This window comes from Papaver somniferum, chromosome 3 (assembly GCF_003573695.1).
Source record: "Papaver somniferum cultivar HN1 chromosome 3, ASM357369v1, whole genome shotgun sequence".
In the NCBI taxonomy this organism is placed as follows: domain Eukaryota; kingdom Viridiplantae; phylum Streptophyta; class Magnoliopsida; order Ranunculales; family Papaveraceae; genus Papaver; species Papaver somniferum.
In genome coordinates, this window is record NC_039360.1 from 158,128,681 (window position 1) to 158,200,769 (window position 72,089).

The window sequence follows — 72,089 nt, forward strand, 5'->3', positions numbered from 1 at the left end:
TCCCCAAAAAATCGTTCTTACTTATTTGGCAATCCCACATTAATACGCAGGTTGGTGAACGTATTTGCACATATGTCATAGGGAGAGAAAATCTCTAAGATATCAACTTTTAAGAAATTAGTCGGTCTCTTTGATTGTTACTTTCCATTTTTTCTTGCAACGCGTCTTATAAATGAAATCTCTCAGCCATATCCCCCTCAAAATTTGGGTGAAAGGTAAAGAATGGCGAAAGAGCAACAGGTTCAAATCCCTATGGTGAAGCTAGGAACTCAAGGTTTAGAGGTAAGGCCCACTTCGAATGCACTCCATTTCTAATTCCGCAATCAGCATACATCACCATCTCTCTGTAATCTGTATCCCTAATCCTTAATCATTCAGACTACTGCGGAAGTTTAGTCAATCGAGTACAAATAATTTAGATAAACAAGGGTATTTAGTCAATGTAAATCCGACTAAACGAGCAGTAGATTTTGTGCTTAACCATGTGACTCATAGGCTTGGGCTTAGATTGTACATTCATTTTTGGTACTACACAATTAGAGAGTCGTTGGATTTTTCTACTTTGTCATGGAATAAACAATGATGAAACTGTATTCCCAGATTTTCCGATTTAAACATTTTTTTTTTGTTGGTCAAACATTCCCAGTGTAAATATGGAGTGCTTTTACTTTTTTCCATTTTTGCTGTTCCAAAGGTATTCCCCAATCAGTAATGTTTTTTTCTTTTTTTTTTTTTTTTTTTTTTTTTTTTTTCTTTTTTTTTTTGACAGGTATCGAAGTTGGGATTTGGGTGTATGGGACTATCTGGAGTTCATAATTCTCCTTTGTCCGATGACGCTGGGGTTACAATTATCAAGGATGCTTTCATTAAGGGAATCACTTTTTTTGACACTGCAGATATTTATGGACCTCACATCAACGAAGTCCTGCTGGGAAAGGTGTGTTATTCAAATCTCTAAACAACTGACCACAAAACACATCCTGTGATACACCTTGTTTGTTTGCAGCTGAGTCATCTGAGTCATCTGAATCTGAGTCGTCTGGATCTGAGTCAAATCACCTGACTCATCTGGATCTGACTCACTAAGGTCTGAGTCAGTAAATATGTTTGTTTTGTGAGTCAGACCTGACTCAACTGACTGGATTTTTTTGGACATAAATTGCCCTTATGCACATTTCAAACCATAATATCTATCACTAATGAAACATCACAAATTGTTCCATTCCATTCTAAACAACTTCTTTCTTTTGATGGAATTAAACATTACAAAACAATAAAATCTAAAGATTTCATTCCTACAAACATAAAAGAAGCAACAAATCTAAAGGAGACTAGCTATCTCATCACGTAAGTTGTTCATATATATCTGCTCTTGTCTTCCAAACAGACAAGGTCCATTTTCTTCCGTTTCCGATTCCACCTGTGTCTCATTCATATCAAATGTCTCATTCTCATATTCTTTAAATAGGCAATCGTCCAATGCATTACGACGTAGAAAGTTATGTATAGACATGCAAGCAATGACGATATCTCTTTGTGTCTCAAATGAGTAAGAAGGCATTTTACTTAAAACAAGAAATCTTACTTTCAATACCCCGAATGTTCTCTCAATCACATTCCTCAATCGAGCATGGGCTTGATTGAATTTCTATTCCTTTACCGTTGGAGGTACTCTTCGGTAATCACCAATCCAATACCTTATGTTGCGATACGGACACATAAACCCCTTCGTGTGAGAGTACGCAGCATCACATAGATAGTATTTGCCTGTAAATGTACAACGAAAACATATTATCATCAATGTAAAGAGTACGCTGTTGAATATTATCATAATCATGTTTCTCATCCATCTCTAAGATAAACTATAACACAATATACTCAAAAGACTTCACTTGAACCAGTAAGAGAACAAGTTATCTGCAAGAAGCAAGAACTCTACAACTACAGTTAAAAATAAGTAAACTAGAACAACCTAAAAACCTACAGCTGATGAAATATGTAAACTGAAAACACACTGTAAATATTTGGAAGGGTAACTGTAATTCATAAACAAATACCAAAGGGAATTTCCACTAGTCTGAAGTTATTCAATTACTGCCTACAAAAGTACAATAGAGATTGGTAATGGTACAAAAGAGAGAATAGGGTTAAGTGGGCATGCATGTGTTTGACATAAAGTGAACAGTACCCAAAAGAGAGTGCTGCACTTCTGCTGACAAAACATACCTGCTTCCTTGCAGACATCTCTGCTCTGCTAAAAGCAGTAGAGAGGACGACTGAGGTTAGTGAGTGAGATAAAGAAAAAAAAAACAAGTCAGATATTTCAGAGGTGGTGATAGATGCAAGCAAGCAACAAACAAAACAAGGATATTTAATTGCAACCAAACAAAGTAAACAATAAATGCAGTAAGCATTTGTTACTACTGAACCAAAAATACAACCTTATTTTTATAGTTTCTATAGTTGCATGTCTATTGCAATTTCTAATTATTACCTGTATTAGTTTCTAAGACCCCTTACTAACAGAAGTAACAAATCATCACACAATAACAGAAAAATGGGACTTAAAATAGAGATATTACCTGGTGGAGGTAAAGGAAACTTGAAAGATGGATCACGCACTGCTTCGGTCAACACTCTCGAGTCATGGGCAGTGCCTTCCCATCCAACCACTACATATAAAAAGTACATATCCCAATCACATATCGCAAGCACGTTTTGGGAACATTCTCCTCTTCCCCTTCCTCTATACGGTGTTTGCTTCTCGACTGAAATGCTCGCACTAATTAGAGTGCCATCCAATGCACCAAGGGCACCTTTAAAAGCACCTTCTCTGAGACGTTTATGTCTTTTAGTTATAGCTGGCTTGTCAAATATATTAGGTGGAGGAACTAAAACTTCAGCAGACCAAATCTTCATAGCAGTCAACACTTCATGAAAATACTTACTAACTGTTTCACCCGAATGTTGAAAGTGATGTAAAATTACACGATTTCTACAGTTGTGCCCAATTGTGTATAAAAACATCGCCATCTTCTCCTCTACTTCTATATATTTACTATCCTCTAAAAGTCCTTTAGCTTGGAATTCGTTACATAATAGGGTAAAAGGAACCTTACTCATTCTCAATAGGTTGTACATATCCCTCGGATTTCCATCTAACAGCTCTTGGGTGAAACCTTTTCCCGTTAAAATTGACTTCTTGTACTTCGGGCGTACACGCCGTTTAGCCTTCTTAAGTTTCTTCACTAACAAACATAAAACTACTAATTGAGATAATAAGGTTTTCATTTTCCTGAAAAGACCAAGTAGATTAAAGAAACTCAATTTCAATACTACTAGCTACTGAGAAAGTAAACAGAGTATCTTTCTTTTTTTTGCAATCAGCATTGTTGTCCTCATTATGGATGAAAGATTAACTTGACTTCAAAAAATCTACATTGTTATTTTATATGTAACGGGAGAAAGGCCGAGAAAAAAATACCTGCTTTAGGATCCAGTGATGGAAACAAATGTCTGCCTACTGAGATAATGTATAAGGTTATATGCGAACTAGCCCTACAATGCAACCAAACAACATTTGTATAAGCAAATGTTTTCCAAAAAGAGAAGAGTACAATAAGAGAAAACACATAGCAGGTAAAAGGCTTAGATGGCGCTAGCACATCATCATTTTTTCAAACTAATGTCGAGGTCTCTGCATCAAAAGCCGCGTTGCACATTAGATGGTGCTATCACATACGTTCATAAATACTCTAGTACACAGTACATAAACCTCTTTAAACCAACACAAACCAATTAAAACAGTTAAAAAGAAAAGAAGAATTTTTATATACAATGATCAAATAAAACTATGGAAGATTATAAAAAACCAAAGAAATCACTCATTTATTAGTCATTTGTAGACCCGTGTCTAAATGATCAAATTAAATCTAAATCCAACCATAAATCGTTCATTCCATTACTGAAATGTGAAAACAATGCAATAAGATCTTTTACCCTTTTTTTTTTCTTTTTTCAGTCATGTATTTTATCGAACACTTGGTGCGACGTTTTGTTTAGAGGTTTATATCCCCTGATTCATTTGAGCTCCTTCAAACTACGTAATTACAGAAACCATAAGAAACCCAGAAAAGATCTATCACTTTAGAGAGAAATCAGTAAACAAGAACCCAAGATTCAGTAGAAACGCCAGAAAAATTAATTGATAGAACCCAAGATCTATCACCAGAAGAACCTACAATTAACGTACTCAATCCCTAATTCAATATAGCAGAACAAACCCTAATAAAAAAAATTAAAATGAAAACGAAGAACCCTAATCTGAGATAGCAGAAAAAGAAAAACAAAATTATTAGCAATTACAATAACAATGATGATGAAGAATTGTACCTGATGATTTGGTAGCACTAACCAGGATATTATACCTGAAGATGATGATGATTCAAAAGGAAGCTTTTAGATGATATGAAACAGATCAAAAGATGAGATGAGGTGATGAAGGAGAATATCAGTTGAAGACGAAGGAGATATCATATGAGGGCGATGATGGAGATCGGGTTTGGTTGCTTATCTCCCATCTCTCCTCTTGACGGAACAAACGAAGAAAATGAGAAAAGAAGAAATGTAATTTTTTGATATAATATCGAGGGCATTTTTGTCAATTTCTATGACTCAGGGGTAATAGGCACCGACTCAGGAGCATTTCCATGCCTGACTCTACAGGGACCGAGTCAGGGGTTAGGCACGACTCAGATGCCGAGTCAGATGTTATAAAAAATGCAAACCAAACAGTCTAAGTGCTGACTCGGTGCGAGTCAGGGGTTGACTCAGATCCAGACACCGAGTCAGCTGCAAACAAACAAGGTCATAGAGTCCCGATTTTCTATTTGCATTTCTTCAAATTGTGATAGAAGAAGTTATCAGATGAAAAAACTTGTTACTCCCTCCGTTACTTTTTAATAGTCTGGTTTTGTTTTTAGAGAAATTTAAGGAAATTAAGAGAACTAATCATTGAAAGTGGTCCTCATGACACTTGTCAATAAAAGAAGTGAAGTGAAATGGTCCTCATGACACTTGTCAGCAAAAGAATTAAAATACAATGGTCCACATGACATTTATCATCAAAAAAAATTAAGAAAAAAATGGTCCCAGAAAATTAAAGTAACATTTGACTTTCCCAATTAAGAAACTAGCCTATTTTTTTGAAACATTTATTTATAAAAACCAGCATATTAAAAAGGAACGGAGGGAGTAGTTTTTATCATAGCCTATGCCTTTCGAGCTGTATTATAAGAACGTGTCGTGTGGCCCGTGCTGAATGTGGACGATCATTTTTAAATTTAGCCAGTTTGGTTTCTTCAGGCTAAAAAATGTAGTATACCAAAATGAATTTGATTGCAAGAGATGTAATTAAAACTTGCAGGCACTAAAGGAATTGCCCCGAGAAAAGGTCCAAGTCGCTACCAAGTTTGGTGTTGTTGGCATGGGGCCTTCTGGACTTTTAGTTAACGGGTCACCTGAATATGTACGTTCCTGTTGTGAAGCTAGCCTCGAACGTCTTGATGTGGAATATATTGATCTTTATTATCAACATCGCGTGGATAGATCAGTACCTATAGAAGAAACAGTGAGTTGTTTTCATGTGAACTTAATTGAGTTTGATCTTATTTTTCAAATATATGAAGTGGTTTTAACGAAATGAAATGAATTATCTTTTGGGAAGTTAGATGGGGGAGCTTAAGAAGTTGGTCGAAGAAGGAAAAGTAAAGTATATCGGGTTATCTAACGCTAGCGTGGATACAATAAGGAGGGCGCATGCCGTTCATCCCATATCTGCTTTACAAATGGAGTGGTCGCTGTGGACTCGAGATATCGAAGATGAGATAGTCCCAGTTTGCAGGTTTGGCTTTCGACAAGTACATTAATTGTTTGTGTTTCTTAGATATCTTATGTCTTATGTTAGTCTATTAGTTTTTGATCATTCTACGTTAAATATGAAAATGGCGTCATACTAAAATGCAGGGAGTTAGGCATCGGATTGGTGCCATACAGCCCTCTTGGTCGTGGATTTTTCGGTGGGAAAGCATTTGCAGAAAGTTCGGATGAGAAAATATCAATGGTAAAATTTAAGCACCATGCCTTATTGTTTACTTCCGGATGAGCTTGATAGAATTGTAGTTGCAGGAAATGGGATAATTTCATGACTTTACCTTAACCACAGCCATTTTGCAACTTCGGTAGTTTAACTGGTTTCCATGTTGCTTTTGTAGGGTAGACATCCTAGGCTTGAAGGCGAAAACTTGGACAAAAACAAGATTCTATTTACTCGTGTAGGAAAATTGGCTGAAAAGCATGAATGCACGCCTGCCCAACTAGCTTTAGCATGGCTTCTTCATCAAGGAGACAATGTGGTTCCTATTCCTGGTATGCAAGTATTTTCTAGAATTTGCACACAAGAGGTGACGGTGGTTCAGATTAGCTTATATCATTGCTAATTCAGCTGACCATGCAGTTGTGTATACTTTTCCAGGTACTACTAAGATTAAGAACCTAGATGTTAATATTGGGTCTCTGGGGTTGAAGCTTACAGAGGATGATGTTAAGGAGCTTTCGGATGCAGTACCTATCAGCGAGGTGGCAGGTGCCAGCGACTACAATTTCCTGTCTAGTACCTCATGGAAATTTGCAAATACGCCCCCTCAGAAATAATAAAATGTCCATGTTATTGATTTTTTTTCAGTGTATAATTGGTGTTTTACATGGACAATTTGGTACCCATATTTGATATTACAAACAGAGTTTTGTTCATTTTCGTCTTCAAGTATAGGTAGTTGTTAGAACTTTAAAAATTAGAGACGGTGCCGGGTAAAGATACACCGTATGTAACAGAGGTGAATGGGACTACATTGAAGTGTTCATTTCTCTTGGGCCTACTATCCAGTGTTATCGTCACCCACATTAATTTGCGAGTGGGTGAACGAGTAGTTGGCTTTGACAAAGAATCTCATAGAACGTTCAGACGTGGTAGGTGAAAATTGAGGAGACGTGCAGTCGTGGTTTTTGTTTTGGTCACCTAATTCCTTGATATTTTCCTCTTTGAAACTGTTTTTTTTTTTCATTCATTCTTTCCTGTTGATAATTTGGGCGAAGAAAACAAAATGGAGGAAGAGAAACAAGTTGATTTTCCAACTGTGAAATTAGGAAATCAAGGTTTGGAGGTAGAAACTCAATTCCTTGCATTTTTTTTTTTTTTTAAATTTCTGATTTGGTTTTAGTCAGGGTTGATACTTGTTCATGTAAGTGGGTTTTTGATATTAGCTGTGTAATCTTCACTTTCATGTCAGTTTAGGGACATTTAATTGCAAGCATGCGGCTCATTACTGGTGTTGGAACTTGGAACTGTGTTTATTTACGAAGTAGTGAACTTCAAATGAATCTATGGGTGTATTTTGATCAAAAAACTTAGAAGTGGTCTTAATCTGACATAAATTACTCTGCCCAATGTCAATTTTACTTTTTATCCAGTGAACCTAAGAGTTAGTACTAGTGTTTCTTAGTTTTCAGTTTTAGAATGTTGATTTGAAGCTTTCCCCATTTATTCGTTTGTATGTTTGTCGTATGAGTAATCAGCAATTTCAATATTCACCAGGTGTCGAAATTGGGTTTTGGGTGTATGGGACTAACTGGAGCTTACAATTCTCCTCTCACTGATGATGCTGGGATTGCAATACTTAAGGAAGCTTTCAGTAAAGGAATTACTTTCTTTGACACCTCAGATGTTTATGGACCTCATACTAATGAGGTCCTAGTTGGAAAGGTATACAAATGCATAATTTCACTTACCACATCACTAAGCAGACACTTACACTTACCACATCACTAATCAAACTTGGGAACCTTGCTCATTTTGCATTTTGGTATTCAGATTATGATCAGAGGAAATCTTAGCTTTTTTACTTTAGTCAAGTAGTTTCTGTTCGAGATTTTTTTTCTCATGTTACTTGTATGTTGCCTACCGGAAATACTGAGCGAGTCTGGCTTTCTGATATCTTAAATTATCAGGCACTGAAGGAATTGCCTCGAGATAAAATTCAAATAGCCAGCAAGTTTGGTATTGTTGGAATGACTCCCGCTGGAACATTAGTTAAAGGTACACCTGAATATGTACGTTCTTGTTGTGAAGCTAGTCTTAAACGTCTTGATGTGGAGTACATTGATCTTTATTATCAACATCGTGTGGACACATCAGTACCCATAGAAAAAACCGTGAGTTCTTTTGTTTCTATCTGATTATAGTTTTATTATGTTCCTTGAACTTGCTCTTCTATTTGTGGATGGTAGAATCTATGTTGCTAATTGAGATAAAATTATCTTTGGGTAAAGGTAGATGGGGGAACTTAAGAAGCTGGTTGAAGAAGGAAAAATAAAGTACATTGGATTATCTGAAGCAAATGTTGACACAATAAGGAGGGCACATGCAGTTCACCCCATATCCGCGTTACAGATGGAGTGGTCCATCTGGACTCGTGATATCGAGGAAGAGATAGTCCCAGTTTGCAGGTCTGTTTCAGGTTCCCCATGTGAGAAGTATATATATCCTATCTAGTTTGAATTCAACTTCTTATGAATGTTAAGTTACTCCTCAACCTTCTGAATTTGAGAGTTCATTTATCTTGGTATCAGTATTTAAAATGCGGTAGTGAAATTATGAGGTGACCTTAATGTGCAGGGAATTAGGTATTGGGTTGGTACCATACAGCCCAATTGGTCGTGGATTTTTTGGTGGGAAGGCAGTTGTTGAAAGTTTGGATGAAAAGAGTTCCTTGGTATGAATTTTGTCATCATATAACTCATATCTATTTTGTCCTTCTCATCTTTGTGATCTGTGTAGATGCATTTCTAGGAGTTTGGGATGGAGATAATAAATTTGGTGACTTTCTGTTTCGTGTTAGCTTGGGCATCCTAGGTTCAAAGGTGAAAACCTGGACAAAAACAAGATTTTTTATACTCGCATAGTAAAATTGGCTGAGAAGCATGGATGCACCCCTGCCCAACTAGCTTTAGCTTGGGTTCTTCATCAAGGGGACGATGTTGTGCCAATCCCCGGTAAGGGTCCATTTCAATTCTTCAGTGACACCTTTGTTATTCATGTTTTCTTATGAAATAAAAACTTAACTTTAGCATAATCTTTTTCAAACACCCTTAACTTCTATGTCCCAAAACAGACAGATTTATTCAGAATCGAAGAAGAATATTTGTGTCCAAGTCATGGTGATCTGTTGATGACAGACACAACTTAACTGATTATTACTTTGGTATATTTAAGGTACAACTAAGATTAAGAACCTCCACGACAACATTGGGTCTGCAATGGTGAAGCTTACAAAAGAAGAAATGAATGAGATATCGGACGCAGTACCTATTGATGAAGTGGCGGGAGCTAGAACCTATGACAGCATGGTTAATGCCTCATGGATGTTTGCAAATACTCCACCTTTAAAGATCTAAACTAGTAGCCGTGCATGATGTTGAATTTCTCAGTGCTTGTTCATTATTTGGACAATGCTGTATCAATAACAAAAATACGTTGTAGACAGTGTATGAAAGTTCTCTTTCTGTAGACCGATCGTACTTTTGTGTGTTTGTTCTTATTTTTTACAAGAACTACGATATTAAGAAAAATCTGGTTCCATTAGAAAGCTGCAGTCGCTCCTTTCCTCTCCAGGTCCTCAATGTTGTCTAAAACAAACAAACAGAAAGGATCCGTAGAAAGATTAGACGAGGCATAAATTACACCACTAGATCACTGTCCACCTGAAACGGTGAGAGTGCAAATTTTAACCACAAAGTTGAATGACAACCCTCACTCAAAGAGGGCTAACAAGTAACAACATCCAAGGGAGGGAGAATCTTTTCAACTTTAGATTATGTTTTATTCTATTTTGTCGGCTGGCACTTCATTCGACTCTTGGAAGACAGTGGGGGACGCTCAAGTAAAAAGTTGGAACCACTTCTCTCTATTTTGCATTAGACAATCTGGGTGAGGAGAGGAGAATTAATGGCGGAAGAACAGAAAGTTAAAATTCCAATGGTGAAATTAGGAAACCAGGGGTTACAGGTAATATCCCATCTTATAGAACTGTTTGGATTTTATTAGGTCACTAGACTGACTCACTTAATCTGATCGATGATTGCCGTATAATGAATTTTAGGTTTGTTTTTCTCTTTTCGTTCCAGTAGGTGTCGAAGTTGGGTTTTGGATGTATGGGATTAACTGGGATTTACCATATACCACTCTCTGATGATGTTGGGATTTCAATTGTCAAGGATGCATTCACTAGAGGAATCACATTTTTCGACTCTGCAGATGTTTATGGACCTCACACCAATGAAGTTTTGCTTGGAAAGGTATACACTTTCTACGAGTTAAACCGCGGTTAATTAGGTTACATTTTTCTTTGTTGAGTTCATAAATGTCACACAAAGCTGTAATACTGATTGTGCAAGGTAACTGAATCTTGCAGGCCCTGAAGCAATTGCCACGAGAACAAATTCAAATAGCTACCAAGTTTGGTATTGCTGGAACTGGACCAACTGGGGTTTTAATTAAAGGTACACCGGAATATGTACGTTCCTGTTGTGAAGCTAGTCTCAAACGTCTTGATGTGGAATATATTGATCTTTATTATCAACATCGTGTGGATACATCAGTACCCATAGAAGAAACTGTGAGTTCTTATGTATATTCCCGTATTTCCGTTCTTTTTCTCAAGGCTGTCTTGAAACGCGGTTATGGAGTTGGGGTGTTTACCCCTTTATCTTACTAATTTTCCATTACTTAGTGATTGGGGGAGTTATTGAGATACGACTATCTTTTGAGAAATGTAGATGGGTGAACTTAAGAAGTTGGTCGAGGAAGGAAAAATAAAATATGTGGGTTTATATGAAGCAAGCGTGGACACAATAAGGAGGGCACATGCAGTTCACCCCATAACTGCTTTGCAAATGGAGTGGTCCCTTTTGACTCGTGAGATCGAGGAAGAGAGTCCCAATTTGCAGGTCTGTTCCAAGTTATGAAGGAGAAATATTGTGTTTGTCATATCTGATTTCATATAGCTTTATTACATAGTTAGAATTCTTGTTATTATTGCGACTTTGTATGTTGTTTCTATCAGGTTCTTGAATTTCCTTTTTAACGAATGGAAGTTATGATATACTGGTAATTGCAGGGAACTAGGTATTGGATTAGTGTCATACAACCCTCTTGGTCGTGGATTTTTTGGAGGGAAGGCAGTTGTTGAAAGTGTGTACGAGAAGAGTTTCTTGGTACAACTCTAATCGACATAACTCTTTAATATTTTTAGTTTTACCAGCTTATGATCAAACTATAACGTTCAGAAAGTAGAATGAAGAAGGGGATTGTTTCGTGATAAATAACCTAAATTCATGTCATTGCTGTTGCTAGATTTCACACCCTAGGTTCAGAGGCGAAAACTTGGACAAAAACAAGATTTTCTATACTCGCATAGCAATCTTGGCTGAAAAACATGGATGCACCCCTGCCCAACTAGCTTTAGCATGGGTTCTTCATCAAGGAGGCGACATTGTCCCTATCCCTGGTAAGCAACTATTTTAATTCTTAGTGTTTTCTTTTTCATTGTCTTCCTATTATGAAACAACAAAGTAACATGAGCTACATTTAGTTGGTAAAGTTATCACTCGAACTTGCACTCTTTTCATAATCAAAATTAAGTGATGTTGTTGGGATATCTTGAGCTCTGGGCGTAAGGTTCTAAGTGGAAGTCATGGAGACTTTTGGATATAGATAAGAACCTAGAAGAGGTTTTGTACAATGTTATTTTCCCGTTTTTTTTTTCTCAACTTTTCCTTCTGTTGATCTTCGTAGGTACGACTAAGATTAAGAACTTGGACGATAATATTGGCGCTCTAAGTGTGCAACTTACAAAAGAAGACATGAAGGAGATTTCAGATGCAGTGCCTGCTGATGAAGTGGCGGGTTCACGAATCTATGACACCTTGTACAGTACCTCGTGGAAGTTTGCAAATACGCCACCCATCAAGATGTCAAATTAGCCAGAAGTTTGTCTAGTTTACTTGCAAATACGCCACCCATCAAGATGTCAAATTAGCCAGAAGTTTGTCTAGTTTACTTGTTGCTGCAACAATCTGGTATATGGTATACTATCTTATAGAAATATGTGGTTTTTTATGTATGTATTAATATAATAGGTACTTGACTTCCATAAAGTTCAGACCCCTTTCATCTTCCCTCTCTCTCCACTTCTCCGTAAAAAAAGGAAAAAAAAAAACCAACTTCATTTTCTTGCTCAAATCTAGTCCATTTTGGGCTAGATGTGAGCAAGGATCTTAGTTTTTTTTTTGTGTTTTAGTTTCAGAATAACATGATTCTTTCCGGTTAGGGTTATAATTTTGCTTTGTTTGCCGGCTACGGCTTCCTTTCTTCACCTTCATGGTGATTTTTGTCTTCACCTTTATAGTGATTATTATCTTCACCTTCATGGTGATTCTCTTTTATTTTAATGGTTACTTGATCTTGATTATATGTTTGTTCAAGTGCTTCGCCGGATTCAGGTTACTCTTGATTCTCCGATCAACAAATTTGCAGATTACTCTTATACCATTGGAGCATTACTTCATCAGGAAGACGATTTATCAAATGGTCCATTAATATTATGAAGACTATCTTCTCTCCGATTCAATCGGTTCTTGCATTCTTTTATTAGGTCAGTATTTGGAATTCCTTCTCTTTTCCTTGTCGGAATTTCCAATCATGTATCTTTACAAGCGTGTTGTTTCTTGTTACTTTTTGAATTTGATGTACTTGAGATCCATGTAATCATGATTTCCATTAATGAAAATTAAATTACAAAAAAAAAAGACTTCCATAAAATTCAAAACACGTGAAGTTAAGTTTTCCTTTTGAGTTTATAATTTTCAAACCAATTATACGTTTCGAAATGTCCTCACCAAAACGCTTGTTTCACAAAACTCAAAAAAGGCCTATTTCGGCCAATAGGAAGCGAGAGTTTCCTCACCGTTCAACGTGTAAGCTTTATTTTTCTAGGCCTTTAAGTCTTTAAATTCTAGTTCCGTTCTCAATCAACACTTTGTCCTTGTCCATTGCACTCCACATATTGAGGGTGGCTGAGCTATTTTTGCTAAATAGTGTGGAAAACTTGGTAGTTCTTTACGGTATATGTAATCCTCACATTTGTATTGTATTGGAATTTTTCATGTCCCTGTTGGTGGCTGCCGTCATGACGATGGAGTGCCTTGGTATTTTCTATAAGTGTAGCTAGCACATGTACTTGGTTGTGCCCTAATTAGTATTGAATCTGTAATCATTTTGGACATAATCAAATTGAATCTATTGCTACTAGTTTACGCCCCTGTTTAGGTTTTTTCTTCATCTATATGGCGTAGATCCTATAGTTATAGTGTAGATCACTACAACTGGTATCAAGGCGGTCTTTCCTTAGATAAATCATTGATGACAGTACACCTTTGAAGCAATTAGATGGAATGACAAAGAAATTAAGTCTTGAACTCAAGGAATTGAGTGATGAGATCAAAGATCTGAAAGGAGCAAAGCAAGACATGGCATTTATCAAGAGTTTGCGTGTGGTTCAGAAGGCATATCAGATATCCACAGATGAGAATTAATATTCTAGTCCAAAATACTCAGTTAATCTTAGCTAATCAAGCTTCAACTTCAAATCGAAATTTTGAAGAGAAAGAAGATAGTGAAGCTGAATATATGGGTAGAAGGGAGAACTATGATAAATTTAGATTTAAAGCCGGTGGAGGAAGACATCCGTCCTTTGAACATCAAGTATTTCAGGCTAACCAGTCAGGGCAATTCCATAATTACAGACCTAAGGTGGACTTTCCTTGTTTTGATGGTACTAATCTTAGAGAATGGATTAGGAATTGCAAGTATTTCATTTTGCATCATATGAATGATGAGAAAAAGGTTTACATAGATACACTCTACATGGAAGGAAAGGCAGGCATTTGATTTCAGGACTACCAGGAAGGTAAGCGAATTCTTTACTAGAATGAATTTATTGTGGATGTTTGTAATCGATTTCAGGAATTAGGTCATAATAATACTGTAGGGGGATTCATTAAGCTGCTACAAATTGGGACTGTCTTAGAATATCAAGAGTAATTTGAGGAACTTAAATCCCTAATGGTAGCTCAAAGCAGATCTCTTAGTGAAGACTACTTTGCTCATAGTTTCATAAGTGGACTTAAAGAGGAAGGTTCCACCTATTTGCCACCCACACTTCTCATATTTACCACCCTCATCATAATTTCTAAAGTAATTTAACTTTTTAATTCTACCTTTTCCTATTTACCACCTATAAAAATCAAATTAAATTTTGATTAGCTAACTTCTTATTTGTCTTCTTCTCCATTGATTTCTATTTCTATTAAAAAAAAAACATTGCTATAGTTTGTCGCAAGTCATCAACAACAGCAAAATCCTTATTGGAAGAATATTTCCCATGTTGGAAGTTGTTTATTTTCAGTTTTTGGATCTTTCTTCACTTACAGTTAAGGATAGCATCATCATGTAAAAGTTTAACCCTTTGATTAAGCCAAAAATCCATTATGTGTGATATTTGTGACTTTGGTATCTGATGTGATTTTTAATGTTGTAGAAAAAGTGGTAAGAAAGATGTCGTTCACTCGGACTCGTTGAGGTTTGATTTAAGACTTAAGAATAAAAATACTAAAAATATATTCACAAGATTGTCACAATTGAAAAGGCGAGGGTATCCAAATATACCTCAAGCTAAAACTTTTCCTTCCTATAAGTCCTTTCTCCGAAAGTGATTGTCTATGGACTGTCGAGACAATACAACTAATCGGTTCACACTTCGTGTGATCGTCTATGGATACGAGATCGAGACAATACAACAACGAAGTATGTTTACTTGATACAAAGGTTCGGACTTAACCAAACACAATAGGATTGCTTATCAAGTAAATAGGAATTAAAGTTTGTGTAATTTACTTTAATTATAGTAAAACAATTATAATGCGGAAAATAAAAGTAAATGACACGGCAAAATTTTGTTAAAGAGGAAAACCACAAATGCAGAAAAACCCCGGGACCTTGTCCAGAATTGAATACTCTCAGGATTAAGCCGTTATACAAAATAAACCAACTTCGTATAGTTGAGACCAAACAACTAAACCTATAGTTCACCTAGTTCCGTCTGTATTCCCACGCCTCCAACTTATGAATAAGTCACGTACTTGGAACAATTCCTTTGGTTCGTATTCCAAACAGTAAAGGAAGAACAAATCTGTTTGGTATCAACTCTCTTCAACCAAGTGATATGAGTCGGACAAAGGCTCTTCTGTTTATCTCAATAAACTCCTTCGTCAGGTCCTTAGATTTATCTTATGTTCAATTACCCAAGGTAATAGTAAGATTTTGCAATCAATACTTTTAATCACAAAGAACCGTATTGATGCCGATCCACTCAACTAATCAATCCAATCTACCACAAGGATAAACCGATTATAGTTGGATCCTCTTTTTACCGAAACAAGTATTGTGCACACCAAAGATTTATATAACCAAGTCAGAAATATTTTATCTCTTCTTTGTCTTCAAATCTTCGTAGATCTTCAATAAACTCCTGCACACAACTACTTGAATCTCTTGTGATCAATCACACACAGAACGGAGTTTGTTAACAATGGATTATCACAAGATCGTTTTTAGAACCAACAACAGTCTAAAGATCCATGTCGAAACTTTGAACTAGTTTGAGTGAATCTTATATTAGAAGAGAAGATTTTCAATCATAAACAAACTAGGTGCAATCAAAGTTCAACCACCGTTAGTCAATCAAATAAATGGAAAACAAAAGATAAACCGCAATTATCTAGTTTCCCACCAACAGTACTAATAGAGCTTCTCAATCCCAAAGAAGACTTTAAACTGAGCGGTCGTAAGAGATTTCGCCTAATTAGGTTACTCTCCTCTCCGAATAGGCGGTTTCACCAGTAACAGTACAACAGAGGAAGTTTACTGTCATGAATTATTAGTTTGCTAGAAATGCAAACTTCAAGTATTTATAGACAAGGAAGTTTGGACACCAAGGAATTTCCAAAACCGAAAATATTCTCAAGATATTCAATAATAATTTCCAAATTCGATTTTCATAATTCCTGAGAATGCTCTGTCCAAAATATTGATCGAAAATCTCCTTGGAAAATCTTTAACTAGTAAATGCACATTACTAATTCTTATTTTCCATATATATAATTAAAACCTTAATTAAAATATTCTTAACTTATTTAATTTCGATCCTGGGATTTTCTTCCTTTTAGCTGTTAAGGAATATCTTTGAACGATAAAAGATACGCATAAATGCACGCGTTCAAAGTGTGTCGACATCCTTAATTTTCAGTCCTCTTTCATACTTACACACTTGAAACCGATTTACCATGCTTCCAAACAAGTTTAGAATTGGTTCATCTGTCTTTCAAGAGCTATGTGATTGATCAAGAACACTCGATCACAATCATCGGTTTAACGGTTCTACCAAAACAAGTTTCGGTTATACCTCCGTGTGAGTACTGTGCATAGTCACACTAGCTTCCCAAAATTCGGTTGACTAGGTACTAGGATCAGTTCACCACATATATATGGTGTCTAACTTATATGTGTTGCACATGTCCATAGGATCGGTTCCCCTTTGCCTAAAAACGTGTTGCACATGTCCATAGGATCGGTTCCCCTTTCTGCTATAAACCTTGCTGCACCTCATAAAAGGATCGATTCCCCTTTTTGATGTGTTGCACCTCTTACTAGGATCGGTTCCTTTTTACCCAGAGTTAGGTCTTACAAACTACACAAACTCGATCATACCATCAGGTGATTACTTAAGATCGGTTTCACTAATAAAAGTCATACCAATACATAAGTCAGGCCTTATGTGAATAGTTTTACCAAGAACACAAACAAGTCATGAGCGGTTGTACTAATCACACATATTAGTCGTTCATAAGATATGCAATGAATAACAATCCCAATAACGCCTGTCGATTTCCTTTTCGATTCACAAACTAAATTCATGATCTTACTTCCTTAAAACACATGTAAAACATTGTTTCCTAGGATGAAATCCTCACCTCATACCCATACATAATCACAATAGCATTCAAATGATTACTTCGATGTCTTATCTATAAAGTTTAATAGTTAAGCAATAAACCTCGTATTGTATTCCTTAATACTATGTCTATCTAGAGTGTTCATGTTTCGCAGTTTTGTTTTCAATATGCACGACTTGAAAGATACGTTAGGGAATGAAACAGTTCAAGTCAAATATCACTAACCTCAAGTGGAAGGATGATGTTGTGGTTGTATCTCCTTACTTCTTCACTTCTTCAAGTCTTCGCAATACTTGTAATGTCTCATATCCTAATACTTTCAAGCTAACCTATACGAAGTTGACTCTAGTACATTTAATCAAGCGACTCTTAAATGAGTTTTGGTTCACTAAAATATGACAATCAAACTTGACATACCAACACTTGGTGGGTTCAACCGAGCTATGCTCTAACAACAATATCGAGAGGTACTGGGACTCAGGATTCCACCAAACTCATAACATAAGGTTCAAATATTAATTCTTTTAACAATTATAGCTCAATAAATAAAGACATGAACTCTTATTTTTTCCAAGGCAGATTCTCAAAATATTAGTTGTAAGTCCTAAGCATGGGACATCAAAACATCTAAGCAAGCATAACCCATCAAATGATATGACAACTAATTAATCAAAATCATAATTCAATTTTAATTAGTGAAAAAGTCATATAAGAATTAAATATAATTACCCATGTATGATATTAGGCTTCCTCTTTCATCCCAGTGTTGGGTTTATCTCCTCATATCAAAAACATACTCAAAAGATTGAATCATGACTCAAAAAGGTGTTTTATTGAAGAAAATAATATTACAGCGGATTTGCAACATATATAGATGTTACAGAACCACTGTTACAAAGGAATAAGACTGTAGATGAACGATAGTTTCTGGTGTAGCAGAACTGCGACTGTCTGTGTGCGTCAATGTTCTTTGTTTCCTTCTTCTTCAGCAGCAGCAGGGTACTTTCCTGTAACCCTAATTTCTCCGCCTCTGCAGCCTCCCTAAGCCTCCGCATCGACCCCAAATTCTCGACTATCCTCTCTGAGTCTCGAAACAACTTATATATATTCTACAGGTGACGATATTTCGAGAAAGATTTCAATTATCTTCCCCGTTCTCTTCTCTGCAAGCCACGAACTTTTCTGCCTTTCCCTTTTCTTCTACGTGTAAGTTGAGTTGTCCAAGCCTCCAAAACTCTCTCAAGACCCTAATCAAATCTTCATAGAATCTCTTCTTTCCATCCTTCCACGTAACTTCCACGTATTGAAACAGAAAAATACCCGATATATTATCATCTACTCTGTTTTAAGAAATCTTCTTTCTTTCCATGAATAAATCCCCCAACTTCCCTGTTTTGATAAAACAGGCCAATCACCGTACGATCCCGTGAAAAACTCCATGAAAATCTCTCTTCAATCTTTCTCAGGAAACCCAAGAAAACTATCCTCCCCTGTGTTGTCGAGAACTGATTATCTAGCCCATTTCAATCGATCCAAACTCTCATAATAAGCCTGTCTACTCTTGATAAGTCAGCCCATCAAAAATCAGCCATTGAATCTCGTTATTTCACGTCCAACTGATGCTCCCAAATTCACGCAGGTAATAATATAGTTTCCCTCCAAAATAGTGTTTGAACGATGAAGAAAAAGGGGTTGCCCCTATCCTCTGGTGGGGTGTAAATAACATGCGACAGTAAATAGTAAAGAGGGTGCCCCTTATCAACTGGGTGCCCCTTATCCAAATGAGGGGTGCGTTTGTAGTTTTCTCCCAAGAGCGCAAAAACCACTTTTCGAGCCAATTTCACCGCAAATTCTTATTTCTCCAAAAACACCTACAAAACACATAAAATGCCAAATAAATACAAAAATGGGTACTAACAATATAGAAAATCGAGATCAAAATAGACACATAAATGCGTCTATCTGTATCCCAAGATTAGAATCAGCTTAACATAAGGCTTGGTATGATCTATCTATACGTGACCTAACTAGTAAACCAGTATGTGGTGGATCATAATAACCATGTGAAAAGATGAGGGTACCCAAATACACCACAATCTTTTTGTTTCAGCCTATAAATCCTCTTACCAAGTGTGATCGTCTATGGACAAAGTCGAGACAATACAACAACTTCGGTATTCACACTTTGTGTGATAGTCTATGGATACGAGATCTAGACAATACAACAATCAAAGTGTGATACTTGATAATGGGTTCGGTAATAACCAAACTACTCTATAGGATCACTATCAGGTATGACAGAGTTGACGTATGTGTATTTTACTTTATTATAATAAAAATTATAATGCGGAAATCAAAGTAAAAGACACAACAATATTTTGTTAACGAGGAAACTGCAAATGCATGAAAACCCCGGTACCTAGTCCATATTTGAATACTCTCAGAATTAAGTCGTTATACAAAATCTAAACCAACTTCGTATAGTTGAGACCAAGCAGACTACCCCTAGCTACTTAGTTCGCTCAATATCCCTGCGCTTCCGACTTCAAGAGTCATGCACTAGTGCAATTCCTTTGGATTGTATTCCAAACAGTAAAGGAACACCAAATCTGTTTGATAACAACTCCTTAGATTCTTTTCAAGATAAAGATATCCTAAGTCATACGCAAAGGCTCTTCTGTTTAATCTAATAAACTCATTTGCCTGGTTAGATCAATCTAACTTTAACTATCGAAATAGTCAAGTCCAGATTCGCAATCAATCAATATATATCTCAAAGAGAAACTATAAAGCGACGCCGATCTCACGCAACTAATCAATCGAATAAATATGATTCTAGTTGGATCCCAGCCGATCAAGGTTTGTGCACACAATTCACAAGATACGAAAACCAATAATAAATATTCTTCGTCTTCAAATCTTCTTTAATCTTCAATAACCTGCACAACATCACTTGGATCTCTTGTGATCAATCACGCACAGAACGGAGTCTGTTAACAATGGATTATCACAAGATGTCTTTAGATTTAACAACATTTATAAAGATCCCGTCAACTGAGCTATGCTCTAACACTATGCCAATTACGCAATGCATGATCCACTGATTGAATCAAAATTAATCTTTGTTTGTTAGGGTTTCTCCATAAAAACTGTACAGTTTTATATGTTTTCTACACAAACATTAGTTTGAACTGTAAAATCCAGGGGTTTGGAAATGTAAAGAAAAAAAAAGGAAAAAAAAAAGAAGAAGAAGAAGATAGATTTGAAGACAAAGAAACGGTATGTTTACCAAATCGAGAAGATAAGTCATATCTCCTTTCTTTTTCTTTCGTATTCTTCTTTCTTCTTCTCTTATCTTATTTTTATTATGTTCTTTGCCTCTGGCGATTTTGTGAGGATTCTGAGATCGAGATATGAGGGGAAAGGTCATGGAATGGTTGCTGTTGGTGGTGATGTTTGAGTAGTTCATTTAGAATTCAACCGAAAGGGTTAATCAGGGAGAAGGAGAATTAGGGTTTCTGATTTTAGTATTGGGTATAAGTGATGATTATTTTGGTTGATGATAGATGAATATCGAATGTGTTGATAATGAATTGATGATGTGAGGCTGTTCTGATGAAGAATCAAAATAAAAAGGTAAATTAGGGTTTCGTTGAATTGAATTAGTTTCGTGTGAGATTGTTTGTTAAATGGTTATTTAATTGTATAGGTTATGTGTTAATTAATTGAAAGAGTTAGGTTGAAATTATAAGTGGAACTAAGTTCGGGTGAAGATTTGAGAAAATTAGGGTTTTCTGTTCTTCCCCAAAATAGAAATTAGGGTTCGTGGATTTTAATTGAGTTATCTGTTGAATTGAATTCAGAAGGATGAGTTTCAAATTATAATTAGTGGGTATAAACTAATTAGGTTAATAAATTGCAGTTGAAAACAAGAATTAAATGAAGAAGTATATGGTGTGCTGGTGAATTGGTGAAACTACGAATGGTTGTGTTGTTTTAATTGAAGTTTATGTGTGTCAGAATTGGAGTTGTTATGGTTTGGATGAATAAGTGATTACAGTTTTTTTTTTTTTTATTCAAAAAGGAATTTCATTCATAGTTAAAGAGGATTTACAAGATTGTCATGATCTACCCATACTTGTATATCTTGGGGGAGACCATTGTAAAACTCAAAATTTGACTGTGAGATTCTAGCTTTTTTAGCCAGTTTATCAGCCAAACTATTAGCTTCTCTCTTAACTGAAATACATTTCCATCTACTGATTTTACTTAAAAGAAACCTAATATCCAAAACTAAAGATTGGTTCATCCAATGAACATAAGAAATTGGTTCATTGATGGATTTTATTAAAGTTTCACAATCTGATTCAAAGATAATGTTGTTGAAGTCCTTTGCAATAGCCAAATTTGTAGCTGCTATCATTGCTTTGCATTCCAGTTTTTCAACTTCTACTCCTCTCCTCATTCCTCCATTGAAGAATTTTCCTTGCACTCCAAGGCAGCAACCTGCACAATTTCTTACTATGGTTATAGGATTACAGGTTATAGGATTCAGTAACTATGGTTAATGGATTGAGTATGATCTCAACTGAAATGTTGCAGGTGGTGGTGGTTTACGAGTAACATGGCTTTAGAAATGGAACTGTTAGTGTTAGCACTCACTGGTGAAGGGCTAGCTGGAGTTGTAGTTGTTGGAGTTTTGATATTGCAGGTGAAATGAAAATGGAATTGGGATCCTGGTGGTGGTGTTGTAACAAACCTACTTTCCACATAACCCCGGATGATGATTAAATAGAAGTATGTCGTTAATTTCCTGTAACAAGGTACATAACCACAGAAAACTAGGAACACAGTTCCATTACAATTGAATATGCAGAAGGGAATTTTATTTAATCGTAAAAGAGAAGATGTCTAAAAAATAGCTAAAGTGTACTTAACAACTCTTAAATGATCCACAATAAATAAAATGTTGAACCGCGGAAAAAAAAAATGAAATTACCCAAGTTCAAATATCCCCACCGCCTCACTACTACATGACGAAAAATAAATAATAGAAGAAGAATAGATGTCCACCCTCAGTTAGATATCTTCGGAATATCCACAGGAACTGGAATCAATCAAACTCCTTCACGATCCCTAACAACACCTGAAAAATAATCAATGGGAGTTACACTCCAAGCAAGTTCACAATAAATCCCGACCAAGACAAATTTAAGGACTCGGTAATTAATAACTAACTAAACAGGTGAAACACGAAATAAGAAATTAAACATTTAAATACCCAACCATTTGTCTAATTAAAATATAAATACTAAGAAGTCTTAAATCCTTATAAGAACATTTCTGCGCTCTCCACAGCTACTAATATAAGGAACAAATCCATCCGGGTGTACGAAACATACCCACCAAATGATGTATAAAACTAACTTGTCAAGACACCACTTTGAAAGAGTTGTCCACTGCTCTTTCTACAGATTCTTAGGGAACACACTCCTATTGTACTACTCCCAAATACACAACACGGAAGTAATATATGTGACATTTCCGAAATAATGCCTACACCGAGACACACGTCTATACTCCTTTTACATTCTTCAAAATTCAGAAGTCCAATACCCCATAATCAACTAAACCCATTGTATCTTGTCTAAAGATTCACACAGAATGATTATAAAGTATATATGTACCACGTACAGTTGGTTCCATGAACTCAACTAGTCATAGATGCATGTACACTTTGTTAACTAATCCACTTAGCACCTCCTCTATTTAGACACTCACGGACTTGAGCACAACAACTTTGTATCTCCATAAATTAGACACCCACGTACAACAAGCACAACAACAAGCTAATGGTTCAAGGAGCCTCCATGAATTCATCTCTTACAACATGAGCACAAGTTAAAATTTACAAACACAAGATACAAACAGATGTCCCTACTACCATCGTATACCAGTACGTGCCGGGGAAAAAAACTAACTAATGGATACATTTTCCTTCCGTAGTATTACTTCCAAATCATGTTCTAGGTATTTGACTACACACAACATATAAGTTTCCTAACGTTCTTCTCGTTCATAATAAGATTCACAGCAAGATGTGAGTTTAAATAAAATCACTGTAGATGGGAAAAACGATTTGCTGGTTTTTAAGGAATTGAGGAGACGACCGTACGGAGAAGACTCCTCGAACCGAGCGAAATGTTAAACCTCACACAGATGCACCGCTGCAAAGGGGGTGCTTTAGATTCGAGAGATCAATCTGTAGTACTCCGGCCTAAATCAAGACAATAACCGTTCCAGAGTAAATTCGGTCACAAGAGAGGATGGGTTGATCTGTAGGAGGGAAGCTGAGAAATGTGTGGAATCAATGGTAATCAAAGATTGTGGGTGTGTGAATTTTGAATATGATAAGCTCTGAATGATTGAAAAATACCATGAAATCAAGGAGTTTTTTCATGAAATTAGAGAAATAATAATAATAATAATAAAATAATAAGGAACCGTGGGAGTGGGTCCGGTTGGGACCAAGGCATGGCCGGTTGGCCAATGGTCACGCCCCACACTCTTTTCCTTAATTTTATATTATTTTTTATGGATTTATGGAAGTACCAAGAAACCGAGGAGTTTCCTCGAGACGAAGGAAATTTGGTAAAATGAGAGAATTTTCATCAAAACATGAAAAATAATAAAAATGCATTTGCGTGGGATTGACCACGACACGGTCGGTGGGCCGTGTGTCCGTGCTCCCAGCACCCTGGTCAATATTTTAATTATTTATTATTTTTTTCTCTATTTTGCATAGGTTCATCGTTTCGTTGTATTTTTGAAATACTCGTTCGTGCGGTGACTGTTAGTGTATCATCGTTGAATACACTTTTACCATTTGAATCGGGGCTTACTTAGAGGTAGCTCAGACGCCCGGTTGTTGATTATTTATTACCAATTGTGGAATTCAATGGAGAATAATTCACAAAATTGAGCAATAAGATGTTTATTATTAATTCATTGGATCAGCTGAGGATTCGACTACGAATTCAGAATAATAAAGTGAGCATTACCATTACATGGGATCGTAGATTCGACCATAGAATCGGTGTAATTAAGATTTATCTATTACCATTTATGACACCAGTTGTGGATTCGATCATGAAATCGGAATAATGAGATAATATAGTTATTGTTATTCTATGAGATCAAGTTGTGGATTCGATCATAGAATCAGAATAATTGTTATCGCCATTCCATGGGACTAGTCGTGGATTCGACAATGGAATAGGAGCGACTGTAATTAGGAATAATTAACTTTGTGGCTCTATACTAGCAGAGCAAGCTGTCTAGGAGCATTAATCATCCCGATATGAGCTTGTCGGTAAGTCAAATCTTTTATATAGTCAGGGTAAACTCGTTGTTTGTTCCTGAAGACGTTATCGCTCTATACTAGCAGAGCAAGCTGTCTAGGAGCCGTCCATCACGTGATGCTTTATAGAAATAATCACTGAAAGTATTCAGTATTCATGAGATATTTCGTTGTCCAGTCGTGAGACTTCATATCTACATGTACTCTGAGAGAAAGTACTCTATGTTGAGAATTCGATGAGAGAATCATGTCTCGATACTCACGTCCGACTGCTGAATCGGAGTTTCGTATGATTATGAGTTTACGAATTTAGCCTTTGTCGAAAATCCACCATCTACAATCACATAAAAGGATTTGTTAACCTTAACTTACCTTAAAAGATGCTATCAGTAGAAATTAGGCTCAAATTAAAATTCTAATTCAATCAAAACCCTATAACTCTACAAGATTATTAAGTCAAGTTAAACACCCCTAAATTTGTCCTAATACAGAACAAAGTGAAATTGCCTCAATACCAAGCAATTGTATCCAATCTTCCCAAGAAGCAATCACTTCACTGAAACGAATCCTAAATACAAAAGGAATCACCAAAAAATTACATGGTTACAAAGAGAACAATAATAAGAAATCTAGATACGGACAATCCAAATAAAACCCTTACCATAGTAGACATAATGAAACCTTCTTTTCTCCAAATCCTTATTAGGTCTGCTATAAAATACAGCCGCCTAATTCTTATCGTTCCCTTTCTACAAGTTATGATTTTTATATTCTTTGAATCCGTCTTCCACGATTAGGGAGTTAAAGAACAGGTCAAAACCTAATCAGTTTCTTAAGAGATAACTATATAAATCCTTTAATTCTATAAGGGCCATCTTACCATCCTAAAACTATATATCTATAGCTAAATCAAAATGGTTGGCTATTATAGTCTACCCCACTAGAAAAGGATTCCGTCCCTGGAATTAAAATTACCACGTTATTAAAAAGTTGCGGGTGAGAACGACGAATAACATCCTCACGCTCCCACAAAGCTTCTCGCTCGTCCTGTGAATTCCATTGCACTTTGACAAATGGAATTGCTCGAGACCATAGTTGCCTAACTTGTCGTTCTAAAATACGAATACCCTCATCTTCATAGGTGGCATCCGGTTTCACAACTAACTCACTAAGGTTTGCTTTTTGAGCTCGCTCCCCATCTCTTAAGTGTCTACGTAGCATAGAAACATGAAATACGTTGTGGACACAAGATAACTGCGGTGGTAACTCCAACTGGTATGCCACATTTCCAATCTTCTTAGTTATAGGAAAAGGTCCAATAAATCTAGGAGCCAATTTACCTTTCTTCTCAAACCTCATTACTCCTTTCACAGCAGACACCTTGAGTAATACCTCATCTCCGACTTCAAGAGGTAATGGTCGACGCTTCCTATCTGCATAAATTTTCTGTCTATTACCATATAATCGGACTAATTAAGATTTATCTATTACCATTTATGAGACCAGTTGTGGATTTCATGTCAATCATGAAATCAGAGTAATGAGATAATATAGTTATTGTTATTCTATGAGATCAAGCCGTGGATTCGATCATACAATCAGAACAATTGTTATCGCCATTCCATGGGACCAGTCGTGGATTCGACCATGGAATATGAGCAATTAGAAATAATTGACTTTGTGGCTCCATACTGTAGAGCAAGCTGTCTAGGAGCATTAATCATCCCGATATGAGCTTGTCGGTAAGTCATATCTTTTATATAGTCAGGGTAAACTCGTTGTTTGTTCCTGAAGACGTTATCGCTCTATACTAGCAGAGCAAGCTGTCTAGGAGCCGTCCATCACGTGATGCACTTGTGTCCAGTGATAAAATTTTTCTTATGAGCTTTCATGTAAATACAAAACTTTATCATATGTATGTGAGCTTTCACAATATTTTTTGAAATAAACCTTCGTTTTAAAGACAAATAACGACGATACGAAGGAAAAATAAAAAAATAAAAAAAAATTATATATGTATATGAAGCCGTGACATATATTGTGCATAATATGATGATATATTTTATTTTCATGAGTTTGTTTTCATCAAATAAAATCCTTGAGAGTTTATGTATGCTAGTTGCATCAATTGCTGCTTTTTCGAAAAACCAGAAACGTGGGTTTTGAGGAACCTTCGAAGATAGACAATATATTTATGATGAAATATTTTATTATTGTAAACTTCATAGGTCAGTTGTGTGAATGTTCACATTATGAAAATTGTGTCCGTGATTTTATGAAAAATCAGTTTTGAAATTAACAAAGTTTCGTTCGTTTTTTGTAGTTTTCGAAGAGACGAACGATTTTGAGGTGGTAACTCTAGTATTACTATCACCATTGTTAGTGGAAGTATAAAAGGTAAGAGTTAAGAGTTACCATCTTTTGCTTGTATTTCCTTGATTTATATCTGGAGGGCATACTGAAGTAGAATGTAGTGTGAACCTTTTCAGCTACTTAGCAAAGATGTCCAATTCCCAGGCTGACGACGCCTCGAGGGAAGAGATGTGCGTTGATGATGGTATCTCCAGAGATGAGACATGCATGGATGAAACTTCCGTTTGGGGAGACAAAGAAGAAATCCCTGGGATAAAGAATTTCCCAAACATAGATGATGCATTATTTGAAAAAGATATCCCAGGAGCTGAGCAACATTTGAAATCCCCAGTGTATCGTCTTTTGATAAATCCCAGAACTGTTACTTAGAAGAAGTTGGTGACTCTTAAGACAATGATTCGATTTTGTCTTGAACGAGGGGTCTTCGCATCATCAATCATAGAGTTTAAGCTTTCTCGACGACCTTTGGAGAAATTTGCCGGCTGGGCGAGGCATATGTTGGGTTTTCCTCATGTGAGGACTATGCTCGACCAAGCGCATGTGACGAGAGCTATTAAAGCTTCTGGAGAGTTGTTCATTTATCATGACGCAATTGGTATTGTGGCTATGTTTTATCGTTGGTGCATTCCTACTCACACTTTCATATGTAGATGGGAAGAGTTTACCATTACCTTGGAAGACGTGGCGGCTCTGATGCATCTCCCGATGACGGGCAATCTTCCTGGGGATCTTTAAGATGAGGAGACCGTCGTTTCTCATGTCTTGACAGTTGCAATGGAGAAAACGAATAAGGCTGGTAGTAAAGGATGCTATGCTTCCTGGTTGACACACTGGTGGCCCAAAGACGAGGTTTCTGATAAACCCATCGATGGTACGTTACCCATTGCTGCTTTCTTATGTTTATGGTTGTCCAGAGACGTTTTTGAAGACAGTGGAAACTTGTTGAAGCCTTTTGTGGTTCCCTTTGCTATTAAGATGGCTCAAGGTGAGCAACTTCCGATAGGTAGTTTATTCTTAGGCTCCTTGTATTACAACCTGGACTCCTTGACTATAGACTCCAGTATGTCGAACGGATCTATGAAGATTGAATGTTATGCCAACACGATGTTTCTTCAAGCTTTGATGTGGGAGCATTTTAAGAAATATGCACCTACTCCACGTAATGTTCTGCAAGGACCGAATATTGATGCGCTCCATACTTCCCATGAGAAAGATAATGCTAGGATCATGCGTTGGTCCACCAAGCAGCCTCGTTCTAAAATACGCTTTATTGATGTGTTGGATGAAGAATCTGAGTTCAATTTTCGCCCGTGGGTGTCAGTCCCTGATTATGTTTCTCAGCCGATGACTTTCAATACTGGAGAAGGCACGAGTTTGACGTCTTGTATGCATCTGAGTGATGGCGAAAGATCTTTCATGTTGATTTGCACTCCTGGTCATTTGATATCAGTCACGTTTGGAGAGCTTTCAGTGGAGGAGTACAATATTGATAGAGCAGCTCGACAAATGGGTATGGATCATTGTGTTCCAAACATACGGAGAAGGAAGCCATCAGTTGAGAAACTCAGGACTCATTTGGATCATACTCACGTGGAAGGGAATAGCTACTGGTTTCCTGGTTCTGATAGATTCGCCTATGTAACCCCAGGTTATGTAGAATTCTGGGACCAGCAACTTGGGCGTTTGTGTGGCTTTGTAAGATTTCCCAGACCTCCATTCAAGGATCTTCCTTCGGCTGAGATAATTTCCAGTCGACCAAGATTGAAGTATCTTTCTGGTGATAAACGAAAGTCGTCTCCAGGATGCTTTCAGGTATGTTTCTTCATATAATCTTCACGAAATTATAAGAACTGTATTCTGATTATATTACTGGATTTCACCACAGGACGGTCGTAATATACGACCTCGAATCGGTGTAGATTTATCAGAGACTGAGGAGGTTATTCATGGCGGAGAAGGCAGGCATAAAGGTTATAAGCTGTTACCTAATACCGTAAAGTCCCCAGTTGGTGCTTTGGTGAGTTTCCAATATTTCTCACTGTGACTTTCATTGCTATTAGCGTTAGAATCATGAAGCCAACATTGTTAATTTTGTTGCAGAATTTTACTCCATCAAGTCTTGAAGGTCTTCAATTTTCTGCTACTGAACAAGCAATTGCTGATTTGAGTGACGAGGAAACTGTAAGTATTGATTCACATGTTCAAATGTAGTGCTTCCTAGATGAAAATATTGATTGTAAAGGACGTGTACAGGAGGATGTCGTCATGGAGATGAAGAATTCTGGAACTCAATCATCCTCTGGGAAGGGGAATGGAGGTAATTCCCAAGATTCGGAACCGGATGGAAGTGATGTTCCTCTTGTCGTTGATGTGGACAATTCCAACCCCTTGGACACTTTGAAGACTCCTAAAGTAAGTATATATCCTGTATATTCTTCATATAAGTATAAAAATGCTGACTTGTGAATGAATGAATGAGAACCCATGTGAATATATGAAAACTTAGTCGAACTTCGTCGTCAGAAAATTCAGAACCCCACTTTTAGTAAAAACGCTGTAGAATCTTCGTCCGGAGTCGGATTTTGATGATCTGCATGTGCAAATTCAAGCCCGGAAAATTCTCAAGCTTTAAACAGAAGATTTTTAAGTTTTGAGCACATTCAGATCTTGAAAAAGGCGAAATAGTAAACTTCCAGGAGACTTCCAGAACTTTTCAGATTGCGGATCACTTAATATTTTGGCCACATCTACCCGCCCGTTCATTGGATTGTCATGAAATTTTGACATGTCATAGAGGACATCCATACGAAGAGAATGGAATATGAACCATCCTAGGATTCCTTGTAGATTGCTCCCAGTTCGTCTCCTAGTACAGGGCAGAGTTCAGTTTCTTCAGACGGACTCATCGTAAAAGGTGTTTTCATAACTTTCATGTTATTTGCTCATGCCTTGAATGTAGTATGATGAACCTTGATGATGTTGCCTTTATGGTATACTGTGTTTCATAATCCCCTTTGGATTCGTGACTCTAACCTCATGTAATCTTCGTATTAGGTGCTAAATACCGAAGGTGAGGATGCTGGAGCCAACGATGATAACCCTAACTATTCCGGAATTATTGATGAAGAGACAACCATCCCTGTATTTCAAGTCCATGAGAAGGTCTCTACTGCTGTTATGGAAACCTAGATGGTTGTTGCCTCAGTGATAGAAGAAACCGAGACAGCAGCGGAGAATACCGAAGGAACTGTTGCTTTAGTCGTGGGAGCCACTCCAGTGACCGAGAACCGTATAATAGTGTATGAATATCCAACTTCAGGGGTCTCTTTCGATCCTCCCTTTAACACTTCACTCCCGTATCATGAACTGGTCGGTGGATTCAGCATTCCCATTGGACATGCACGCTTGTATGAGACGATATGGAAGAAGTCCGGCCATATGATCGTTGACAGGAACCCTGGGCGTGCTTATGCTTTAATCATGCAAGTAGGCGTTATCTTGCGTGTCGTGAGTGATATGCATACGAGACCCAGGAATACCGTGACTCCAGATATACTCTTTGATTGGGAGTTTAACTTGGAGAATTCAGAAAGACTTGGCCTCAACGTGAAATGGCTTCGTAAGCAAATAAACATTATCAAGGATTCATGTGAGAAGAACATACCCTTTCCGAACGATGTTGTAAAGCAGAGGGAGGACAAGATTGCCAAGTTGACTGAGGAGTTGAACAAGGAGAGGGCGGCTTTGCAAATCTTGAAGGATGCTGATGAGCGAAAGCCTTTTCTTGCTGATCTCTTGAACTTCTGAATTTATGAGAGATTGAGGTTTATACTTGGGTTTTTGATATTTAGATGGTTTTGGATTGACTGATGGTTGAGGATTTTCTTGTAGATTTGATAGAGATTTTCTTTTACGAAATATGAACTGAATTTTGATAAATTGCTGAATTCAAATACTGATTGAAAGTATTGCAAATGTTTTGGAGGAATTGAAATACAAATGAAAGAAAATCCTAAATGTTAAATCCCAACATCATGAGTGCTTCAAACGCCCAATACCTTAAATGTCTGATAATTTCAGATAAACGCCTTGAGCCAATTTTCTTGAATTACTGGTAGGGTTCTGTCATCTGTGTTGGTCAATTTGTATCCTCCGGCCACGGATTCAGTGACCATGAATGGTCCTTCCCAATTGGAGTTCCTTGAAGAATGAAGACCGCGCTGAACTGCTTTGAGAACCAGGTCCCCTTCATGAAACTTGCTAGGCTTGGTCGATCGTGCCTTGAATATCTTCCGCTGATTCGGAATTCCATGTTTGATGGAATTCCTCGATTGTGGCCCGTATGAACACTCGCGCGAAAGGGAGTATCCAGCATAGTTTTGATCATGCTTATTCAAGTATTCAGCAATAAACCTCTCGATGGAGTGACCGATTTGAAGAAGTTTTGAACCCAACCATTGAGTGTAATACTGTTGAGGTGAAGTCACCCACTCGTAGCTTTTGATGACTGCTAAATTATTCATGGGGAGAAGTCCCTGGACCATAGTAGCGTATTTGAACATTGGTAATATTGGAGCAAGAGGAGGAATAAGACTTGCCTGAGCTCGAAACCTTCTGAAAAAGGTGTACATATTATCTCCAAGTTCTTGCGTAAGTCCCATCAGAGTTTTTACTTCTTCCAGATGCTCAAACGGTGGTGCGTCCTCTGCTTCGTCTTCCGACTCGGAATCCTTGTCGATGACAGGATGTGTTGAAGGCACCGTTGTCCTTTCAGCATGAATCCAAGTTCTCCCAAGGACCATGTCGTATCCAGGGTCTTCCCGGATTATGAAAAACTTGGCCTCAGTGCAGATCGATCTTTCTGTAATTTTGAGAGTGATGAAGCCGTATGCGTTTCTGGAGATTCCTTCATGGTCCCTGATTGCTATGGGAGCGTGGGAGTCTTCCCGTCGAGTAATACCAGCAGCTCTGAGAGTCTTCAAAGGGATGATGTTGACGGCGGTACCAACATCGATGAACGCCCTCTTGAACTCTTTTCCTTTAATGTGCACTGTGGTGAGCAGTCCCCAGTCATACATTTCTGTGTCGGTGGTTGAAGGTCCGGTGGCAGTCTCTTGGATCAGCGGACGTCTTCCGGACACGATGTGGTTCAGTGCATCAAACATGTCTTTCCTTTGATCTTTCGAAAGATACAACAGCTCGCAGACATGTTCGATCAGAGATTGGACCGTTTCCTTGACAAGAGGTTCGGAGATGGTAAAAGTTCTAACTGGGAGGGGGTTTTTGTGCACCCCTTCAGTCCTCAGGTTGAGCTCTCCTGATTCGACCTTTTCTTTGAATATGCGCTTCAAAATTTTGCAATCACTCGTTGGATGGATGACGTATCTATGGAAGCGACAATACCGAGAATTTTCCATGGCCTCTTCAGTTGGTTCCTTCTTGACATAAGGCAATTTGATTGCGCCGTCTTGAATCTAGGCATCGAGTAGTTCATTAACTTCTTTCAGTGAACAGGGAAAATCAGGTGCTTCTGGATCTTCCGTATGCTGAGGAGGGATTTTCGAATTTTCCTTCTTGTGTGTCTTTGAAGGGGTGGAGGAAGTCGGCTTGTGTTGTGGTTCTGCTTTTCGCTTACTCCCTTCCGCGACAGCATTTGTTGAAGGTTGCAGGTTATACTGCTTGTTGATCAGACGCCTGCTTCCTCGAGTGTCTTTTGAATCTTCAGTCTTTGTAGACTTTGCTCTTTCCAAAAGAGCGGGTGCAGTGGTTGCCGACCTCTTCGCAGCTTCGTGAAGTTCTGAGAAAGTCTGGAATCGAAGGTTTTCTAGCAAGGCCCTGTAGACCGGGAGCATGCCATTGATGCACAAGTACACCAGTTGTTGCTCTGTGACGTTTGGGTCATGAAAATCCAGGGCTTGGACTCTGAACCTTTTTACATAATCATTGGGATTTTCACTGACCCTCTGAAACATTCTTCCAAGGTCGGAGAGGGTGACTTGTTCTGACACGAAGAAGTATTTCCTGTAAAATGCGTTAACCATTTCTCCCCAATTGTTGATGGTCCCTGGTGTGATGTTGTTATACCAGGTGTATGATCTGCCTTTCAGAGATTTTGAGAATTCCTTGAGACGGACGACATGATTATGTTCATGTTTCCAAGGCTTCGAGAAAACGAGAGACATGTTCCCGAGCATTGCCAGTTCCATCATACAAGGTGAAAGTTGGAGAAACGTAACCTTTGGGGAGTGAAATCCTCTGCGTAGCGGCAGGATAAGGAGGTTGATGACGATGGTCATGCGATGTCTTGCATTTTCCATGGTTCTCCAAAAGGTGCTCCAGATCCTCGTGAGTGATGAAATTCGATGATCCCTTCGCTGATGAGTTGTCTGCAGCAGTTTTGTGGACTTCGTCGTCTTCTACTGTATGGATTGGAATTACTTCAGGACCGTCGTCTGAGGATTTCTACTTCTCCTTTCCCTTCTCTTGAGTCTTCTCTGACATCTTGTCAGTAAGAGTTTTGAGATAATTATACAGCTCCTTCTGTGTAACAGCCATGTCAGTCTGGTTCTTTGCAAGAGTCTCCTGCGCTTTGATAAGATCAACAATAGTAGGCGGTGTATCTCCTCTGACTTCTTCAGGGTGTCGTCCGGACAGTGGATGACCTTCGGCGTGAGGAGGAGTAGTGTCACCACCATCAGTGTTGGAGGTCGAAATTGTCTCCGGGATAACCGATTGTTGTTGTTGCTACTGCTAGCACGGTTTGTGTTAAGATTCATAACTGATCCTGACCTGAGATCAACCATCTTGTGAAATTGTGAGATTGCAACCGAGAGAATGATCTCCCACTGTGGTCGCCAATCTGTAGATGGGGAAAAACGATTTGCTGGTTTTTAAGGAATTGAGGAGATGAGCGTACGGAGGAGACTCCTCGAACCGAGCGAAATGTTAAACCTCACACAGATGCACCGTTGCAAAGGGGGTGCTTTAGATTCGAGAGATCAATATGTAGTACTCCGGCCTAAATCAAGACAATGACCGTTCCATAGTAAATTCGGTCACAAGAGAGGATGGGTTGATCTGCAGGAGGGAAGCTGAGAAATGTGTGGAATCAATGGTAATCAAAGATTGTGGGTGTGTGAATTATGAATATGATAAGCTCTGAATGATTGAAATTGCTCAATTGATGAGTTGATGATCTCGTGTTGTCAGTTTGACGTGAGATTGATGATACTGATGATGCTGATGATTCAATCATGATTCAGAGTATTGTTTATATTGCTGGAATTGTAGACACCATGATTCCATGAAGTGTGACAGTTGATGGAATCAAGGAGTGGGGAAGTGGAGATCGTGTTTGAAACCAGTTGCTTAACGTGTGGAGACTTGGTCGATTTTCCACCCACTACCTCGTGAATTCCTTCAACTGATTGCACGACTTGCTCACATTCTATCGTGTGTTTAAAAACATGTACCATAGACCGCCAGACCAAAAACCCTAAGAGAGATCCCCCAAGTGACACGATTGACGTCTCGTGGTTTGTTAGGCGATTGATGACTTTGTGGTTTGATTGGACGATGATTCCATGTAATCGTTGAGTTGAACATGATGTTCTGAAACTCATGAATTGAACATGTCATGAGACAGAGGTATAGTTCTTACGATGAAGTGAGCAAGTATTGATCATTCGATGGATCGTTGAATATTGATTGTTGAACCAATATTCCTTGGTTTGAGCAAATATTTATCATCTGAGCAAGTGTTTATCATGTGATGAATTGTTGAATATTTGATCGTCTGAGCATGTGTTGCTCATCTGATGGGTTATTGGCAGCGTACCAAAAATATTAATTAGAATACTGGTCGTTAAACCGAGCATAATTAATAAAATTAATGATCATGAGGTCGTCATAAAATTATTAAGGTTGGAATCTGGAATGATGATCCTTGGATTCAGAAACCCTAATTTGATCAATTGATGATCAATTCATGGTTCGTCAGAAGTTTAACCATGGAACGAAGAAGGGAGCGAATACATGGGATCGTGGTTCAACCATGTAGTGTCCATATGCTCATGTGAGCAAATACAAAGAACTCCTGAAGAGTTGACGATTTGTTGATGAAAGAATGATTAAATGCTGGTTTAATCATTTATTCGAAAATGCTCGTCTGAGCCTTAGGTGAGAAAACCTAATTAATTATGACGAGGCGAGGGACCGACCATGGAGTCATGAAATCGTCCCTGGGTTGACCCGTGACCGCCTGATGATCACTTCATTAAAATCCAAAGTGTTTGGGAGAGTTTTGGACCTAATACGAGCAATTGTGCAAATTAGGTCAAAACTGTGAAAATTGATGGGACCGGCTTCCGTGAGCCAAAGAGCCAATCTTGGTCGGTAAAGATAGCGTGCTCGTGTCCCCAAGGCGTTCGCGTCTCAATCCTGAGAATTTTGATATTTTCTGATGTGCAATTGAGAATCCATTTGTGAAAATATGCCAAAATTAGGGTTTCGACGAAACTGAGGAAAAACACAATGAGATGATGAAAAATAATTATAAAATAAGGAATGAGGAGGCGTGGGACCGCCGTGGTCAAGGCATGGTCGTCCGGTCGTGACCACGGTCCCGTGGTGCCTTTTCCTTAATTTTATAATATTTTGATGATTTTATGAAAAATTCATGAATTTTGAGAAATTTGATGAATTTTGGGAGTTTCCATGAATTGAAGGAGTTTTCATGAGTTCAAGGAACCAAAAGATATTAAAATAATAAAACAAGGGCGTGTGGGACCGTAGATGGCATGACTGGCCGGCCAGGGCCCGGTCCCACAAGTTTCCCTAATTTTATAATGAATTTATGAAAAATTCATGAATTTTGAGAAATTTGATGAATTTAGGGAGTTTCCATGAACTGAAGGAGTTTTCATGAGTTCAGGGAAGCAAAAAATATTAAAATAATAAAAACAAGGGCGTGTGGGACCGTGGAGACATGGCCGGCCGGCTTGGGCCCGGTCCTACGAGTTTCCATGATTTTTTTAATATTTTTTAGGTATTTTTGATGATTTGAGGGAATTTTTCCTAATTTGAGAGAAATACCATGAAATCAAGGAATTTGATGAATTCAAGGAAAACTAATAATAAAACAAATGGGCGTGTGGGACCGGATAGGGCATGGCCGGACGGCCAAGGCCCGGTCCCACAAGTTTTCATAATTTATTTTATTATTATTTGATGATTTATGCAAAAATACCATGAAATCAAGGAGTTTTTTCATGAAATTAGAGAAATAATAATAATAAAATAATAAGGAACCGTGGGTGTGGGGCCGGTTGGGACCAAGGCATGGCCGGTTGGCCAATGGTCACGCCCCACACTCCTTTCCTTAATTTTATATTATTTTTTATGGAGTTATGGAAGTACCATGAAACCGAGGAGTTTCCTCGAGACGAAGGAAATTTGGTAAAATGAGAGAATTTTCATCAAATCATGAAAAATAATAAAAATGCATTAAAATATAAAAACTGGCGTGGGATTGACCACGACACGGTCGGTTGGTCGTGTGTCCGTGCTCCCAGCACCCTGGTCAATATTTTAATTATTTATTATTTTCTTCTCTATTTTGCATAGGTTCATCGTTTCGTTGTATTTTTGAAATACTCGTTCGTGCGGTGATTGTTAGTGTATCATCGTTGAATACACTTTTACCATTTGAATCGGGGCTTACTTAGAGGTAGCTCAGATGCCCGGTTGTTGATTATTTATTACCAATTGTGGAATTCGATGGAGAATAATTCACAAAACTGAGAAATAAGATGTTTATTATTAATTCATTGGATCAGCTGAGGATTCGACTACGAATTCAGAATAATAAAGTGAGCATTACCATTCCATGGGATCGTAGATTCGACCATAGAATCGGAGTAATTAAGATTTATCTATTACCATTTACGAGACCAGTTGTGGACTCGATCATGAAATCGGAGTAATGAGAATATAGTTATTGCTATTCTATGAGATCAAGTCGTGGATTCGATCATAGAATCAGAACAATTGTTATCGCCATTCCATGGGACCAGTCGTGGATTCGACCATGGAATAAGAGCGATTGTAATTAGGAATAATTAACTTTGTGGCTCTATACTAGCAGAGCAAGCTGTCTAGGAGCGTTAATCATCCCGATATGAGCTTGTCGGTAAATCATATCTTTTATATAGTCAGGGTAAACTCGTTGTTTGTTCCTTAAGACGTTATCGCTCTATACTAGCAAAGCAAGTTGTCTAGGAGCCGTCCATCACGTGATGCTATATAGAAATAATCACTGAAAGTATTCAGTATTCATGAGATATGCCGTTGTCCAGTCGTGAGACTTCATATCTACATGTACTCTGAGAGAAAGTACTCCATGTTGAGAATTCGATGAGAGACTCGTGTCTCGATACTCACGTCCGATTGCTGAACCAGAGTTTCGTATGATTATGAGCTTACGAATTTAGCCTTTGTCGAAAATCCACCATCTAAAATCACATAAAAGGATTTCTTAACCGTAACTTACCTTAAAAGATGCTATCAGTAGAAATTAGTCTCAAATTAAAATTCTAATTCAATCAAAACCCTATAACTCTACAAGATTATTAAGTCAAGTTAAACACCCCTAAATTTGTCCTAATACAGAAACAAAGTGAACTTGCCTCAATACCAAGCAACTGTAGCCAATCTTCCCAAGAAGCAATCACTTCACTGAAACGAATCCTAAATACAAAAGGAATCACCACAAAATTACATGGTTATAAGAGAACAATAATAAGAAATCTAGATACGGACAATCCAAATAAAACCCTTACCACAGTAGACACAATGAACCCTTGTTTTCTCCAAATCCTTATTAGGTCTGCTATACAATACAGCCGCCTAATTCTTATCGTTCCCTTTCTACGAGTTATGATTTTTATATTCTTTGAATCCGTCTTCCACGATTAGGGAGTTAAAGAACAGGTCAAAACCTAATCAGTTTCTTAAGAGATAACTATATAAATCCTTTAATTCTATAAGGGCCGTCTTACCATCCTAAAACTATATATCTACAGCTAAATCAAAATGGTTGGCTATTATAGTCTACCCCACTAGAAAAGGATTCCGTCCCCGGAATTAAAATTACCACGTTATTAAAAAGTTGCGGGTGAGAATGACGAATAACATCCTCACGCTCCCACGAAGCTTCTCGCTCGTCCTGTGAATTCCATTGCACTTTGACAAATGGAATTGCTCGAGACCGTAGTTGCCTAACTTTTCGTTCTAAAATACGAATACCCTCATCTTCATAGGATGCATCCGGTTTCACAACCAACTCACTAAGGTCTGCTTTTTGAGCTCGCTCCCCATCTCTTAAGTGTCTACGTAGCATAGAAACATGAAATACGTTGTGGACACAAGATAACTGTGGTGGTAACTCCAACTGGTATGCCACATTTCCAATCTTCTTAGTTATAGGAAAAGGTCCAATAAATCTAGGAGCCAATTTACCTTTCTTCCCAAACCTCATTACTCCTTTCATAGCAGACACCTTGAGTAATACCTCATCTCCTACTTCAAGAGGTAATGGTCGACGCTTCCTATCTGCATAAATTTTCTGTCTACTCTGAGCTTTACGAAGACAATCCTTAACCACTAAGATCTTCTCCGTAGTGAGATGAACCAAATCAGGCCCCAAAAATCTTTATTCACCCACTTCTACCCCACACGCTGGTAGTAACGATCCTCAAGCTCGTCACTGCTATTAGACCGGTCAAGAGACGAATTAACCGCTAATGACTCGATTAGTTTATGTAGATTTTAATTAATATAAATTAATATAACAACGATTTAGATACGAAACTAGTATCATTGAATAAGTCTCGAAAAGTTAGGCATAATGGACTACTCGAACGTGTCATTCGGATACCGGACGAATAAGATATCATCGCATAAGTACGAAGGGAAAATACATTAGACCAATCTGGGATGCCCTTATAAATCGAGTGGGTGTGTCAGTGAAATTCCTTGGTCTTATCCCCTCAAACTAGATCGAACAAAACCCATTCTTTCTCTTTTCCTTCTCTCTATTTTTCTTCTTCTTCTCTATTATGTTTCTCCTTCTTTCTGTCGATCTCATTTCAGAAGAACTGAGTTATTCTTGTGTGAGATGTTCATAGAAAATTAGGTAGCTTGATGAATCAAAGAAGACGAAGTTAGAACTGGTGTTGTTCAATCGTAAGGGGAAGAAGAAGGTGATGTTAATCTTGAATTGAAGTTAAGGTTTCTGAAGTTAGGGTTCGTGTAGAACTGATGATGATTTAGTGTTGCTGATGGATGAAGAAAAGAAGGGTTTTCGTCAAATCGATGAAGTGAAACTGTTTTGATGTGGAATCGAAAGAAAAAGTTAAATTAGGGTTTCGTTGAATTAAATTAGTTTTGTGTGCAATTGTTCGTTAATTGGTTGTTTTATTGGATGGTTTTTGTGTTAATTTGTTGGATGAGGTAGAATTTTAGTAGAATTATGGTTTAGGTGATGAGTTGATGAATTAGGGTTTATGTTCTGTTCTTCCCCAATTTGGTTAGGGTTCATGAAGTGATTGAATACTTACAGAAACTGGAAGGAAGATGAATTGATGATTTAGAGTTAGGGTTTTGGTTTGTGTTTTGGAATTGAGAAGTTACAGTTGGGATTAAGTTACAGGAGATGAAGATAACCACAAGTACTGGATAGTGAAGTTTAGATTATATTGGAACTACAAGGGATTCTGAAGTTACAGATGTGCAGGGGTTGGTAGAGTTTGAGTAGTGTTGAACTGGTGGAGGAAGAGAGGAGCTGGAAGTGGTGAACTGTGAAAGTTGCAGGTGGATATTGTGGCATGAATTGAAGGTTAGATGTATGAATTAGGAGATGTATGATCAGGTACGGGTTTTGCAAGTCATTGAATAAGATTATGTGAATCTGCAATTAAGTGATTTTGTTCTCAACTGATAATGAAAAAAAGTTGTAGATGAATGAGATACATGTGGAGGCGATGATTGTATTGATGCTGAACCTGGTTGTAATGAACTGAGAAATAAAATGATATTGGTTGGATAATTTTTTGGAGGTTGTTGCTTTAGATGCAGGTGGAGTTGTAAATTGTAATGGAGGTGGTTCAAGTTAAGGTTTAGTAGTGTTGGTGCAGTTGAGTTGTTGTGGATTAAATGAATTGAAGCTGTCGGTCATCAATATGCAGAATTGTAATTGCTGGAGGAGCCCTAACTGGTGGTGTATGAACTGTGCAAGTTAGGCGGAAAAAGGAATGGGGTTAAGTTGCTGGTGGTTTGGGAAGGTCAATTTCAGTGGCAGGAATGGTTACGGGGAGTTATATTGGGTTATAATGAACTGAGCGAGAGAATGGTATTGGTGTTATAATTCAAGATGAGTCTGATGATGGAATGATATCCCAAGTGAACTGATAGTAGTGATGTTGTTGGATTGGATAGTTTGGTCGTGTATTGGAACTAGAGTTAGAAATAGTGATTATAGTGATTGAACTGAATCAAGGAAGAAATGTTTTAGTTATGTATGTAATCAAGACAGTAGTTAGAATTGGTGTGAGATAGAACTAAGAGTGTGTCTTCTGTTAGAGTTGGTCTTTGTGCATTTATATTTATGGTAATGATTTTATGAACTTCTGTTTCTTGACACTTGGGCATATTAGTCATCCCAGTCAGTTTAGCTGACTCAATTTGTTAACCTAACTTAGTGTATCTGACTGAGTTTAATCAGTCTAACCTTGAGTTGACTCAGAGACCTTACTGTAGTTGCAGGAAATCCTACACTGCACCCCTCATAAGATTTCATTAACATTCAACTCATTTTTGGATTAACAATCTTAATTTATTGATGAATCTTTGAACAATCTTACAAGAAAAGATAAAGGAATCAAGAATAACCACTGCTCTAGATTTTCTCTCTCCTATTTACTTGCTTCTCACTCGGAAAAGATCTCTCCCCTTTTCTTTACAACCGAACGGCTATTTATAGGAAATTACATAGTGGATGACAGCTAATCTGTCCTTTATTTTCAGATATGGTTTACGACATTCTCGCAACCTTACAAATACTAATCTCGCAAACTTCCTTATTTTCTCAGGATCATCACACTTTTCTCATGATTTGGCTGATGTCGTTTATTATGTCGTTTCTGAAGTTGTTCTGCGACACTGTCGTGTTGTATTGTTAATAATTTCGCTGAGACATCATTGTTGCGAGATTCTGATCCTACATCTTGCCTCTTCTCATATCTTCTCTGCGAAGTAGATAACGATGTGAGAAATGCCGCAGCTATCCATCACTTCATATTCTGCATTTATCACACGTATCTTTTCTCCTATCTGTTTCTTGACACGTCTTCTGTAACCGCTGCTTTTCAACCGCTCACGTCTTTTCGCATTAATTGTGTTTATCTTCTCGAAAATCTCCTCTATATATACTCTTCTTACTCTCCTTTTTTTTCTTTTTTATTCTCTTTTTCATCTTCTCTGCAACTTCATCATTTTCTCTGTAAATTCCTCTGCTGTAATTTTTCTTCTATCTTCCTTCTTCAATCTTCTTAATTCTTCGTCCATTCGCATATTGTTCCCTCTGTAGATCTTTACTGTTCGTAATTTTCTTATTTTTTATTTTTACGAATTAATCTTCCTGCTGGTGTATTCCATGGATTCATCGAGGTTAGTTTTCTTTTTTCTTTCTTATGGGTTTTGCTGAAATTGATCTTGCTTACTGAAATTGATCTTGCTTACTGAAATTGATCTTGCTTACTGCCTTATTTGATGTTGTTTATGTGATTCCCATACTGTTGTTATTTCAGCAAAAACGCCTCTAACACCAAATTTACGGTTCAGAACCCTAATATTTCCAAATCGCAGCATAAGGTTATTGTAAACAAAAGAAAGTCTGCGGATCATAATGTAGTAAGAAACATTATTCTTTTTTAATAACAATATTGTTGCCTCTGTTTCTTATCTGGATTGTTATTCGCAGGGTGATAAGGATGCCAACAAACCTCTCAAGAAATCTCGCCACCTCAAAACCGTTGAAACCTTTGTTCCCTTTCACTTACTTATCCCTTCAAAATCTCCTGCGACATCTTCGCAAATTAAACCATTATCTCCAATTCACGAAAAGGTTGCCTCAGATTTCATCCCTTCAACTGACCTTTCAATGATTGAAACCCCCCTTATTAATCCTTCTGTGAATGAAACTTCTTCTCCTCCTATTGATAATGTTTCCCAATCTTCTATCATTGCCAGTTCTCTACCTGAGACTCTTCCTTTAAATATTGCTTTCAAAGTTTTGTCTGAGGTTCTGGATGATAAGAAGGCTCTCATTGATCCTGTCAAGTCTGGTGTTTGCGAAACTCTGAGTAAGTATTTTGGCTCTGACAGAGTTGCTTCTCAAACAGCTTTGGAAAAAGAGGTTGAAACCTTGAATAAGAATCTCCAAATGATGACTTTAGAGTGTAATGCTCTTCGTCTCGAAAATCAAAAGCTCCATAATGTTTTGCTAGATCGCGACAATCTTCGCAAGAAGAATGATGAACTGAGAGGTATGATTTCCTTATCTGTGTCTTCAATTTGCCTTTTTAATGATTTTATCCTTTCCATATTTAATTGTCCTTGAAATCCCTTTTTCGCATGTTAAGCCTTAAACCAGAAACGAATAATGGAGAGATATCAATTTGAATCTGTTGTTGAAGAAGCCCGTGTTGATAAAGAGATTTTGACGGATCAATATAACCAATTAGATAACCTTTATTCATATTCTGTTAATCATATAAATAATCTTACCAATGAAAATACCCAATTAGTTCAGAGGCAAAATTTATTAAGTAATGAAATATCTCGCCTCTCTTATTCTTTAACTAAAGCTAATCTAGGGATAAAAACTTTACCAGATGAGAATAAAACGTTATCTCAAGAGAAGCGAACTTGTTTAAACAAGATGGCGATATCTTCGCAACAACTTAGCATCCTTCATAAAGTATGTGATGACCAAGAACAATCTCTTCGCTCTTTGAGAAATGAACTTAAAGAAGTAACAGAGTCATCTATCGCTGAAATAGATACACTCATTCAAGGTAGAATAACTTTCAGTGTAAAGGCGAACCAACTTAAAGAACAATATTCCAAATTAGAAGAATTTATTCTTCACTTGCGAAGAAAAATGCATTTCTTATTTCTAAAGAGAAAAATCTTCATTCTCGACTTAAAGGTTTAGTTGGAGATAAATTTGATGATGCGATGGACCGTTGGGAGAATAGTTGTTTGACCTTGATTCAACACCTTATTTAGCAAAAGGAAGGTAGTCATAATAGTTTGACTGCCTTAACTATCTTTTCTTTGTCATACCCTTTTGAGTTCTTCATCTTACTGAAATTTTGTATTCTACTTTTCGCAGAGTCTGAGAAAATATTCATTCCTCCATTTCTGTTTTGGGAGCTAAATATGCCAAAATTCGCAAAGAAAATGCACTACTCGTTTCTGTCCTTACTGGTTCTCGCAACCGAGCAGAAAGAAGACTTGATTATCTTGCTTACTTTAAGGATATTCAAGATAGGAATCATCAGAGAGCACTTATTCGTCAAGTTCATCTCCGGGCTGAAGTTCTTGTGAATGATATTTTATTATCCAAATCTCTTCCTCCTACATCAATTGAACCTTTGGAAGTAGATGATGATGAAATTCCTCGTCCTGCGGACAGTGATTATGATTATGAAAGTGGTGGAGAGAATAATCTTTTGGAAGATGAAGAAGAGATCTCTTCTAAGGAAGCAACTGCTGGTGCTAATCAAGATGGAAGCGGAAAAGAAATCCCTTCTAAAGAAGTAATTGCTGGCGATAATCAAGATGGCGGCGAAAAAGAAGTCCCTCTCAAAGAAATTATTATTGGTGAAGATCAGAATCGAAATGAAGAAAAGGCTGGCGATAATGAGAACATTGGCGAAGAGTTTCTTATCTAGTTCTATCTTCTTGAACAGTTTCATCTTTATTATTTCTTGCGAATAATATTCTTCAACCAACTTTGGAATTAATTTTCTCTTTTAATATTTTGCTGGCGAGAAAGATAATGCCTCTTGTTTACTGATTCCCATACTTGCCTCTCATTATCTTTCTTGCGAGAAATGATCTGTTATGAATACTTATAAATATTTTGTTTTGTCGTGTGGTCTTATTTTTCCTTCCTAATTAAAGGTCTTATTATGCCACCTCTTGTTATTGCGACAAAATCGCAGGACGTCCTTGCATTTTCATGCAAAAACCCATTGACCTTGCCTTAACCTTTTCTTTTGTATTATTGCCTCTTCAGGATTGTTGCGACAATATGACAGGCCTAAATATTCTTGCGAAAATAAAGCCCCATGACATTGTTGTTGTGCGGCGAAATCGCAGGACGTCTTCGCACTTTCATACGAAAACCCATTGATCTCGTGTTAGATTTCTCTTTAGTATTATTGCCTCTTCAGGATTGTCGCACAAATATGACAAGCCTTAATACCCTTGTGAGTAAAAAGCCTCATGACATTTGCGTTTTAAGACACTTATCATCTCCCTAATGGAGGGTGCCGCTCTTATCTCCCCCTGGTTGCCCCTTCAAGGAGGCGTACCTCTACCATACAAGGTTGGCTCCTCCCACCCGGTCTTAACAACAACTAGTTGTTTTCGCAGCCTCTTATCCCTTTTACCTATAGGGTTTATGGTTACGAGACTGCACCCTAAGTGGGGTTTTCTTCGGGCCGAGTGCAGTATAAGCCAAGACTTCTCAAGAATGGAAAGGTACGCTCCAGACGCCCCTGGCACTCTTGACTCAACCGTATACCTCGACGCCTTGGTCAGATGCTGCACTCCTTGGGAGAGTCCTTATTACCATAGTCGCCCAACCTAAGTCATATGCTTAAGTTGAGAATCCAAGGTGCCTCTCCCGAATGGGCTTTATTGACCCCAAATCTCCATGACTCAGGTTCCGGGGGCGGTGTAGCCTTTCCCTGAGCCATGCAACAGGTACCCCCTTATATGACGTACTTTAGGTCTTACATTTGCCTCTTGCGAAATTTTATTCACGGACTAGGGTGTACGCTATAAAGGTTCTCCCTTTCTATTTTGTCATTGTTCTATGATTATCTCTGCGAAAGTTTCGCATATCATGATCTTGTTTTGATATGAATAATCTCGCAACTATTCTTTCATTGAATGTTTATTCGTAATCGTTTTGTTGCGTCATACGGAATTTCTCAAAGCTTCTTATGGATAATATCTCTTTAAGTACAATCTGTTCCATGGTATGTCAAGTCTATGACCAATATCTCTACCTTCTGGATCCATTAATTTATAAGCTCTTGTCCCAACTATTTCCTTAATGATGTAAGGTCCATCCCATTTTTTCGCTAACTTTCCACCATTTTCTCGCTGATATATTGGTGTCTCTCGCAGAACTAAATCTCCTGGTTGAAATTCGCGTACTTTGACACGTTTATTATATTCTCTGGCTAATCTTCGCTGATAATTCTCCATATGCTATAAGTCTCTTTCTCTTTTTTATTCTAACTCATCAAGTTTGCTTAAGATCAAACCCGCACTAAGATTTTTCTCCCAATCTTCTCTCTTTGTCGTCGGAATAACAACTTCTATTGGTTACACCGCTTCAACTCTGTATGTTAAACAAAAAGGTGACATTCCAGTAGCTTCTCTCCTAGTTGTGTTATAAGACCATACTGCATTATGTACTTGTTCGCACCATGCTCTATGATGTCCTTCTAATTTTTTCTTTAATATATCTGCAATCGTTTTGTTTGTTGCCTCTGCCTGTCCATTAGCTTGTGGATACATAGGAGTAGACTTTCCACATTTTATCTTAAATGCATTAAGTAACATTTCTATGTTCTGTCCTTAAAACTGTTTCCCATTATCAGATACCAACTGCGCGGGAATTCCGAATCTGCAAATGATATTTTCGAATATGAATGTAAAGATATCTTTGTCGCGAATATGTTGTACTGCCTTTACTTCTGTCCATTTTGTGAAATAATCTGTTGCGACTATTAAGTATCTTCTTTTTCCAGATCCTGGTAAAAATGGCCCCACAATATCTAAGCCCCACTTTCCCAAAGGCCATACACTGGTTGAAGATGACAATGGTGCTCCAGGTGCATGTATTTTCTTTCCGTGCCGCTGACAATCTTCGCAACGTCTTGATACTTGTTTTGCATCTTTGTGCATGTATGGCCAGTAATACCCTTGCATTTTTGCTATATGTGCCAAAGATCTTCCCCCGCTATGATTGCCAGCATCCCCACTATGTAACATTTTTAGCACATTTTCTCCTTCTTCTCGTGTCAAACATCTGAGTGATGGTCCATTAAAGGATTTTCGGTATAGCAGCCCATCTCTTAATTCATAATTTGTTGCGCGACTTTTTAACTTGTGTGCTTCCAATATGTTTCTTGGTGTTTCTCCTTTCGCCAAATATGCACGAAACTCTGTTCTCCAATCTGCGATATTGTTCGTTTGTTCTTCTTCTCCACCTTCCATCATCATTACGTTCACTTCTTCTTATTTATTTATTGATTGATGGTGACAGAAGTGTCTGTATTTTTATGCATCTCGCAGTTGGATCTGTCATCATGCTTGAGATGAAAGCAAAAGCGTCTGCGAGTCTGTTATCCTTCCTTGAAATGTGCCTCCATTTTATCTTTGGGATTTTCGCTGACAATTCTTCAACGAGCTTCTTGTATTTTTTCAAGGATGGTTCATTTGTAGTGTACTCTCCCTTTATTTGGTGAATAACTAGCTTCGAATCACTAGTGATCCTGGCATTTTCTAGTTTCATTTCTATTGCGAACTTTAAGGCATGTATGACAACTTCATATTTCGTTTCGTTATTAGTGGATGCAAATTCCAATCTGAATGAAAAAGCCATCTTCGCTCCTTCTGGCGAGATTAAAACAATTCCAACCCCATTGCCTTCCCCATTTGATGATCCATCTACCAATATCTCCCATCTATTTGGTTATGTTAATAAGTCTTTTGGATCTCCATGTTCTTCTTCTATATCCATCATTTCCTTCACCGCTTCATCATCTTCTAAAGGAAATTCTGCTAAGAAATCTGCGACAACTTGTGATTTTGGTGAAGATAATATTTCATATTTGATTTCGAAATGTCCTACTTGTGCATTCCGCCTCTCCACCCTACCTGATCTTTTTGAATTCTTCATCACTGATTCAATTGGTACTTTTGTTAGCACCCTTATTTTGTGTGCTTGAAAATATATGCGAAGTTTAAATGCGGCGTATACTAATGCTAAAATTATCTTCTCAATCTTTGAATAATTCCTCTCTGCAGCATTAAATGTTTTGCTGATGTAATAAATGGGCTTTTCCACTCCTGCATCCGTTCGCAATAACACAGCGCTTAAAGCATGTGATGTTGTCGCAAGATAGATCAATAGTTCTTCTCTTGGTTCTGCCTTTTGTAAAATAGATGTATTCATGAGGTGTTCTTTGATCCCTTGAAAAGCTTTTTCACATTCATAAGTCCATTTGAATTTCGCACCCTTCTTGAGTATATTAAAAAAATGTTTACATTTGTCGGATGATCGTGAAATGAATCTTCATAGCGAAGCTAAAAGTCCGTTCAATTTTTGTACATTATTTATCGTTTCCGGTGTTGGCATGTCACGAACTGCTTGTACCTTTTATGGATCAAATTGTATTCCTTCTTTTGATACAATGTAGCCTAAGAATTTTCCCGATGCAACCCTAAAAATGCATTTTTCAGGGTTCAGTTTAATGTTATGATGCCGCATCTGTTCAAAAATCTCCCTCAAATCTTGTACATGATCTTTGGCTTCTTTACTATTCACCAACATGTCATCCACGTACACCTCTAATGTTTTGTGTATCCATTTCGCGAACACCTTCTCTACCATTCTTTGATACGTTGCTCCTGCATTTCGCAAACCAAACAGCATTTTTGTATAACAGTATAAACCTCTTGGAGCGAAAAAAGCAGTATGCTCTTGATCTTCTTCAGCGAGAGGGATTTGGTTTTAACCTTTGTACCCATCTAAAGAAGATACTCTATCATTTCCCGCTGCTGATTCAACCATTTGAGGAATATCCGGCAATGGAAAACTATCTTTAGGGCAAGCCTTGTTTAAATCAGTGAAATCTATGCAAATTCTTATCCCTTTATTCTTCTTTGGAACAACAACCATGTTTTCTATCCACTCTGGGTATTTAGCTTCTCTTATAATTCCCGCCTCAAGCATTTTCTGTAATTCTTCTTTTATTTGAGGATGGTAGGTCGTTGCGATTTTTCTTATTCGCTGTTTAAATGGTCTTACATTCTTGTTAATCTCCAACTTATGACATGCAATTGACGGATCTATTCCAGGTATCTCATCCATGCTTCCCGCAAAAATATCTTTATATTCCCGCAAAAGATTGACAGTTCTTTCTTCCTCTTCTGCGTCCATCTTGGTTCCAATCCTCAGTATTAGGGGTTCTTCCATAGTCCCGACATTTACTTCTTTTGTTGGTTCTGCCGCAGTGTAACTGGCCTTGGCTTCTCCCATTGGTGTTGGCTCTTTTATCATCTTCGCAGGTCTATCTCCTTCCTCCGAAATTTCGTTGGGTATTCCTTTACCTTATTTTTCTCTAATCATGTACACTCTAAATTCTTCCTCTTTCTTTGCCTCCTTTGCTATTTTTCTGCGAAATTGTCGCTTTTTTGCTCGTCCTTCATAATGCTTTACTTCAATTTGATAACATAATTCCGCATTGTCAATATCTCCTCTAATTTCACCTACTCCATTTGGCATGGGGAACCTGATGCATTGATGCAACGTTGATGCTACAACTTTAATTGCGTGTATTCATGGTCTCCCCAACAACATGTTATATGGTGATTCCATATCCACTACACATAGTGTTACTTGTGTTTCGATCTCTCCTAGTGGAATTCACACCACTATTTCTCCTTTAGGTTTTGTTGTGGATTTTCCAAAGCCATGAACAAGATATGTTGAACAAGACATTTCTTCATCTTTGAATCCCATTCCTTTGAACGCATGATAGAATATTATATCCACTGAACTTCCCGTATCGACTAAAGTTCTGTTTAATATCCATTCTTCCATGGATTTTGTTGTTGTCCCCTTCTTTTTTCGTGTAATAGGTACTGTAATAACCAATGGAGATGTGTGGCTCAAATTTTCTTTTGGTATTTCTGCTTCCATGAATATGATTTTTTGCTTTTCCCAATCTTTCAAGGGTGATATTTTTCTACCGCCATAACCTTCCTTCCTTCAAAATCTCGTTTATGTATCCTTCCTTTGATGTTTTCATGGAATTCATTAACCATTGTTTTTCTTATCATATTAAACTCCAATCTTTTGTCATCTTCATTGACTCTAATCATTTTTCTTTTAACTGGTTCACTGATTTGTTTAATCACTTTCTTGATTTGAACAATCTCAACAACAATCTTCAATTTTCAATCTTCAGTCCCTGTTTCTAGCGTCATTATGTAGTTGCAGGAAATCCTACACTACACCCCTCATAAGATTTCATAAACATTCAACTCATTTTTGGATTAACAATCTTAATTTTATTGATGAATCTTTGAACAATCTTACAAGAAAAGATAAAGGAATCAAGAATAATCACTGCTCTAGATTTTCTCTCTCATATTTACTTGCTTCTCACTCAGAAAAGATCTCTCCCCTTTCCTTTACAACCGAACGACTATTTATAGGAAATTACATAGTGGATGACAGCTAATATGTCCTTTATTTTCAGATATGGTTTGCGACGTTCTCGCAACCTTACAAATACTAATCTCGCAAACTTCCTTATTTTCGCAGGATCGTCACACTTTTCTCATGATTTAGCTGATGTCGTTTATTATGTCGTTTCTGAAGTTGTTCTGCGACACTGACGTGTTGTGTTGTTAATAATTTCGCTGAGACATCATTGCTGCGAGATTCTGATCCTACACTTACCTTGACCAGGACTTGACTCAGTAGACCAGACTTGACCTTTTGACTTGGACTGTTGACCTGACCTTGGACGTTGACTATTAGTTGACCATTTTGACCGTCAGTGACCGTTAGTTGATTTTGGTGAACTAGACCTTAGTTTAATGGGATGGCTTAGTATACTTGGGCCTTTGGCTAGAATTCTTAATTAAAGTTTTTGGACCACTTATGGTCTGAATTGACCTTTGGTTCCTTCTATAAAGTTGTAGAAACTCATTAGAACTATCTAATGGACTATAAAATCAATTTAATTAAATTAGTAAACCTTTGTTATGCTAAAGGTAGATAATGAAAAGGTGTAGAACATGGGATTAGAACCATTAGATAGTTCACTTAGCTTATAACTAGATAATTATATGAGATTATGATATGAGCCTTTCGGCTAATTCTTAGTGTGCTTATGTGATTAACAATTAGTCTTTATTTAACAACGATCAATTCAAAGGATGAACCAGTGGATTGAGAATCTTGAGGTAGGCGAGGCTTGTCTTCAGAACATGTGGGAACTCTTGTAACTCTCTTGTAATCATTAAGTTACTTTAAATGGAGAGCATGATGTGTCTTATTAATTTTGAGCATGTTCGAATGTAGCTGTTTGTTCTTATGCAATACATGTTTGAGTGCAATTGATTCTGTATGTTGCGTATATGCATTGTCTAGCCTCCTCGCGAGGATTGTCTGTGTTCTCCACGAATTCTCGCTAAGCGTTTATAGGTGGGGAAGTTCACACACTCGTACATAGGTGAAGATTGGTACCCAATATTACTATAGGTCAAAGCAACCTATAGATTACATAGACCCTAGAAGTTGTCTGGAGGCAGCTGTGGGTTGATATTACTATTTTATACCTATTTTACTATAGGGGGAATGACTCTCTGCCTTGAGGGTACCTGCGGGACACATCAGGGTATCACTGGGTAGCGGAGAATAATAATCCCCCAATTATCGAATATATGTGGGGAGATTGGTCGTTTGCATATTATGCTTGATTGTTCAGTATTAGCAGTATGACTAGGTTACTATGATCTCAACTCAGGAAGAAATTCTGGGTTCCTGATAGGATGGGACCTATTGGGAACCTGCTGTGCGGGGTCGAGTCATAGTAATCAAACTTTCTTATATATTCTAGACTTAGATGGTGGTATACGAATTTATGAGGAGTACGCATTCCATGAAAACATCATATGGTACCTGGATTCATGCTATCATTTGAGACTGGAGTTATTCTAGCATCTTCTCCTTCATTAAATGAGACGAGGTTAGGATGACATATATTTAGGTTGTTGTATTTCATCTCCTTCATTAACTCTCTATGTCTGACCATCAGTCTGAGGATGAAATGAAGTACTAAAATCCAAATATGAACCCAAAGCTTGTTGAAAGCTTCTCCAAAATTTGGAAGTGAATTGCGCACCCCTATCAGAAACAATTGAGACTGGCTTTCCATGCAATACCACAATCTTCTCTACATAGAGCTTTCATAATCTATCTACGTTCCAGGTAGTATGCACTGGTAAGAAGTGTGCCGACTTAGTCAACCTTTCCACTATTACCCAAATAGAGTCATGTCCTCTCTTTGATCTCGGTACTCCAACTATAAAATCCATGGAAATATTTTCCCATTTTCATTCTAGTACTGGGAGTGGTTGTAATTCTCCAGCTGGCTTTTGGTGCTCAATCTTAACTTGTTGACATGTTCGGCATTTAGAAACATATTCTGCAATATCTCGCTTCATACTTTTCCACCAAAAATGTCTACGCAAATCCTTATACATTTTTGTAGCTCCAGGATGGATAGTGGAGCGACTACGATGAGCTCCATCTAATACCTCACGTCTCAACTGGACATCCAAGGGTACACATAACCGACCTCGTAGTCGAAGCCCACCATCCATCCCTACCTCAAAATCTTCACTTAAGTCTCCAACTCCAAGTAGTTCACACACCAACCATCCTTGGATTGAGCCTGGATGATACGGCTAATAAGTGCAGGTTGTACCACAAGATTGCCCAAAAATGCTTGTGAAGTAGAAGAATTCTTGACGTCTAAGTCAAACTCGGCAACTGTCTCCAACATCTTCCACTGTTCCACCATCATGGAAGCTAACAAACCCCTTGGTTTTCGAGTCAAGCCATCAGCTACAACATTCGCCTTGCCAGGGTGATATTGTAAGCCAAAAGTATAATCATTGATGAGCTTCATCCATCGACGTTGTCTCATATTCAAATCCTTCTGCGAAAACAGATACTTGAGACTCTTATGATCAGTGAAAAACTCAAATCTCTCGCCATATAAGTAATGACGCCACAACTTCAGAGCAAAAACTATCGCTTCCAACTCCAAGTCATGGGTTGGATAATTCTTCTCATGAACATGCAATTGCCTAGATGCATAAGAAATAACCTTACCTTCCTGCATCAAAACACATCCCAATCCTAGAAGTGAGGCATCCGTGTAAACCACTAGCTCCTTTCCTTCTTCGGGTAACGTCAAAACTGGTGCCGAAGTAAGCTTAGTCTTAAGCTCCTGAAAAGCATCCTCACACTTAAAATCCCAAACAAACGGTTCTCTCTTCTTAGTTAGCTTAATAAGTGGTCCCAAAATTCGAGAAAAATCCTTAATAAAACGACAGTAATATCCATCTAAACCAAGAAAACTTCGAATCTCTGAAACCGTTGTAGGTTGTTTCCAACTCAATACTGCTTCAATCTTGGAAGGGTCTACAGAAACTCTGGATTCAGATATCACATTCCCCTAAAACTTAACTGATTGTTGCCAAAATTCACATTTCAAGAACTTTGCAAACAACTGATGCCCTCTCAAAGTCTGCAACACTAAGCATAAGTGTTCCACATGTTGTTCCCGAGTCTTAGAGTACACAAGAATATCATCGATAAAAACAATAACAAACCGATCAAGAAAATCTCTAAATACTCGATTCATCAAGTCCATAAAAACCGCTGGTGCATTCGTAAGCCCGAAAGGCATCACCAGAAACTCATAAGAACCATAACGTGTCAGGAATACAGTCTTAGAAATATCTTGATCTCTAACAAGAAGCTGATGATAGCCTGACCGCAAGTCGATCATCGAAAACCATATAGCCCCTTTAAACTGGTCAAAAAGATCATTAATCCTAGGTAAAGGATACTTGTTTCTTATCGTGACCTTGTTCAGTTCACGGTAGTCAACACACAATCGTAAAGAACCATCTTTCTTTTTCACAAATTAAACAGGAGCACCCCGTGGTGAAGAACTACGTCTAATAAATCCTTGACTTAAAAGTTGGTCTATCTGAGACTTCAATTCCTGCATTTCCTTTGGATCCATTCTATAAGGAGCACGAGCAATAGGTGTTGTACCTAGTTGGAGTTCGATGCGAAACTCTACTTGCCTACTTGGAGGTAACCCAGGAACCTCTCGGAACAAATACGAAAAATCAGATACCACATGTATACTCGCAATCTGCAGAGACTCATTATCTAGTACTTCACCCTAGATATGGCTGAGGAAAGCTTCTACAAACAGACTTCGAGATGTAGTATGCACCACTACCTTAGATTGACCCGGCTTCGCAAAATTATTTGTCTTTACAGCACAATCCAATTGCACAAAATTAAAAGACAACCAATCCATTCTTAATAGCACATTGTAAGGAACCATCTCTAACACATAAAGATCCACCAAATGCTCAACATCTCCAATCATAATAGGACAAGCATCAACCTTGTTACTCAACTCTACCATACTACTCGTAGGAGTAGCAACATGTAAAGGAAAATCACACACTTTCATAGAAAGATTTACCATGCGAACTAACTTAGCAGAAATAAAAGAATGAGTAGCTCCATTATCAAATAAAATACTAACAGGCTCTCCTAAAATAAAGAAGGTACCTCCCAAAGTAGCATTCTCTGTCTCAGAAGGTTGCACAACAAAGAGTTGACCTTGGCCACGAGGCTGCACATTACGGTTGGCAACCCCAGTGTTTGCCTGTTCACGCCTGTATGTTGTTCGAACCTTCTGATTGGTATATTTTAATGCCTTGTGACCCCTTTCTCGACAGTTATAACATAACCCATAAAAAAATTTAATTGGTTTAGCGCCAACAGCCTCACCTTCGGCTGACACTACTGCTCTTTTGGTGCCTCCATCCTTCTGACCATGATTCCCTTGATTCCAATGCCCCTTCCTTTTCTTCCCTGGCTGACCACCTTGTTGAGTGATATTCTGGGACTGCTGGTTCTTACCACTTCCATGTTGACTTGACGAAGCTTTTGATGCACGGTCAACCTTATTTTCCTTCTTCAAGTATTCCTCATCCCTCTTATGAGCCAAGAAATCTTGCTCAAGCTCTCTGGCACATTCAAAAGCCCTAACATATGTGTCAATCATATGATTTGCAACAATATGCCTCTGATAAACAACATTCAGACCATGAACAAACCTACGTCTATTTTTCTCTTCAGTATCCACCAAGTGAGGTACAAACATCGACAATCTGGAGTATTCAATCTCATACTCTGTAACAGATAAAGTACCCTGCTTAAATGAAAGAAACTCTCTCTCCTTAGCATTTCGAATACTCTGAGGGAAATACTTGTCATCAAACATTCGAATGAATCCTGTCCATATCATGGTGGCATAATCCAATCCACGTGAAGCTGAAGTCCACCAAGTATGAGCATATCCAGTGAGCTCAAAGGTAGCTAATCTCTGCTTGAAGACTTCTGTGCAAGAAGGTCCTATGGCCCTAAAAATCTTGACCATCTCATCCTTCCATTCATGGGATATCATCGGGTTATCAGACTTTCCAAAAAACTCTTTCGGGTTCAACTTCTTAAACTGAAACTGAACCTTTCTATACCTATTTTCCTCAGTTTCAGCAGGCGACCCTTGGTTTTGCTGATTGTTGACTTGTCCAACATTTTGGTTTATAACAGCAGCAGCGACTTCTTAGGCTATTAACTGGGTCAGTTGTGCCATATTCACATTCACAGTCTGATTTTCTAATTGTGGCTCATCTCCATCAATAGGACCACCATTTCAGGTACCACCTCTCCTAGTACCAGTACGTCTCCTAGTACCACTCCTTGACATTCCTATATAAGGCAATGATAATCTTAGAAAAGAATACAAATACACTAATAACAATCATAAAGCATATCCAAGCTATGGATATACATAACGAAACGTGCTAGGCTCACTCCCCCCAAGTCCTAGAGTTACTCTAACCTAAGCTCCTGATACCTACTGTAACAACCCTACTTTCCACATAACCCAGACCGATGATTAAATAGAAAGTATGTCGTTAATTTCCTGTAACAAGGTACATAACCACAGAAAACTAGGAACACAGTTCCATTATAATTGAATATGCAGAAGGGAATTTTATTTAATCGTAAAAGAGAAGATATCTAAAAAATAGCTAAAGTGTACTTAACAACTCTTAAATGATCCACAATAAGTAAAATGTTGAACCGCTGAAAAAAAATGAAACTACCCGAGTTCAAATATCCCCACTGCCTCACTACTACATGACGAAAAATAAATAATTGAAGAAGAATAGATGTCCACCTTCAGTTAGATATCTTCAGAATATCCACCGGAACTGGAATCAATCAAACTCCTTCACGATCCATAACAACACCTGAAAAATAATCAACGGGAGTTAAACTCCAAGCAAGTTCACAATAGACCCGACCAAGACAAATGTAAGGATTCGGTAATTAATAACTAACTAAACAGGTGAAACACGAAGAAATAAGAAATTAAACATTTAAACACCCAACCATTTGTCTAACTAAAATATAAATACTAAGAAGTCTTAAAGCCTTATAAGAACATTTCTGCGCTCTCCACAGATACTAATATAAGGAACAAATCCATCCGGGTGTACGAAACATACCCACGAAACATACCCACCAAATGATGTACAAAACTAACTTGTCAAGACACCACTTTGAAAGAGTTGTCCACTGCTCTTTCTACAGATTCGTAGGGAACACAATGCTACTGTACTACTCCCAAATACACAACACGGAAGTAATATATGTGACATTTCCGAAATAATGCCTACACCGAGACACACGTCTATACTCCTTTTACATTCTTCAAAATTCAGAAGTACAATACCCCATAATCAACTAAACCCATTGTATCTTGTCTCAAGATTCACATAGAATGATTATAAAGTATATATATACCATGTACAGTTGGTTCCATGAACTCAACTAGTCATAAATGCATGTACACTTTGTTAACTAATCCACTTAGCACCTCCTCTATTTAGACACTCACGGACTTGAGCACAACAACTTTGCATCTCCATAAATTGGACACCCACGTACAACAAGCACAACAACAAACTAATGGTTCAAGGAGCCTCCATGAATTCATCTCTTACAGCATGAGCACAAGTTAAAATTTACAAACACAAGATACAAACAGATGTCCCTACTACCATCGTATACCAGTACGTGCCGGGAAAAAAAACTAACTAATGGATACATTTTCCTTCCGTAGTATTACTTCCAAAATCATGTTCTAGGTATTTGACTACACACAACATATAAGTTTCCTAACGTTCTTCTCGTTCATAATAATATTCACAGCAAGATGTGAGCTTAAATTAAATCACATAAAAGGATTTCTTAACCTTAACTTACCTTAAGAGATGCTATCAGTAGAAATTAGGATCAAATTAAAATTCTAATTCAATCAAAACTCTATAATTCTACAAGATTATTAAGTCAAGTTAAACACCCCTAAATTTATCCTAATACAGAAATAAAGTGAACTTGCCTCAATACCAAGCAACTGTAGCCAATCTTCCCAAGAAGCAATCACTTCACTGAAACGAATCCTAAATACAAAAGGAATCACCACAAAATTACATGGTTACAAAGAGAACAATAATAAAAAATCTAGATACGGACAATCCTAATAAAACCCTTACCACAGTAGACACAATGAAACCTTCTTTTCTCCAAATCCTTATTAGGTCTGCTATAGAATACAGCCACCTAATTCTTATCGTTCTCTTTCTACACGTTATGATTTTTATATTCTTTGAATCCGTCTTCCACGATTAGGGAGTTAAAGAACAGGTCAAAACCTAATCAGTTTCTTTAGAAATAACTATATAAATCCTTTAATTCTATAAGGGCCGTCTTACCATCCTAAAACTATATATCTACAGCTAAATCAAAATGGTTGGCTATTATAGTCTACCCCACTAGAAAAGGATTTCGTCCCCGGAATTAAAATTACCACGTTATTAAAAAGTTGCGGGTGATAACGACAAATAACATCCTCACTCTCCCACGAAGCTTCTCGCTCGTCCTGTGAATTTCATTGCACTTTGACAAATGGAATTTCTCGAGACCGTAGTTGCCTAACTTGTCGTTCTAAAATACGAATACCCTCATCTTCATAGGTGGCATCCGGTTTCACAACTAACTCACTAAGGTCTGCTTTTTGAGCTCGCTCCCCATCTTTTAAGTGTCTACGTAGCATAGAAACATGAAATACGTTGTGGACACCAGATAAATGCGGTGGTAACTCCAATTGGTATGCCATATTTCCAATCTTCTTAGTTATAGGAAAAGGTCCAATAAATCTAAGAGCCAATTTACCTTTCTTCCCAAACCTCATTACTCCTTTCATAGGAGACACCTTGAGTAATACCTCATCTCCGACTTCAAGAGGTAATGGTCGACGCTTCCTATCTGCATAACTTATCTGTCTACTCTGAGCTTTACGAAGACAATCCTTAACCACTAAGATCTTCTCCGTAGTGAGCTGAACCAAATCAGGCCCCAAAAATCTCTTTTCACCCACTTCTACCCAACACGCTGGTGAACGACAAGGTCTTCCGTAAAGAGCTTCAAAAGGAGCCATACCAATGCTCGACTGATAACTATTATTGTAAGAAAATTCTGCCCATGGTAAATAATCATCCCAATTTCCTTGGAAATCTAGCACACACGCTCGAAGCATATCCTCAATATTTGATTAACTCTCTCTGTCTGACCATCAGTCTGAGGATGAAATGAAGTACTAAAATCCAAATCTGAACCCAAAGCTTGTTGAAAGCTTCTTCAAAATTTTGAAGTGAATTGCGCACCCCTATCAGAAACAATTGAGACTGGCGTTCCATGCAATACCACAATCTTCTCTACATAGAGCTTGCATAATCTATCTATGTTGTAGGTAGTATGCACTGGTAAGAAGTGTGCCGACTTAGTCAACCTTTCCACTATTACCCAAATAGAGTCATGTCCTCTCTTTGATCTCGGTAGTCCAACTATAAAATCCATGGAAATATTTTCCCATTTCCATTCTGGTACTGGGAGTGGTTGTAATTCTCCAGCTGGCTTTTGGTGCTCAATCTTAACTTGTTGACATGTTCGGCATTTAGAAACATATTCTGCAATATCTCGCTTCATACTTTTCCACCAAAATTGTCTACGCAAATCCTTATACATTTTTTGTAGGTCCAGTATGGATAGTGTAGCGACTACGGTGAGCTCCATCTAATTGTAGATGGTGTATTTTTGACAAAGGCTAAATTCATAAACTCATAATTATACGAAACTCTGATTCAGCAATCAGACGTGAGTATCGAGGCACGAGTCTCTCATCGAATTCTCAACAGAGAGTACTTTCTCTCAGAGTACATGTAGATATGAAGTCTCACGACTGGACAACGACATATCTCATGAATACTGAATACTTTCAGTGATTATTTCTATATAGCATCACGTGATGGACGGCTCCTAGACAGCTTGCTCTGCTAGTATAGAGCCACAAAGTTAATTATTCCTAATTACAATCGCTCCTATTCCATGGTCGAATCCACGACTGGTCCCATGGAATGGCGATAACAATTGTTCTGATTCTATGATCGAATCCACGACTTGATATCATAGAATAGCAATAACTATATTATCTCATTACTACGATTTCATGATCGAATCCACAACTGGTCTCGTAAATGTTAATAGATAAATCTTAATTACTCTGATTCTATGGTCGAATCTACGATCCCATAGAATGGTAATGCTCACTTTATTATTCTGAATTTGTAGTCGAATCCTCAGCTGATCCTATGAATTAATAATAAACATCTTATTACTCAGTTTTGTGAATTATTCTCCACTGAATTCCATAATTAGTAATAAATAATCAACAACCGGGCGTCTGAGCTACCTCTAAGTAAGCCCCGATTCAAATGGTGAAGGTGTATTCAACGATGATACACTAACAGTCACCGCACGAACGAGTATTTCAAAAATACAACGAAACGATGAACCTATGCAAAATAGAGAAGAAAATAATAAATAATTAAAAATATTGACCAGGATGCTGGGAGCACGGACACACGACCGACCGACCGTGTCGTGGTCAATCCCACGCCAGTTTTATATTTTAATGCATTTTTATTATTTTCCATGATTTGATGAAAATCCTCTCATTTTATCAAATCTCCTTCGTCTCGAGGAAACTCCTCGGTTTCATGGTACTTCCATAAATCCATAAAAAAATAATATAAAATTAAGGAAAGGAGTGTGGGGCATGACCATTGGCCAACCGGCCATGCCTTGGTCCCAACCGGCCCCACACCCACGGTTCCTTATTATTTTATTATTATTATTATTTTTCTAATTTCATGAAAAAACTCCTTGATTTCATGGTATTTTTGCATAAATCATCAAATAATAATGAAATAAAATAAATTATGAAAACTTGTGGGACCGAGCCTTGGCTGGCCGGCTATGTCCTAGCCGGTCCCACACGCCCCTTTGTTTTATTATTTTATTATTAGTTTTCCTTGAATTCATCAAATTCCTTGATTTCATGGTATTTCTCTCAAATTAGGAAAAATTCCCTCAAATCATCAAAAATACCTAAAAAATATCAAAAAATTAAGAAAACTCGTGGGACCGGGCCTAAGCCGGCTGGTCATGCCTCCACGGTCCCACAAGCCCTTGTTTTCATTATTTTAATATTTTTTGCTTCCTTGAACTCATGAAAACTCCTTCAATTCATGGAAACTCCCTAAATTCATCAAATTTCTCAAAATTCATCAATTTTTCATAAAATCATCAAAATATTATAAAATTAAGGAAAACGCACCACGGGACCGTGGTCACGATCGGCCGACCATGCCTTGACCAAGGCGGTCCCACGCCTCCTCATTCCTTATTTTATAATTATTTTTCATCATCTCATGGTGTTTTCCTCAGTTTCGTCGAAACCCTAAGTTTGGCATATTTTCTCGAATGGATGCTCAATTGCACGCCAGAAAATATCAAAATTCTCAGGACTGAGACACGGATGCCTTGGGGACACGAGCACGCTATCTTGACCTACCAATATTGACTATTTGGCTCACGGAATCCAGTCCCATCAATTTTCACAGTTTTGACCTAATTTGCACAATTGCTCGTATTAGGTCCAAAACTCTCCCAAACACTTTGGATTTTCATGAAGTGATCGTCAGGCGGTCACGGGACAACCCAGGGCTGGTTTCATGACTCCATGGTCGGTCCCTCGCCTCGCCTCGTCATAATTAATTAGGTTTTCTCACCTAAGGCTCAGACGAGTATTTTCGAATAAATGATTAAGCCAGCATTTAATCATTCTTTCACCAACAAATCGTCAACTCTTCAGGAGTTCTTCGTATTTGCTCACGTGAGCATATGGACACTACATGGTTGATCCACGATCCCATGTAGTCGCTCCCTCCTTCGTCCCATGGTTTAAATTCTGACGAACCATGAATTGATCATCAATTGATCAAATTAGGGTTTCTGAATCCAAGGATCATCATTCCAGATTCTAACCTTAATAATTTTATGACGACCTCATGGTCATTAATTTTATTAATTATGCTCGGTTCAACGACCAGTATTCTAATTAATATTTTTGGTACGCTGCCAATAATCCATCAGACGAGCAACACATGCTCAGACGATCAAATATTCAACAATTCATCACATGAGAAACACTTGCTCAGATGATAAATATTTGTTCAAACCAAGGAATATTGGTTCAACAATAATTATTCATCGATCCACCGAATGAGCAATACTTGCTCATGTCATCGTAAGAACTATACCTCTGTCTCATGACATGTTCAATTCACGAGTTTCAGAACATCATGTTCAACTCAGCAACTACATGGACTCATCGTCCCATCAAACCACGAAGTCATCAATTGACTAACAAACCACGGGACGTCAATCGTGTCACTTGGGGGGATATCACTTAGGGTTTCGGTCTGGCGGTCTACGGCACGTGTGTTCAAACACACGATGGAATGTGAGCAAGTCGTGCAATCAGTTAAAGGAATTCACGAGGTAGTGGGTGGAAAATCGACCAAGTATCCACACGTTGAGCAACTGGTTTCAAACACGATCTCCACTTCCCCACTCCTTGATTCCATCAACTGTCACACTTCATGGAATCATGGTGTCTACAATTTCAGCAATATAAATAAGTCTCTGAATCATGATTGAATCATCATCAGTATCATCAATCTTACGTCTCATCGACAACATGAGATCATCAACTCATCAATTGAGCAACTACTCTCAATTGAGCAATTTCAATCACTCAGAGCTTATCATATTCGGAATTCACACACCCACAATCTTTGATTACCATTGATTCCACAAATTTCTCAGCTTCCCTCCTACAAATCAACCCATCCTCTCTTGTGACCGAATTAACTCTGGAACGGTCATTGTCTTGATTTAGGCCAGAGTACTACAATTGATCTCTCGAATCTAAAGCACCCCCTTTGCAGCGGTGCATCTGTGTGAGGTTTAACATTTCGCTCGGTTCGAGGAGTCTCCTCCGTACGGTCGTCTCCTCAATTCCTTAAAAACCAGCAAATCGTTTTTCCCCATCTACACTAATACCTCACGTCTCAACTGGGCATCCAAGGGTACACATAACCGACCTCGAAGTCGAAGCCCACAATCCATACCTACCTCAAAATCTTCACTTAAGTCTCCAGCTCCAAGTAGTTTCGCACACCAACTATCCTTGGATTGAGCATGGATGATACGACTAATAAGTGCAGGTTGTACCACAAGATTACCCCAAAATGCTTGTGAAGTAGAAGTATTCTTGACATCTAAGTCAAACTCGGCAACTGTCTCCAACATCTTCCACTGTTCCACCATCATGGAAGCTAACAAACCCTTTCGTTTTCGACTCAAGGCATCAGCTACAACATTCGCCTTACCAGGGTGATATTGTAATCCAAAAGTATAATCATTGATGAGCTCTATCCATCGACGTTGTCTCATATTCAAATCCTTCTGCGAAAACAGATACTTGAGACTCTTATGATCGGTGAAAAGCTCAAATCTCTCGCCATATAAGTAATGACGCCACAACTTCAGAGCAAAAACTATCGCTGCCAACTCCAAGTCATGGGTTGGATAATTCTTCTCATGAACATGCAATTGCCTAGATGCATAAGCAATAACCTTACCTTCCCGCATCAAAACACATCCCAATCCTAGAAGTGAGGCATCCGTGTAAACCACAAGCTCATTTCCTTCTTCAGGTAAGGTCAAAATTGGTGCCGAAGTAAGCTGAGTCTTAAGCTCCTGAAAGGCATCCTCACACTTAAAATCCCAAACAAACGGTTCTATTTTCTTAGTTAGCTTAGTAAGTGGTCCAGAAATTCGAGAAAAATCCTTAATAAAACGACGGTAATATCCAGCTAAACCAAGAAAACTTCGAATCTCTGAAACCGTTGTAAGTTGTTTCCAACTCAATACTGCTTCAATCTTGGAAGGGTCTACAGAAACTCCGGATTCAGATATCACATGCCCCAAAAACTTAACTGATTGTTGCCAAAATTCACATTTCGAGAACTTTGCAAACAACTGATGCCCTCTCGAAGTCTGCAACACTAAGCGTAAGTGTTCCACGTGTTGTTCCTGAGTCTTAGAGTACAAAAGAATATCATCGATAAAAACAATAACAAACCGATCAAGAAAATCTCTAAATACTCGATTCATCAAGTCCATAAAAACCGCTCGTGCATTCGTAAGCCAGAAAGTCATCACCAAAAACTCATAAGAACCATAACGTATCAGGAATGCAGTCTTAGAAATATCTTGCTCTCTAACAAGAAGCTGATGATAGCCTGATCGCAAGTCGATCATCGAAAACCATATAGCCCCTTTCAACTGGTCAAAAAGATCATTAATCCTAGGTAAAGGATACTTGTTTCTTATCGTGACCTTGTTCAGTTCACGGTAGTCAACACACAATCGTAAAGAACCATCTTTCTTTTTCACAAATAAAACAGGAGCACCCCATGGTGAAGAACTACGTATAATAAATCCTTGACTTAAAAGTTGGTCTATCTGAGACTTCAATTCCTGCATTTCCTTTGGATCCATTCTATAAGGAGCACGAGCAATAGGTGTTGTACCTGGTTGGAGTTCGATGCAAAACTCTACTTGCCTACTTGGAGGTAACCCAGGAACCTCTCGGAACAAATCCGCAAAATCAGACACCACAGGTATACTCGCAATCTGCAGAGACTCATTATCTACTACTTCACCCTCGATATGGCTAAGGAAAGCTTCTACAAACAGACTTCGAGATGTATTATGCACCACTAGCTTAGATTGACCCGTCTTTGCAAAAGTAATTGTCTTTACAACACAATCTAATTGCACAAAATTAGAAGATAACCAATCCATTCTTAATAGCACATCGTAAGGAACCATCTCTAACACATAAAAATCCGCCAAATGCTCAACATCTCCAATCATAATAGGAAAAGCATCAACCTTGTTACTCAACTCTATCATACTACTCGTAGGAGTAGCAACACGTAAAGGAAAATCACACACTTTCACAGAAAGATTTACCTTGCGAACTAACTTAGCGTAAATAAAAGAATGAGTAGCTCCAGTATCAAATAAAATACTAACAGGCTCTCCTAAAATAAAGAAGGTACCTCCCAAAGTAGCATTCTTTGTCTCAGGAGGTTGCACAACAAAGAGTTGACCTTGGCCACGAGGCTTCACATTACGGTTTGCAACCCCAGTGTTTGGCTGTTCACGCCCCGTCTGTTGTTCGAACCTTCTCATTGGTACATTCTGATGCCTTGTGCCCCCTTTCTCGACAGTTATAACATAACCCATAAAAAAAGTTAATTGGTTTAGCGCCAACAGCCTCACCTTCGGCTGACACTACTGCTCTTTCGGTGCCTCCATCCTTCTGACCATGATTCCCTTGATTCCAATGTCCCTTCCTTTTCTTCCTTGGTTGACCACCTTGTTGAGTGATATTCTGGGTCTGCTGGTTCTTACCACTTCCATGTTGACTCGACGAAGCTTTTGATGCACGGTCAACCTTATTGTCCTTCTTCAAGTATTCCTCATCCCTCTTATGAGCCAAGAAATCTTGCTCAAGCTCTATGGCACATTCAAAAGCCCTAACATGTGTGTCAATCATATGATTTGCAACAATATGCCTCTGATACACAACATTCAGACCATAAACAAACCTACGTCTATTTTTCTCTTCAGTATCCACCAAGTGAGGTAGAAACATCGACAATCTTGAGTATTCAATCTCGTACTCTGTAACAGATAAAGTACCCTGCTTAAATGAAAGAAACTCTCTCTCCTTAGCATTTTGAATACTCTGATGGAAATACTTGTCATCAAACATACGAATGAAGTCTGTCCATGTCATGGTGGCATGATCCAATCCACGTGAAGCTGAAGTCCACCAAGTATGAGCATCTCCAGTGAGCTCAAAGGTAGCTAATCTCTGCTTGAAGACTTTTGTGCAAGAAGGTCCTATGGACCTAAAAATCTTGACCATCTCATCCTTCCATTCATGGGCTATCATCGGGTTATCATATTTTCCAGAAAACTCTTTCGGTTCAACTTCTTAAACTGAAGCTGAATCTTTCTATACCTATCTTCCTTAGTTTCAGCAGGCGGTCCTTGCTTTTGCTGATTGTTGACTTGTCCAGCATTTTGGTTTATAATAGCAGCAGCGACTGCTTGGGCTATTAACTGGGTCAGTTGTACCATATTCACATTCACAGTCTGATTTCCTAATTGTGGTTCATTTCCATCAATAGGACCATCATTTCCGGTATCATCTCTCCCAGTACCAGTACGTCTCCTAGTACCACGCCTTGACATTCCTATATAAGGCAATGATAATCTTAGAAAAGAATACAAATATACTAATAACAATCATAAAGCATATCCAAGCTGTGGATATACATAACGAAACGTCATAGGCTCACTCCCCCAAGTCCTAGAGTTACTCTAACCTAAGCTCCTGATACCTACTGTAACAACCCTACTTTCCACATAACCTCGGCCGATGATTAAATAGAAAGTATGTCGTTAATTTCCTGTAACAAGGTACATAACCACGGAAAACTAGGAACACAGTTCCATTACAATTGAATATGCAGAAGGGAATTTTATTTAATCGTAAAAGAGAAGATGTCTAAAAAATAGCTAAAGTGTGCTTAACAATTATTAAATGATCCACAATAAGTAAAATGTTGAACCGCTGAAGAAAAAAATGGAACTACCCCGGTTCAAATATCCCCACTGCCTCACTACTACATGACGAAAAATAAATAATAGAAGAAGAATAGATGTCCACTCTCAGTTAGATATATTCAGAATATCCACCGGAACTCGAATCAATCAAACTCCTTCACAATCCCTAACAACACCTGAAAAATAATCAACGGGAGTTAAACTCCAAGCAAATTCACAATAGATCCCGACCAAGACAAATTTAAGGATTCCGTAATTAATAACTAACTAAACAGGTGAAACACGAAATAAGAAATTAAACATTTAACACCCAACCATTTTTCTAACTAAAATATAAATACTAAGAAGTCGTAAAGCCTTATAAGAACATTTCTACGCTCTCCACAGCTACTAATATAAGGAACAAATCCATCTGGGTGTACGAAACATACCCACCAATTGATGTATAAAACTAACTTGTCAAGACACCACTTTGAAAGAGTTCTCCACTGCTCTTTCTACAGATTCGTAGGGAACACACTCCTGCTGTACTACTCCCAGATACACAACACGGAAGTAATATATGTGACATTTCCGAAATAATGCCTACACCGAGACACACGTCTATACTCCTTTTACATTCTTCAAAATTCAGAAGTCCAATACCCCATAATCGACTAAACCCATTGTATCTTGTCTAAAGATTCACACAGAATGATTATAAAGTATATATGTACCACGTACAGTTGGTTCCATGAACTCATCTAGTCATAGATGCATGTACACTTTGTTAACTAATCCACTTAGCACCTCCTCTATTTAGACACTCACGGACTTGAGCACAACAACTTTGTATCTCCATAAATTAGACACCCACGTACAACAAGCACAACAACAAGCTAATGGTTCAAGAAGCCTCCATGAATTCATCTCTTACAACATGAGCACAAGTTAAAATTTACAAACACAAGATACAAACAGATGTCCCTACTACCATCGTATACCAATACGTGCCGGGAAAAAAAAAACTAACTAATGGATACATTTTCCTTCCGTAGTATTACTTCTAAAATCATGTTCTAGGTATTTGACTACACACGGCATATAAGTTTCCTAACGTTCTTCTCGTTCATAATAAGATTCACAGCAAGATGTGAGTTTTAATTAAATCACATAAAAGGATTTCTTAACCTTAACTTACCTTAAGAGATGCTATCAGTGGAAATTAGGCTCAAATTAAAATTCTAATTCAATCAAAACCCTATCATTCTACGAGATTATTAAGTCAAGTTAAACACCCCTAAATTTGTCCTAATACAGAAACAAAGTGAACTTTCCTCAATACCAAGCAACTATAGCCAATCTTCCCAAGAAGCAATCACTTCACTGAAATGAATCCTAAATACAAAAGGAATCACCACAAAATTATATGGTTACAGAGAGAACAATAATAAGAAATCTAGATACGGACAATCCAAATAAAAACCTTACCACAATAGACACAATGAAACCTTCTTTTCTCCAAATCCTTATTAGGTCTGCTACACAATACAACCGCCTAATTATTATCGTTCCCTTTCTACAAGTTATGATTTTTATATTCTTTGAATCCGTCTTCCACGATTAGGGAGTTAAAGAACAGGTCAAAACCTAATCAGTTTCTTAAGAGATAACTATATAAATCCTTTAATTCTATAAGGGTCGTCTTACCATCCTAAAACTATGTATCTACAGCTAAATCAAAATGGTCGGCTATTATAGGTGTGTCGATCTGAGGTGATGAGTTACTTGAGCTCAATGTATGTGCTTATGAATGGAGAGAATGAGTAGAAGATGAGATGGGTGTTGCTTTGTCAATGGTAGTGAATGTGTTGAACTGAACTCAGTTGAAGTAGTCTATAATTTGTTTGGAACTCTTGGAGTTTGTTGTTCTGATAAGATGTATAGGATGAGTTGGTTGTAATGTTGTTATGGCAAAGGTCTTAGTGAAAGCTTGCAAATGCAGATTAAGGTAATTAAGTTGATCTGGTATTTGTCAATAAATTATCGAGCTTATGTGAAATATATGAATTGTGTAGTGATAGTAGTTAACTAGAGTCTGGTGGATTAGAAATATACAGACTTGTTATTATTGAGGACTTGAACGGATTAAGAGATTGATTGTTATTATTGCTGGTTGAGTGAGATGATGCTTAGTCATCCCAGTCAGCTGTCTGACTTAGTTGGCCCAGTTACCTGACTGAGTTGAGTTAACCTTGTTAACCAGAGTTGGATCGGTTTGACTCAGAACTGATTCAGCGAACCAAGACCATACTTGACATTGACCTTGATTGTTGACCTGACCTTGGACTGTTGACTGTTATTTTTGACTGTTGGGGACTGTTAGTTGACCTGAGTGGACCGAGCCTTGGATTAATGGGTCGGGCCAGATAAGGCCCGCAGATTGTGGACTTTGGGCTTAAGGGAAGTTTTCCTAAAGTGATGTTGGACCTTTGTGGTCCGAATTAGCCTTTGGTTCCTTTTACAAAGTTGTATATCTTTTCTGAACTTATCTAATGGACCATATAACCAACCCAATTGGATTAGTAAACCCTTAGATATGCAAAAGATAGTTAATGAAAAGGTGTAAAACCGTAAATGGTTTAGAACCATTAGATGATTCACTTAGCCTACAATTGGAATTTTATGATTATTATGTGAGCTCTTTTGGCTAAATTCTTAAAGTGCTTGTGTGATTAACAGTTAGTCTATATTAACAACGATCGATTCAAAGGATAAACTACTGGATTGAGGATCTCAAGGTAGGCGTGGCTTGTCATCAAATGAGGTGGGGATCGATAATGAACTTTCTTGTATTCATTATTGTTTTACAGATCTATCTTTTGTGAAATCCATGCATATCTTTGTTACTATATGATATGTGTAAGCATGTATATTTGAATGTGCTACAAACTAGTTTTCTTTTACATTTTGGGATGGGATCAGATCTTTAGAAACAACTAATATCTGTATTTTTGAAGTAATTACTTATCTTCAAAATGTGATTCTTTCCATTTACTGGAAAGTGGTTACAAACTTCACTTTTTGTTAGCATGGAAGGAAGAAGGTTTCCTTCTGATTGGTATGAGATGTGTGTCCCAATTTATATTTAGTATTTATGCAAGTAATAGGTGCTTGGAGGGTACACAATAGTATTTATATATCTATATAGGGCAACTCATGTCTCATACATGGATGTTTACTGTTCTTTTATATTACTTTTTAAAGGTTACTATAATGTGTTTTGGTATTTGGACAGAATGATCTGATTGTTGGACCTACGCATGGGATGACTAAGCACTCCGTAAATAGGTTCTTCTGTCGGATATAATGTTACCACTGTTAGAGCATTGCTCGGTAGAACTCGCAAGTGTTGCTATCTCAAGCTTGTTTGTCAAGTTTAGGTGATCAAAACTGTAAGTCTTGATTTCTAGTCTACTTATAGCTATGTCTCAGATTAGGATAGAATGTGTAGTTGAGCTTTAGACTTCACGACCTTCATCGATTGAAGATGAAGATCTACTAGGAGAGCTTGGAGGAACTTCATCAACAAAAGGTATGTGGAGACTAAAAGTTATCTATCACTCAGAAGTCTATTTTATTATATCTCCTATTGAGACTAAGTCGTATAGCTATATAGACTTTCACATTATACACATTTGATATTTCGAGTTGAGTTTAGCTCGCTTATATCTTTCTCGAAATATGTGTTGGAAGCTTTTTGCTTTATCTACATTCATCATTATTCTTGACGAGCATAGTTGGAAATAATTTATTTGTTGGAAACTAAATAATATGTCAAACGGTGATCATGTGAAAATTGCCTTGAAACATCTTACATGATTTGTGTGAGACGGTCATTTGATGTCGACTCAGAATGTTTCGTATTGATCATTCTATTACTTAAAAATTACTTATAAGCTAGTAGTTTGTGTGAGACAGCTATTGTCGTCTTCTAAGGATGTTTCAATGACTGAAATGGGAGTTTATAACAATTAACACAGTATGCAAACTGTTGTGGTATGATTCAGGTCCGAAAACCAAGTTTGCATACTATTATGCGAACGGTTTTAACTGTTAAAGTCCGGAAACCAAGTTTGCATACCAGTATGCCAAAGGTTCTACCTGAGTTAGGTCCGGGACGACAGTATGCATACCGTTGCGTACCCGTTTGCAAACGGAGTTGGTTTAAGTTCTAAAATAGGTTAAGTATGATTTCATACTCATGAACAAACACATTTATAAATTAAGGAATACAATCTTTGAAAATCTGGGCTTAATGTTCATGAATTGATTCTCTTGAATCAAATCCGATTTTGTTTCAATTATGTCTTGTATACTTCTATGAGAATATAAACAATTGAACAACTCTATGAGTAACACAATTAGATTCATTTTATTATCATTTGATCTAGAAGTGTTAGATGAATGTGGTTAATACAAAAGTGTTCATATGGCTAATTTCGGTTAACTATTGTTGAGCCAACTCAATATACACGTTTAAGCACGGTTACCCATATATAAATGAAGGTATATTTCATTTGTGTGTAACAAGCTAAGACCATCTAAAGGTGTAGAGATATTTCTTTGGTTTTAAACAAACTTAGCTTTAATCTAAAATCAAGATTTCATCTGACAGTGAATATTGATTGCTTTGTTTCAAAGCTATCAAACCATAATTTGAAGATTATATAAGAGAGAACTCTAGCAACTGGGAACCCCTAATACCCACACCTCATGTGTAATACTAGTTGCATACTAGAATCGATTCTCCTTTAACCTAGGTTTTTCCTTAAACCATTATAGGTTAAATACCTGAAGACTTCATTGAGATTCTGAAGCCAGAACAAACTATTTTCTCTGTTGTTGCATGTTTTGATCTTACTTGTTTTATCGTATTAATTACTATCTTCTCTAAGATTGGCTCGAGATTTATCTCCTATAGGTAAGATATAAAAAGTAATCACAAAGCTCTTCGTCTCATTCTTTGTGATTCCACAATAACTTGTTCTACTACCATATAGTTAAGTTATTATGAGGTGATTGATATTTCTAGGCTGTTCTTTGGGAATATAAGACCGGATTATCAATTGGTTCCTGTTCACCTTGATTATCAAAATACGGAACAAAAACTTTATAGGTATTTCTGTGGGAGACAGATTTATCTATCGGAATAGACTTTTCTGTGTGATACAGATTTGTTTATAAAGTCTCTGACTTTGGGTCGTAGCAACTATTAGTTGTGGGTGAGATCAGCTAAGGAAATCAAGTGAGTAGAGTCTTGATGGGATTCAGAGGCGTAAGGAACGCGACTGTACCTTAATCGGTGTGAGATTTAGTTAGGTCTCAACTACATTCCAGTCTGAAGTTAACATGTAGTAGGCTAGTGTCTGTAGCGACTTAATACAGCGTGGTGTTAAAATCTGGACTAGGTCCCGGGTTTTTTTTTGCATTTGCGGTTTCCTCGTTAACAAAACTTCTGGTGTCTGTGTTATTTCTTTTCCGCATTATATTTTTTTATATAATTGAAATATCACAGGTTGTGCGTAGTTCAATCAATTGGTAAATTCGACCTTTGGTTATTGATTGAAATTGATTGACACTTGAACATTGGTCTTTGGTACCGTTCAAGTTATTTCTCATATCAATCAGGCTCACATATTTCTATCTGTTCGATTGTAGATTGTATTGAGAAATTGAGATATTGGATGTTTTTCCTTGATTGAGTCTGACTGCCTAGTTGATTCTCTTGGAATTATATTGGAGTTAGTCCATACAGATTACCGAACGAAATATTGGGTGTGGTTGTTAGACCCCCCGCTTTTTCAATTGGTATCAGAGCAAGCAAACACGCTACGACCTCATAAGTCTGTGTTTGTAGCAATCTGACTCTATAGATAGAAGTATTATCTCAAACAACGCATCACCAGTTCAGAAACGTTCTGACTTGGTTCAAAGCTTTGGTTCTCATGAGAAATCTCTCACGTCCTATCCATTGTCTGAAACTATATATAACTGGGAAACACGCCTAGATGAACAGTTGGATGATCTTTCAGATGAAAGGGATTCAGATAATGGATGAGGAAGTCTCGTAATACATCAAGCTTTTTGACCATCTGGTCCATCTCATAAAGAAAAAGAAGTCAACATATTGCTTGACTAAGTTTCTGACTCCTCTCTGTCCAGAAAACAAGAAAATGAGAAATATCTTTAAGGGTTACGATTGTGGGTATAATATATTATAATCTCTTCTTAAAGATCGTGAAGAAGATGCGCGTTCAAAGAATTCTGAATGTGTAAATCTTCGTCGAAATATCTTTTTGTTGAAAGAAGAACTTGCTGAATCTGAAGCAAGATGTAACTCTCAATAAAGTTGTTTTAATGACAGAGAAATACAATTGGAAGCTGACCTTTCTGCTGCTCAGAACAAGGTAAATATGCTGGAAGAAAACTTGAAAAAGTTCAACCTTACTTCAACAACAT

General features: G+C 37.7%; 4 protein-coding genes and 1 pseudogene across 4 annotated transcripts; 3 read left to right on the forward strand and 2 right to left on the reverse strand.

Annotated features, from left to right (window-relative positions):
- The first annotated feature begins 222 nt into the window (after nucleotides 1–222).
- On the forward strand, nucleotides 223–6,711 carry LOC113361734 (probable aldo-keto reductase 1). Its single transcript, XM_026604867.1, has 7 exons — nucleotides 223–282; nucleotides 770–937; nucleotides 5,426–5,629; nucleotides 5,730–5,902; nucleotides 6,025–6,121; nucleotides 6,273–6,426; nucleotides 6,533–6,711. The coding sequence occupies exons 1-7, from the start codon at nucleotides 223–225 to the stop codon at nucleotides 6,709–6,711; spliced, it is 1,035 nt and encodes a 344-aa protein (XP_026460652.1).
- A 352-nt stretch (nucleotides 6,712–7,063) lies between these two features.
- Nucleotides 7,064–9,701, forward strand: LOC113357761 (perakine reductase-like). The gene is made up of 7 exons (XM_026601214.1): nucleotides 7,064–7,220; nucleotides 7,652–7,819; nucleotides 8,065–8,268; nucleotides 8,390–8,562; nucleotides 8,732–8,828; nucleotides 8,955–9,108; nucleotides 9,329–9,701. Exons 1-7 carry the CDS (start codon nucleotides 7,161–7,163, stop codon nucleotides 9,508–9,510), a joined length of 1,038 nt encoding a protein of 345 aa, XP_026456999.1. The 5' UTR covers nucleotides 7,064–7,160; the 3' UTR covers nucleotides 9,511–9,701.
- Nucleotides 9,702–9,838: 137 nt separating this feature from the next.
- On the forward strand, nucleotides 9,839–12,285 carry LOC113357760 (annotated as a pseudogene).
- A 13,168-nt stretch (nucleotides 12,286–25,453) lies between these two features.
- Nucleotides 25,454–51,904, reverse strand: LOC113360171. Its single transcript, XM_026603709.1, has 3 exons — nucleotides 51,647–51,904; nucleotides 38,070–38,585; nucleotides 25,454–25,990 (listed from the first exon to the last, which is right to left on the reverse strand). The coding sequence occupies exons 1-3, from the start codon at nucleotides 51,902–51,904 to the stop codon at nucleotides 25,454–25,456; spliced, it is 1,311 nt and encodes a 436-aa protein (XP_026459494.1).
- Nucleotides 51,905–51,924: 20 nt separating this feature from the next.
- LOC113360172 lies at nucleotides 51,925–55,662 on the reverse strand. The gene is made up of 5 exons (XM_026603710.1): nucleotides 55,588–55,662; nucleotides 53,566–55,112; nucleotides 53,245–53,475; nucleotides 52,889–53,124; nucleotides 51,925–52,741 (listed from the first exon to the last, which is right to left on the reverse strand). The coding sequence occupies exons 2-5, from the start codon at nucleotides 54,805–54,807 to the stop codon at nucleotides 51,925–51,927; spliced, it is 2,526 nt and encodes an 841-aa protein (XP_026459495.1). The 5' UTR covers nucleotides 54,808–55,112; nucleotides 55,588–55,662.
- Between the last annotated feature and the right edge of the window lie 16,427 nt (nucleotides 55,663–72,089).

What these genes read in the sequence shown, in the direction of transcription:
- LOC113360171 (XM_026603709.1), bottom strand. Translation starts at nt 51,904, where the DNA reads ATGGATGGTGGGCTTCGACTACGAGGTCGGTTATGTGTACCCTTGGAT. An exon ending in GAGAATTACAACCACTCCCA is followed by an intron (nt 38,586 to 51,646) that starts GTACTAGAATGA and finishes ACTACGGAGAAG; the next exon opens with ATCTTAGTGGTTAAGGATTG. An exon ending in CGCAACTTTTTAATAACGTG is followed by an intron (nt 25,991 to 38,069) that starts GTAATTTTAATT and finishes GGTAATAGACAG; the next exon opens with AAAATTTATGCAGATAGGAA.
- LOC113357761 (XM_026601214.1), top strand. Translation starts at nt 7,161, where the DNA reads ATGGAGGAAGAGAAACAAGTTGATTTTCCAACTGTGAAATTAGGAAAT. An exon ending in TAGGAAATCAAGGTTTGGAG is followed by an intron (nt 7,221 to 7,651) that starts GTAGAAACTCAA and finishes AATATTCACCAG; the next exon opens with GTGTCGAAATTGGGTTTTGG. An exon ending in CAGTACCCATAGAAAAAACC is followed by an intron (nt 8,269 to 8,389) that starts GTGAGTTCTTTT and finishes GGGTAAAGGTAG; the next exon opens with ATGGGGGAACTTAAGAAGCT.
- LOC113360172 (XM_026603710.1), bottom strand. Translation starts at nt 54,807, where the DNA reads ATGATATCCCATGAATGGAAGGATGAGATGGTCAAGATTTTTAGGGCC. An exon ending in CGAAGCCGGGTCAATCTAAG is followed by an intron (nt 53,476 to 53,565) that starts GTAGTGGTGCAT and finishes GAGTCTCTGCAG; the next exon opens with ATTGCGAGTATACATGTGGT. An exon ending in CTTCACCACGGGGTGCTCCT is followed by an intron (nt 53,125 to 53,244) that starts GTTTAATTTGTG and finishes CTTTTTGACCAG; the next exon opens with TTTAAAGGGGCTATATGGTT.
- LOC113361734 (XM_026604867.1), top strand. Translation starts at nt 223, where the DNA reads ATGGCGAAAGAGCAACAGGTTCAAATCCCTATGGTGAAGCTAGGAACT. An exon ending in TAGGAACTCAAGGTTTAGAG is followed by an intron (nt 283 to 769) that starts GTAAGGCCCACT and finishes TTTTTTTGACAG; the next exon opens with GTATCGAAGTTGGGATTTGG. An exon ending in CAATGTGGTTCCTATTCCTG is followed by an intron (nt 6,427 to 6,532) that starts GTATGCAAGTAT and finishes ATACTTTTCCAG; the next exon opens with GTACTACTAAGATTAAGAAC.